The sequence below is a fragment of the Pinus tabuliformis genome, chromosome 2_1 (assembly GCF_031772625.1).
Source record: "Pinus tabuliformis cultivar Carrire ecotype Pingquan chromosome 2_1, CPIR1, whole genome shotgun sequence".
Taxonomy (NCBI): Eukaryota; Viridiplantae; Streptophyta; class Pinopsida; order Pinales; family Pinaceae; genus Pinus; species Pinus tabuliformis.
In genome coordinates this window covers 167,170,103-167,242,191 of record NC_142299.1, presented here as the reverse complement: position 1 = coordinate 167,242,191, position 72,089 = coordinate 167,170,103, and the positions used below count along the sequence as shown (strand labels likewise).

The following is a 72,089-nucleotide window of genomic DNA, read 5'->3' as shown; positions in this document are numbered from 1 at the left end:
CTTATTTCCATTGTACATATTACATAATTTGTTCATCTGTGTATATTTCATAAGATAATTAGGATGTTAACATTACAGTCCTGTACATGATTTTTCAAGCATTATATATTGTTGTTAACACTGATCAGTGTGTGTTTTAGGATAGGCTAGGCCCAGGCATTTTCATACAATTTTTACGATAACTAGTGACATGAGATTAGCCTCTCTGCTGACTTTTCTTTTCTTAGCTTTTCAATTTCAGTTATGCTTTGATTTCAGTTTTATTCATTTGCTTTGTCAGTTAGTTTAGATATCAAATTCCTCATATCATTGACGTTATCTCCAGAGCCATAGCTTAGACTACTTGGCGAGCTATCGGACTATGAATGATGTGATTTGATTTTAGCTTTATTTTTCTGCAATTAGATATCAAATTCCTCATATCATTGACGTTATCTCCAGAGCCATAGCTTAGACTACTTGGCGAGCTATCGAACTATGAATGATGTGATTTGATTTTAGCTTTATTTTTCTGCAATTAGATATCAATTCCTCAAATTATTGACGTTATCTCTAGAGCCATAGCTTAGACTACTTGGCAAGCTATCGGACTATAAATGAAGTGAATTGATTTTACTTTTATTAGTTTGCATTTTTTGATTTGTTTGAGTGCAGTAGCTTAACTCATTTTTCTTTCTATATTTAGATAAGCAGCAGAGACAATGATTTCATGATCAGTAGTTCATTATTTGTTTGATTTGAATAGTAGCACATTTCGTTCTTGTTCAAGTATTAATTTCATCACTAGTATGTTTTAAGACCTTCTGAAGTGTTAAGTTCTGGAAATCATTATAGAGGACATAATTGCCTTAAAATCTATACCCAAACTTGCCTTCTAAAAGTATTCTTAAAACTTAGGAATAGGATTATCATTTGCATTAGGAGACAAACCAAGATAAAACCCCCAAAAACAAGATAAAATTGATAAAAAGTAAGAAAGAGGCTGTCTTGCACATATAGTGCGCCACACTTCATCAGTTTATGACTCCCGGATTGATAATTAATGTGGCAATTTAGGACATACTAAATTGACTAAACACTCCCCAATATGAAGCCACAACTACACCTAACACCATTTGGAGTACGAGTCCCAGCATTTGGTGGTAATGTTATGCCTTGACTACAAAAATGCGCAAAGTGAAGTATGGTAATTTTGGGTGAGAGAAAGTGTCTGACCTTGCAGAGAATCAAGTGTGATGAATGAGGGTTCCAACACACTAAGGGAAAAGGAAGTGTGCCCTTGGAAGCCTGTAATAGTACACAGCTTGAAAGAAATGTATGAGTGTAATGACATCACAAACTAAGGTGTCAAATAGTCCACAAGTTAAAGTGATTAATTAATACAACAACATGCATTCAACAAGATTCATGCAAATGAAAACGAAATAGTTCATAAGCATAAGCATAAGTTAAATAACATACACTTAAAATACAATAAGAATAGTCCTACTATATTCATAACATATGAATGAAAGTGTATCACCTCTGATTTTATTATTATAAGTGAAAGTTCCATTCATACATACACCATTGATAGACCACTAACCCCAATAGTGGAACATTAAAGTCAAGAACACATTATCCTCCAAAGAAGTATACTCGCTCTATGCTACGGAGAATCCAAGGCTGTTCATCCTCCCAAGCTCCTTCTAAGCCTAAGATTAGCCAAAATCTTGGCTCCCAAAATCCTATTACATGAGTTATGAGGTTATATTTATAAAAAAGGGGAGTGACTCTTCACACTCCCCTTTATGACTCTTGGACTCCCCTCATGACTCTTCAAATTATTTACAAGATGACTCATTACATTACAATATGACTCTTCACATTCCAACATGGACACTTGGAATTTCACTTTTACAAATAATTACAATAGTATTACATTTTCCACTCGTATCCATATGAGACAAAATAGGGTAGAGGCAACTTGACATCCAAAAAGACAAAACACTATGATGTTCGAATTTGGATGAACTCTAGCTCGGCAACATCTACTTGATGCTTCTCGGCCACATATTGATACCATGCTTGGTACTTTGCGATGACATCCCTAAACTGTGTGATGGTGTTAGGCTGGAAGTGGACTCTAGCCTCCATAGCATCCGGGTACAATGACTTGGGGCGAGTCTTAATATCTTTCTCAACCAGTAGCAACATTGTTATGATCTAAACAGATCCATCATTGTACTTTTACATGTTTCATCTGTTCAGCTCCAAATCCTCCTTGGTGGAAATCTGTTTCATCTTCTCCAAATACTCCTCAACCTTCTTCCAAACCTGATGCATGTGCTTAGCTTAGGTGATTGAGCTGAATGATTAGATCTTGTGGGTTCTCACAATGAAATCCAAAATGTTGTAAAACCGTACATATGAGGCTTGAATGTTTCTAATGAATGAGGCGAGTTTCTTGCTATTCTAAATCAACATCAAAAAAAAATTTCTTTGTCCATATCGACTTGCAACATCATTTTATTTACCAAATTAATTGGTGCCCCCTTGTATCACATTGCCCACTCTTGCATGACGGTGATGGAATTTTGCACATTATTGAGAATCTTGATTAATTTCTTTGCTCTGTCGTTGTAAGTTATACAAGTAGACAACTACCTTATTCATAGTCATGAGCTCCTCATAGAGGTCCCGCATGGTATCTCCAAGTGTTGACACATCAGAAAGTATCACTTCTCTCATTTCCCCCAAGTAGACCTATGCAGAAGCTGCATTCTATACTGCTACATGGAGTTGTTCTATCTCTTTCAGGGAAGCCAATATATTTTGTACCAGCTATTCATTCTCGACCATTAAATATTGAGTGTTTGAACTTACTACACTATGAAGGCTAAGTTGCCTTCAACAATAGAATTTGGATTTTTGTTGGTGTCCGCCACTATCACCCTTTCTCTCATGAATGCAAGTGGTGCATGATCATCTGGAAAATTCATTCTTCATGCTTTTATAATCCTCTTCCAAAGTTTTTCATATGATAGATTGTACACATCCATTACCAAATCATCATCAAGAGGGACTATGTCCCCTTCCTCGCTCAGGGTTGGTTTTGTGGTTGGAGGTGGTGGAGACTGAACGGTGACCTGTGGTAAACTAGGCATTAGGTCCACATCTTCATCCTTTGGCTCTAGTTCCAACTCCATGTCTACAACTTCAATCAAGCCTTCAATTTGCTAAGCAAGCTCCTGATCTTGCATTTATTCACTCTTCCTCTCTGCTGCTGATTAGTTCTGCTCCTCAACTTGAACTGACATTATTTCTCCTGCCATTGTGCCTTTCCTTTCTTCTTCTTTCTGCTTCTACTTATCCTCTTTTTCTCTGCTAATTTGTTTCTATTCTTACCTTAGTCCATGTTCTTCTTTCTATGCCCTCAATTTTTCTTCCTGCAAGCTCTACTTTTCTCTCTTCTTCTGCTCTACTCTTTGTATCCTATGATTCCTTTTGCTTCTGCTGCCAAAGCCACTTGCATGAAGATCGAATCAACTTTGATCTTGCAACTTTTCTCCCCATATGTAATATCATCAACCATTCTCTTTCCCTTATCTTGTACAAGATTTCTACTTCCTGCTGGTGTTGCACCTAGATTTTTCCTCTAGATCTACCTCAAGGCTTTTTGTTGAAATAACTTCATTTACTAGTTGCCATGTTAGTGTTGACTCCTTTTCTATAAACAATTGAGTGTTATCATATACTGGGAAGTCTACTGGTGTTTTCTCAACTACCTCCCTATTACATCTTTCTGTGGTCTCTTTTGAAGAGGCTCTCTTTAGTTCCATGGTAACAATGACTGCTGAAGAGAAGTGCTTCACAAGTGTGGTACATGTGGGACAAAAGGACACTCATGGAAAGCAAACATTAGCTTCAGTAAATCTACCTTCAAATCATGATCAAGCAGCAATTCAGGCATATGATGATATTTATTACATAATTTTCAATAGCAGGAGGGACTGGCTACCTATGGGAACTACGCAATGCCTAGTCCCAGTAGCTAGGGATGAAGATTGTGGCTTGAGACTGTGCAATACACATTTTAGCCTGGGCAGTGGTCTAGGAGAGATTGTGCATTGGGTAGTCTTAGTGGCCAGGGAAGTAGGTTGAGCCCTCGAAATGTAATGTGCATTTGGGCAGCCTGTATTGTGCACTGCGGAATTCCAGATGCAATCTCTTGACTTGAGCCTTATGATTACGCAGTGACCAACTAGTCAAAGTGAAAACTGGCCAAGGAAAGTGCAGATCTACCCAAGGGAAGTGTAAAAAATGAGCATATCTAAGAGATGGTGTGATCTTGAGTGCAGATCTGACTAAGTGTCAACGAATAATGATATATCATGTGCAGAGACTAGATAAATGGGAAGAAAATCAAATTGGTCAACAGAGTCACCACAACAATGACCATCAGTGCAAAAACAAAGAAACTGATGCGACACTTGTGAAATGAAAAGGATAACTTGAAATAACACTTCTACAAGTTAAAATATTTTGAAGTGCCATCAATGATGAAACAACACCCACACGATCAGAATGTCAAAAACAACAGAAAAAGTTGCAAAAGACGACAAAAGTGAAACTCGCCCGGAAAAGCGACGATGATCACACTGAAGGTTCCTTGATCTCCTCGGAAATGCTAGAGCTCCAATATCAAATGTGAAAATGATCTCTAGAGGTGTCGACTAAATATATTTGAGTGAATTTGGGTTTATGCCTCACATACCTAAAATCAAAGAAAATGTGACACTTAGTGGAAGTTTCTAAAAATAGTGAAAGTGCCTCCTTTGGGATACTAAAAATAGATCTCTGTCTTTTAGGGATGATTTTTACTTTTTTTTTCTCTTTTTCTATGCAAAATTTCCATGCACATTGTTAGGAAAGATGGCACAGTTCCAGGGCACTGGGAAACTTTCTGTCTTAGTGCACTGCATAGTTTATGAGCCCAATGATGGATTGTGTAGTTTCTGGGCTCAGTGTTGGGCTTCCTTCCATGATTTTTGAGCTCAAGGTTGACTTCCAATTGGGACTACACAATTTCCATCATCAAGGATGATTGTCTTTAAGGATTACGTAGTTTCTGGAGGCAATCCCAAAAATGTTGTGTGGCAAAGTCAGGAGGTTAGCTTGTGACTTAGAAAGATTAGGTAAGTGTAAAAATAAGAAAACACAAGAAAAAATGAAAGAGACAAGTCTCAATAAAATCATGATTACCCGACAACAATACAAGATAAGAAACTATGGATAGGAAGGAAGGCTCCAAAATCGAAGCATAGGCAAAATTTAGGAGGGTGATTGTAGTCACTACAACATTGGTGACACACTGGTGGAACTCCAGCTCTTTGTATAGATCTTGTCCCATTCAAAATAGGTCTAACTCTTCCATATGTATTTTTCATTTCATTGATTGTCACTACTTCCTCACTGAGCTTGAATTTAAGATATAGTCCCTACCATTATCTTCATCAGAAACACACATACCAAGCCAAGTCAAACTGAGTTGTTTCGATTGGGGATGAGGAGTATATAAATGCACAAGTAAAATAGATTGTCAGAGTCTTAGTTTTCATATTTGGTGTTGATCCGTTTCCAACAGACCTGGACAGAACCCCGACGGAGTCACTTTAGGAACACAAGCATTGTTCCATTGCCAACGAGCCTACACAATACCGTGACAGAGTTTCTTTCTTTACTTCTCTATCCAAGAAGCCTTTCTCTTCTTTTGACCTTTGTTTCAATTTTCATTTTTTTCATTTTTATGTGTTTAAAGAACTGTGCATAGGCACTTATTTATTTCATGGGGACAGAAGAGGGATACCTACTTATTGAGAGAAGAAGAAGTTGTCCCTTCAGAGAAGGATATTTATATACACCTCTGACATACTTTTTAAGGTTTTCCTCCCCTACTTACTTTACTTGACTTAGTGGAAAAGGATTAACCAAAAATATAAGACCGATTAGAGTAGGCAGTACTAGTTAATAGTGCAAGCATCATGGCTTCTCTATGACTCTCGCCAAAAGGAACGTATTTTCCATCAGAGTATCATCAACTAAAAAAATTACAATATTCACATAAAGAGAGGGAATAATGATGCGGGAGCATCAAGACCATGAAAAGGGGGGTGTGATAATTTTAGTATTTTGTTATTTTAATAAAGCAGATTATGTAAATATTCTTTTTCTAAATAAAAGGATATGGGGGGAAATAGTTTAGGAGAAAAAACTTGGGATAGAATTTCTATGTTTTTCAGTTAAAATTAGGATAAGAGGGAGAATAAAGCTTCATGCTTTAAATCATTATGGGAAAAGGGAAAAGCTGGCTTTTGTAAAAGATAAGGATAAAATGCCTACTTTGATCATAAAACAAAAGGCAGAAAATCTCTCACCGGGAGAGGAAAGAGCGCCTTGAGCATATTTTTAAAGAACAAACTTATGCGCTCAGATTCATTCAATTCAGTTCTCTGTAATGTATATACTGATAACACTGTGGAATAAAATTATGTGTGTGTTGAAATGATTTGTTTTGTCCCTCATGCGCCTTCATGGTGCATTGATAATTGAATTCGTTCTCTTCATAATGATTTACAGCTTAAATGATAGTTGCGCATGCCTCTGGTTCTCCAAGGTTATTACCTCTGTTTTGTAATTGAATGATTTACCTGCGGATTATCATCATTGTTTAGATACCGGCGCCGAGACTGTGGAACTGTCGGTAGTTATGTTCTGCGTTCAATTTGATGGTTGAAGCACATGCAAAGCATTATGGAACCTACGTATACATAGCTGTCTATTAATCCTTGGGGTCATGCGTTCCCATTCTGTTACAATTGGAGCTGGTTCATATGCGGTCCCTTATCTAATTAACGGTATATGTTATTGTGAATGATATTGCTGGCCGTTATACGCATGTAATGCTAGTCACTGTTAACAATAACAATGTAATGTTATAATGAAGGCGCAGTTCTAATCGTTAATGGTATTGAAGGCCTGTGGTTATGTGTTGATCTAATGCCAGTTTGTTGTTAGTATTAACAGCGCAACATTATAATGAAATCGCAGTTGTGGTAGTCGAATTATAAAGCTTGCCGGCGACATCTGTTGTGTGCTCGAATTATAAAGATTGTCGGCGACATCTAAACTTCCAGGTGCGTAAGTGGGCTAGAAGCGTGGTGTTTGAACAATCCAATCGAAGGTTCGTTCTTTGCATGTCTGTTGTGTGTTCAATTACCGAAGAAAAGCCATGCCATATAACTGTCATGCGGAGTTTAACTACAAAAGAGACTGTGGAATCGTTATATCTATCCTCAGTTGCTGAGGAGGAGGCGTGGAAGCGCTATAAGCGTTAAACATAAGGAGTATATATGTGGCGGATATAACATAGCACTTTATATATATATTGCTGCGTAAGAGCTCTGGTTGTTAAATAAGCATCGTAGTATGAATTGGAAAGGAAATGACTTACGAATTTAATGATTGATGTAATCGACCCGGAAGGAAGGGCCGAAGATCAAGATATTGAAGAACTTACTGGCAGATTAGAGAGACTGTCATTAAATCCTGCTTCCCCACCATCCTTAGTGGTATCAGAGCCATCAACTGGCGTTGAACTGAATCTCAGGAGAAGAAGAAGGATGGCCTTCATAGTTGGAAGAGGACGAGGATGAGGACGTGGTGGAAGAGGACGACCTGCTACAAATGCTGAGCTAATGGCAACCGTAGAAGAGCTGCGAGCTAAAGTGGAGGCATTAACTGCAGATAGAAATTTAGATGATGGAGATGTGAGTGAGCCCGAAATTGAAGCTGCTGAAGAAGAGGAAACTGTAGAGGTTACTCCTGAGATGAAGTTCTTTCAGTCAGTGTTAAAGTCCACAGCTAGGCCATGGAACCCGTTAGTACCGATATACCAAGGAGGATTGAATCCTGAAGAATTGATCGACTGGATCAACAACATGGAGAAATTCTTTGATTACAAAGAAACAGAGGATGAGAAGAAAGTCAAGTTTGCCGTTACCAAGTTAAAAGGCCATGCAGCACTCTGGGGGGATGGCGTGCAGGTGGAAAGGAAGAGACTTGGTAAGCAGCCAATCAAGAACTGGAGCCGAATGGTATCAAAGTTAAGAGGTAAGTTCTTGCCCAGTAATTATCAGCAAACATTGTTTAGGCAAATTAAAAATCTTAGACAGAGAGCTTTAATAGTGAAAGAGTATACAGAAGAGTTTTACAAAATAAGCATAAGAGTTGGTGAAGCCCAAGACACAGATGAGAAGGTGGCTAGATACGTGAATGGCCTTAGAATGGACATTCAGGATGAGATCAGTTTGTTGTCTCCTAAAACAGTAGAGGAAGCTTATCAGCTGGCGCTGAAAGCTGAGGAAAAACTCATAAGGAAGCAGTCTGCCAGAGGGAAAGAGACTTTCAGAGGGAAAGGAAGTCAAGGTGGTAGAGGAGGATCTACAGCAACTAAAGAAGGAGCTAGCAGTAGCTCAACCCCGCATGCACCCAGAGAAGGTGATGCAAGAGGCAGAGGAAGTTTTTCCAGAGGAAGAGGAGGCAGAGGAGCAGGCAGAGAGATAAGATGTTACAGATGTAACAAGCCGGGACACAAAGCTTTTGAGTGCCCAGAGAATGCAGACATAAAGTAGAGGAATGCAATTGTTGCTCCAGCTGAAGAAGAAGCACCAGCGGCAGTGGTAACAGAGGAAGAAGATGCACCAGAAATAGGAGTATCTCTGGTGGTTAATAAAGTTTTATTTAAGCCAATGAAGGAGGTGGCTGCTGAACCGCCACAAAGGAAAGCTTTATTCAGGACAGTGTGCAAAGTCCAAGGGAAATGTTGCCAGATGGTTATTGATAGTGGCAGCACTGATAATTTGGTTTCTACAGATGTAGTGGAGAAATTGAAGCTGAAAACAACAAAGCATCCAACACCGTATAAGGTGTCATGGTTACAAAAGGGACATCAGCTGTTGGTAAGTGAATAGTGTGAGGTGGAATTTCAAGTGGGCAAGTACAAAGACAAAATTGTTTGTGATGTGATGCCTATGGACGTGTGTCACATATTGCTTGGAAGGCCTTGGCAATATGACAGAGGAGCCATACATGATGGAAAGAGAAACACCTACAAATTTGGGAAGGATGGCATCAATCATACATTGTTGCCTCTGCAAGAAGAAGATGAGCCGGGACAGAAGACTAATTCAAGAACTCTGTTGCTTGGAAAAAAGGAATACCTGGAGCAAACAATAAGTACACCGTTGAGTCATGAAGAGGAGATCATTGATGAGTTTTTGTGTTATTGGGTAGAGCCAGATCAGCTGGATATAGCTGATACTTTTGATGTGGTTACAGGGGCTGAGGAAGACATGCAATCTCGTGAAGCTGCTACAGCACAAGAAGAAGTCCTTATGGATGCAGAAGAGGTGGACCAGTATGTAGCATGGATAAGTGAACCAACAGTTGAGACTGTTGAACTCAGTGATTTTCAAACTGACAGTGTGTGTGTGAATGCAGGGACTATAAATGATGATGAAATGCTGCAACAATGCTATAGAGAAATTGCATTGATAGAGCACTGGTTGGAAAATCCAAGATATGACAGAGAGATTGCAAGTGAAAAAGTTCAGTACAAGGGACAAGAGCAAGAAGGCATCATGGATAGTGTCATGAATTTTGCTAAGAGTTCGGATCAGCATGCTGATATGCTGGCAGAAGAGAAGGACCAAACAGAACAACCACTTGAATCAGTGCCAAAAGGAGATAAGGCCCAGGAGCCTTATGTTTTTAATTTAAACATGTGTTTTGTGAATGCAGGTATTGGCACCGGTACTGAGAAACAATTGAACCAGTTGAACAGTCAAATAAAAAGAAAAGAAGTTCTCTGTTCCAGAAGACAAGAGGGCGTGGATGATCGGGTGGCAGTCAGAACAGAGACCAGCATAGGAGTAAGAAATCAACAACTGGGAGATTTATTGGACCAAGAGATTGAAAGCATCAGAAAGCTGATGATGACAGTATCCTGGAAGAGGCCAACACCAGCAAAACAAAGGAGAAGCAGCAAGAACAAGACAGAAGAAGATTGCGAGAGTGCAGCTAGCGGAACAAGGTAGCATAAAATATGGAAACTTGGAGAAAGACAGCAAGCAATAGCACATGATGACTTGCAGCACAAGATATGGGATCCAGGCATCCACAGGTTCAACCACATGATCAGGAGATCATGAAATTTTTCTACCTTGGGAGTCTGATGCGGGAGCATCAAGACCATGAAAAGGGGGGTGTGATAATTTTAGTATTTTGTTATTTTAATAAAGCAGATTATGTAAATATTCTTTTTCTAAATAAAAGGATATGGGGGGAAATAGTTTAGGAGAAAAAACTTGGGATAGAATTTCTATGTTTTTCAGTTAAAATTAGGATAAGAGGGAGAATAAAGCTTCATGCTTTAAATCATTATGGGAAAAGGGAAAAGCTGGCTTTTGTAAAAGATAAGGATAAAATGCCTACTTTGATCATAAAACAAAAGGCAGAAAATCTCTCAGCGGGAGAGGAAAGAGCGCCTTGAGCATATTTTTAAAGAACAAACTTATGCGCTCGGATTCATTCAATTCAGTTCTCTGTAATGTATATACTGATAACACTGTGGAATAAAATTATGTGTGCGTTGAAATGATTTGTTTTGTCCCTCATGCGCCTTCATGGTGCATTGATAATTGAATTAGTTCTCTTCATAATGATTTACAGCTTAAATTATAGTTGTGCATGCCTCTGGTTCTCCAAGGTTATTACCTCTGTTTTGTAATTGAATGATTTACCTGCGGATTATCATCATTGTTTAGATACCGGCACCGATACTGTGGAACTGTCGGTAGTTATGTTCTGTGTTCAATTTGATGGTTGAAGCACATGCAAAGCATTATGGAACCGGCGTATACATAGCTGTCTATTAATCCTTGGGGTCGTGTGTTCCCATTCTGTTACAATTGGAGCTGGTTCATATGCGGTCCCTTATCTAATTAACGGTATATGTTATTGTGAATGATATTGCTGGCCGTTATACGCATGTAATGCTGGTCGCTGTTAACAATAACAGTGTAATGTTATAATGAAGGCGCAGTTCTAATCGTTAATGGTATTGAAGGCCTGTGGTTATGTGTTGATCTAATGCCAGTTTGTTGTTAGTATTAACAGCGCAACATTATAATGAAATTGCAGTTGTGGTAGTCGAATTATAAATCTTGTCGGCGACATCTGTTGTGTGCTCGAATTATAAAGATTGTCGGCGACATCTAAACTTCCAGGTGCGTAAGTGGGTTAGAAGCGTGGTGTTTGAACAATCCAATCGAAGGTTCGTTCTTTGCATGTCTATTGTGTGTTCAATTACCGAAGAAAAGCCAAGCCATATAACTGTCATGCGGAGTTTAACTACAAAAGAGACTGTGGAATCGTTATATCTAGCCTCAGTTGCTGAGGAGGAGGCGTGGAAGCGCTAGAAGCGTTAAACATAAGGAGTATATATGTGGCGGATATAACATAGCACTTTATATATATATATATATATATATATATTGCTGCGTAAGAGCTCTGGCTGTTAAATAAGCATCGTAGTATGAATTGGAAAGGAAATGACTTACGAATTTAATGATTGATGTAATCGACCCGGAAGGAAGGGCCGAAGATCAAGATATTGAAGAACTTACTGGCATATTAGAGAGACTGTCATTAAAGCCTGCTTCCCCACCATCAAATAAACAGATAACCAAGCATCGATAGTAGTACAACTTCCTCTTGGATTTCACCCCGCTTGTCTAAGAAGCCAAACATGGTCACATGTGGAAGCTATCCAATGACTAAAAGAAAAAAAAACAGAAGAAAAGTGTGGAGCGAAAAGTAAAAGAAAGCAAATAAAAGAAACAAACAAGAAAAGAAAACAACTGCTCCTACTCCTAACTTAATAGTGAATAGGCCAAACTCACGTGAAATGACACTTCCGATGTAGCCACTAGCGCATTGGCTGACCTATGTGGGTGAAGGAATACATGTCAAGAAAGATATGCAATCAAAATAGTAAAAAAGAAAGATAAGACAATACAATCCAAAATGTTTGAAGTTTACATATACACGCAAAAAAGTAAAAGTGAAAAGCATATGAAAGACATTATGTGATTATATCATGGTGTCTTGACACACTAAGGGTTAAATACATACAAACATGAACGTTCGAACTGCGAAGATGAGCGAATGTAAAGAAAGAAGATAATTTTCATTTTGCGATAGTGCTCGCTACGTACGACTCCTCCATTGACTGAGCGATTGGATCATGTAATACAGATGGATAATGCGAAAATTGTAATACAAACTGATTTTCAATAGGTGTGATAGAGTGATGAGGATCCTCAAAAGGTTCAATATTATTCTGATCAGAAAAGAAACTAACCTCAAGACTAAAATAACCTGACATAACCATCAACTTAGGCTGAAGTGCCTCAACACCTTGGGGAAGTTCCAACTAATCAGAAGGTATATCACCATAAATCAGTGGGTAGGAAAGATTAGCAGCAGCAAAATAAGAATTGTGACCAAATGAATCAATGAAGAGGTCGCAACAACCATGATCAGAATGTTCAAGATCACAAATGGGGGCATCCTCATCATCTGATGAATCTCAAAGAGGGAAAGATTGAGAACAAGAACTTAACCCTCTAAGTTTTCAAAATTATGAGATGAGAGATTAGGAAGATCTAGAATAGAAGATTTGTCCTCTCCATATGTGGATGAAAAATTGACATCCCACATGTTATGGGAATGATCAGAAGTAGTAACAACATTAGAAACTAAAATTTCTCAAGATTCAACAGAAATCACATGATCATGGGAAATGTCAGGATCATGAATGAGAGGTGTAGAAGGAAGAGAATCATCCTCCATTGTATATTCTTATTCATCTATGGGCTCCCCCACATAATCATCATGAATGATATCGCAAGTTGGCTACTCAACACCAACTCCATCCAACAATTAATCCAAATGAACATCACAAGAGATATTTGAAACAAGTGAACATGAAAACTCAGAATCCAGAAGATCAGAGGGACCAAATGGTGGAGGATGAGGAGATAACACTTCATCATAATAATCAAACTCACAGTCCAAACCTGCGCTGAAATTCTGAGTATGTGAGGTGGTAGAATATGGTGATAGTTCAATGGATGAAATTTGAATCTCTCCCACCTCAACCTGTGGAAGTAGAATTATTTGATGAGAAGAAGATAGAGGGCCACATGGAACAACAACCTTGTCCATCACATATTTAGAAGCTCTAACACCTAGTTATGTTGGGAGCAGTTCAAAAGATTCTAACTCCTGCAGATTTTGTAAAATGTGAACAAGATATTGATATCTTCCTAGCAAGAAATTCCAATCAACTTCATCTTTCGTAAATTCAAAGCAAAGGTGCATGAAACGATTGTGAAAATTATATAGTGCTTCATCAGGTGATTTTCACAATTCTAAAATTCTTTCACACAGGTGTCTACGATCATGCATATCAAAAGCAAGAAACAATTATATGACAAGATGTTTGAAAGAGTGTATGGAAGCATTGTCAATGTGTGACACCATTATCTTACACACTCTTTGAACATGAGGATAAGAAACCTACAACCAACATCCTCACATTGGATGTTTTAATCTACGCAAAATTCAAGAAAATGAGAAGTATGATCAAATAAGGTTCTCATCCTTGCCATCGAATTTGAGATTTGAAAAGTCATCTATGAAAATATGTCGGGGGTATGATTATCGAAGTAGTAATTAAATGTGTGCAGAAATTCAAAACAAACTTCAAGGGCTTAGCTTGTCATCTAGCCCTCTTTCGAGCACCAAAAATGTTGACGATACTGGACTCCCCAACATTCATGGGATCTCCTCGATATGAAGCCACAACTAGGCCTCATGACTTTTAGAGTAGGAGTCCCAACAATGCGTGGTAATGTTACGTCTTGACTACGAAAAAGTGTAAAGTGAAGTATGGTAACTTTGGTTGAAAGCAAGTGTGTGACCTTGCGAAGAGTCAAGTATGATGCATGAAGGTTCCAACACATGAAGAGAAAAGGAATTGTGCCCCTTGGAAGCCTGTAATAGTACGCAACTTGAAAGGAACACATGAGCATCATGAAATCGCAAGCTAAGATGTAGAATACTCCACAAGTTAAAGTGATGAGTTAATAAAACAACACACATTCAACGAGATTCATACAAATTAAAATGAAATAGTCCATAAGTGTAAGCGTAAGTTAAATAACATACATTGCAAATATAGCAGGAATAGTCCTACTATATTCACAACATATGCATGAAAGTGTGTCAGCTTTGACTTTATTATTATAAGTGAAAGTTCCATTCATACATACATCATTAATGGAGCACTAGCCCCAATAGTGTAACATTAAAGTCAAGAACATTGGTTCCTCCAAAGAGGTAAACTCACTCTACACTACGGAGAAGCCAAGGCTCTTCAATATACTCCAAAGCTCTTTCTAAGTCTAATACTAGCTAAGATCTTGGCTCCCAAAATATTGTTACATGAGTTATGAGGTTATATTTATAACAAAGGGGGATGATCCTTCACATGCCCATTTAGGACTCTTAGAGTTCCCTCATCACTCTTTAACTTCTTTACAAGATGACTCATTACATTATAATATGACTCTTCACATTCCAACATGGATACTTGGAATTTCACTTTAACAAATAATTACAATAATATTACATTTTCCACACGTACCCATATGAGACAAAATAGGGTAGAGACAACTTGGACAGCCTAACAAGATAAAACACTATGATCCTAGAGTTTGGGTGAACTCTAGATCGAAAAAATCTACTTGATTCTTCTCGGTCACGTATTGATGCCAAGCTCGATACTGTGGGATGACATCTATAAACTGCATGATGGTGTCAGGTTGGAAGCAGACTCTAGCCTCCATAAAATCTGGGTACAATGACATGGAGCTAGTCTTAAACTCTTTCTCAACTAGGAGCAACATTGTTTTGATCTGAACAAGACCACCAATGTAGTTTTTCATGTTTTGTTTGTTCATATCCAAATCCTCCTTGGTGGAAATATGTTTCAGTTGCTCCAAATACTCCTCAACATCCTGTTGAACCTAATGCTTGCACTTAGCTTTGGTGAGTGAGATGACTGATCAGATATTTTGGTTCTCACCATGAAATCCAAAATATTTTACAACCATACATATGAGACCTGAATGTTTTCAATGAACAAGGCGAGCTGCTTGTTGTTCTGTATCAACATGTGAACCTTTTCTTTCTCCAGCTTTACCTTTGGCTTGATTTTCTCTACTAAACTAAGTGGTGCCCCCTTGTATCACATTGTCCACTCTTGCACAGCGGTGATGGAAGTTTGCACATTCTTGATAATCTTGATAAACCCTTTTCTCTACTACTGCAAGCTATCAGCAAGGGGACAATTGTCTTATGCATGGTCATGAGCTCCTCATAGACGTCTCGCATGGTCTCTACAAGTGTTGACACTTCAACAAGTATCGCTACTATGATTTCCCCAAAGTAGACATGTGTGGAATATTCATTCTACGCTACTTCGTGGAGATGTTATATCTCTTGTTGGGCATCCTATAGATTTCTTACCAACTGTTCATTCAAGGTCATCAAATATTGAGTGTTTGCTATTGTTGCACTGCAAAGGCTAAGTTGGCTTCTGCAATAGCATTTGGATTTTTGTTGGTATACGCCACTATCATCCTTTCTCTCATGAATGCAGGTGATGCATGATCATCTAGAAAGTTCTTTCTCCACGCTTGTGCAGTCCTCATATGTAGTTATTCATATGACATATTGTACACATCCATTATCGGATCATCATCAAGAGGAACTATGTCCCATTCCTCACTCGAGGATGGCTTTATGACTAGAGGTGGTGGAGACTGAACGGTGACCTATGGTGCACTGGGAATCAGGTCAACATCTTCATTCTGCAGTTTCATTTCCAACTCCATGTCCGCAACTTCTATCTATTCTTTAATTTTCTCAGAAGGCTCTTGATCCTGCATCTATTAACTCTCCCCCTCTGTTGTTGGTTGGCTCTACTTTTCAACTTGAACTGACGTTGTTTCTCCTGCCATTTTGCCTTGCATTTCTTATTCTTCCTGCTTCTACTTCTCCTCATGTTCTATACTCCTTTGTTTCTATTCTTACCTTAGTTCTTGTTCTGCTTTAGGCACCCATTGTTCTTCTTCCTGCAAGCTCTTCTTTTCTCTCTTCCACCGCTTTGCTTTTGGTATCCTCTACTTTATTTTTCTTTTATCGCCAAAGCTTCTTGCATGAATATTAGATCCTGTTATGAAACCAGCTCACAAAAAGATAGAAAAGATAAATGAACAGCTTAGAATTCAGCCTCTTCGAGGGGGAAACCTCCTTTACATTACATAAATGAACAATTCATTGATGATATAAATGAAAAAACCTCCTTTCTATATATAGGATTCTAATGGGTCACAATATAACCAAGCCGACCTAACAATAATAATATAAAGGCACAAAAATAACAATAGAGGGATTCTATGGGGCACAATAATAACAATATGGGGACAATAGGGGCACAACAATATTAATAAGGGATACAACTACAATAGTAATGGGGTAATCACTAGTATTATAGGGACCTAACATGCCCCTCTCCTTCAAAAAAAGTGTTGTCCTCAATGCTTGAGTAGTTCAGGATGCTTCTGTATAAAATTCTCATCCTCCCATGTGGAATCTTCAGCGGATAAGTTCTTCTACTTGATGAGATACTCTGAAATTGATCGATTTCGTAGCTGTCGAGTTCTTGTTTCTGTGACTGCTTCCCGTTCCAATATAATTTTTCCTTCCTCGTTAAGTTTTGGTAATATTGTTTGAACTGGGAGCTTGTCGCCTATAACCTTCTTTAAACATGAAACATGGAAAACTAGGTGCACTTGAGAAGCTACAGGAAGCTCCAATTTGTATGCCATAGTACCAATCTTTTGCAACACCTTGTACGGACCATAATACTTTGGTGATAATTTATTATCCTTCTTAGCTTGCTTGAGGAACATTTGTTTATATGGTTGTAGCCGTAGGAATTGTTGGGCTGTGTTATATTCTTTCTATGACTAGCCCACGTAGTTAACCGGGGGGTTAGAGGGGGGGGGGGGGGCGTGGAGCCCCCCTTCGTTGCGCCAATTGTGTAGAGGGGGCGGGGCAGGGGGGGTGGGTCACAGGGGGTTTGAGTCATACCCATAACCCTACTTTATGGGGTCTGGGGCAACGCCCCGAAAAATTTTGGTTTTGGACCCTGTGTCAGGGTGGGCAGACCCACCTATGGTTTTATGCATGATTTTCACACATGTTTTTGGATGCGATGGTTTTCGGTCCATGTTATTGGATGCTTCGGCATGTGTAAATATGTATTATAACATTGAAAGAAGCATAATGAAAAATCAAGTTGGTAGTCTCGGTTTTGGGATCCAGTGGGAAAATCTTTGTGTATATGTGTTTTATGTGTTATGTTCTCGCATTGTTTATTTTTTGTGTTTTAGAATTCGTATGTAGGTAATTTATGTACGGGGTTAAAACCTACATTTGGTATCAGAGTTGTTTTGGCTTCAAGGGGACGCCTTTGTTGCTAATGGGTTTCGCTCGGGCCTGTGGTAGACCTTGTTCAGTGGGAGATTTGCAAGATCGATTCTGGTGGTGAAAGAAGATGGCGAGCAATGGAAAGATAGAGATCAAGAAATTTAATGGTCAGAGTTTTGAGTTGTGGAAACTCAAGATGGAGGATCTGTTGGTGGATAAAGATCAGTGGATCGTGGTAGATCCAGGTACTAAACCAATGGGAGTGTCCGATGAAGAATGGAATAAGTTGGATTGGAAGGCAATAAGCACAATACGATTGTGTGTCTCAGATTCAGTATTACTGAATGTATCAGGGGAAGCTACAGCGAAGGCTTTGTGGGACAAGTTATGGACTTTGTACCAATCTAAGTCTCTGGTGAATAAACTATTCCTGCGGAAAAAGCTGTATAACCTGAGGATGAAAGATGGAGACTCGGTGATAGAACATATGAACGCATTTAATACTATGGTAATTTAATTAGCATCTGTTGATATTAAAATTTCAGATGAAGATAAGTGCATCAGATTGTTGTGTTCTCTACCAAATTCATGGAATAGTCTGGTTATTGCAATAGGTAGCAATGCAACTGCCTTGCAATTTGATGAAATAGTCTCATCCTTGCTGACAAAGGAGATGAGATGGAAAAATATGGAGAGCTAGAATGGTGATGCCTTGTTTGTATGAGGACGGTCCCAGAACAGAAACAAAAATAATTCATCGGGTGGGAGATCTAAATCTAGAGGGAGATGTAAATCTCCAAGAAACCTATAAAGGTGGTGTGTTGGAAATGCAGAAAGGAAGGGCACTACAAAAGGGACTGTAAATCTAAAGCTTCTAATAAAGGAAAGGAATTCTGATGATGCTCCTTCTGTAGAGGCGAAAACCACCTCAGATGAAGGTGGGGATGTGTACTTGGCTTCTTCAAGTACACATGTAGATCATGAGGCATGGTTGATTGACTCATGTGCATCCTTTCACTTCACTCCCCATAGAGAGTGGTTCTATGAGTATGAGAAATACGATGGTGGTGATGTCTTCTTATGGGATGATAGGAAGGCTAGAATCATTGGTCGTTGAAAAGTAAAGTTGAAGTTGCAAGGTGGAAGGGTTAGAACACTTCCGGGTGTTTTGCATATTCCTACATCGGCCAGAAATCTGATTTCTGTAAGAAAGCTGGATGATGTAGGTGTAAAAACAGTGTTCGAGAAGGATACCTGCAAAATGGTTCGAGGAGAACTGGTATTGATGTGGGGAGTTCGAATTGGAACTCTGTACAAGCTGCAAGGTAGCACTGTTATTGATGGGTGCAATAATTCTGTGGTTCCTAAAAGTGGAGTAGAAAATATAGTGGTCTCTGGAGAGAAGACCATGCTGTGGCATCAAAGGCTTGGACATATTAGATAGAAGGGCCTTCAAATACTTCATGGTAAAGGTATGGTAGAAGGTATGAGTAATAGCTCTCTAGATTTTGATTTCTATGAAAATTGTGTATATGGGAAGTAGAATCGAGTGAGTTTCCCCTTTGGTAGTAAGAGGGCGAAACAGATATTAGAACTTGTGCCCAGTGATGTGTTTGGACCTGTGAAGGTTCCATCACTAGGTAAGCCTGTGTACTATGTATCATTTATAGATGAATTCTCAAGGAATACATGGATATATTTCCTTACGAAGAAATCTGAAGCCTTTGACAGGTTTAAAGAATTTAAGGCTCTCGTGGAAAATCAGACAGAGAAGAAGATAAAGGTGCTGAGGACAGATAATGGTGGAGAGTTTTGCAACAAGGAATTTGAAGAATTCTGTAAGAAGTGTGGTATAGCATGATGGAAGACTACTCCATATACACCTCAGCAAAATGGAGTTGCAGAAAGAATGAATAAGATGTTGATGGAGAGGGCAAGAAGCATGCTCAGTGGTGTCGGGTTAGGACAAGAATTCTGGGCAGAGGCAGTGGATACTGCATGTTACCTGGTTAACAGGTCACCTTCATCAACGTTGGAGGATAAGACTCCACAAGAAGTATGGACTGGTAAGAAACCCTCTCTTTCACTTCTGAGGGTATTTTGATGTTTATGCATATGTACATGTTCCAAAGGAGAAACGAACCAAATTGGATAGTAAATCTGAAAAGTGCATCTTTATTGGGTATAAGGATGTTTAAAGGGTTATAAGCTTTGGAACCCAGTCACACAGAAGGTTGTGTACAGCCGAGATGTGGTGTTCAGAGAGGTAAAATATGTTATTAATCATGAAGTCCAACAAAAGGAACCTGAGAAGATAGAGTTTGAGCTTAAAGAGGAAGAATCAGACTCTACAGTAGAGGAGGAATCAGAAGATGAAGAGCCACAAATTCTGGGTGTGAGAAGATCAGTTCGAGAAAGAAGGTAGCCAAAAAGGTATAGTCCATCTGCTTTCTGTTCAAATTTTGCTTTATCTATTACTGAAGATGATCCTAAAACTGTGAAGGAAGCAGTAGATTCAGAGGATGGCAAATTCTGGAAAGAGGCCATGGTTGATGAAATGGCATCTTTGCACAAAAATTAGGCTTGGGATCTAGTGGAGTTGCCGGCTAGAAGGAAACCCATTGGCAGCAAATTGGTGTTCAAGAAGAAGACAAATGCAGAAGGAAAGGTGGAGAAAAACAAAGCTCAGTTGGTAGAAAAAGGTTATTCCCAGGTGCCGAGAATTGATTTTGGTGATATTTTTTCTCTTGTTGCCAAGGTAACTTCTATTAGATTACTTTTATCTGTTGCTGCTGCTTTTGATTTTGAGGTAGAACAGATGGATGTGAAGGCAGCATTTCTTCACAGGGATTTGGAAGAGGAAATATACATGAAGCAACCTGAAGGTTTTGCGGTGAAGGGTAAGAAAGAACTATTATGCAAGTTAAAGAAGTCTCTGTATGGGTTAAAATAGTCACCAAGGATGTGGTATCATAAATTTGATACATTTATACGGGGACTTGGCTTCACCAGAAGCAAAGCAGATCACTGTGTGTATTTTAAATCAATTGGTGACCGTGTTATTTATCTGGTATTGTAGGTGGATGATATGTTGCTGGTTGGAAATGACAAAGCAATTATCCAAGATTTGAAGACCCAATTGTCCTCCAAATTCGACATGAAAGATCTTGGTGCTGCAAACTATATTTTGGGCATGGAAATTAAAAGAGATTGGTTAAACCAGAGGAAGTATGTCGAGACAATACTGCAGAGGTTTAACATGCAGGATAGTAAACTGGTGAAGTTTCCTATTCCTGTAGGTGTGAGGTTATCTGTTGAACATTGTCCCAAGACACAAGAAGAGGAAGAGGACATGTCCCATGTTCCATATGCAAGTGCAGTCGGTAGCCTGATGTATGCAATGGTCTGTACTAGACCAGACACTGCACATGCAGTGGGAGTATTGAGCAGGTTTATGTCAAAACCAGGGAAGGAGCACTGGAGAGCAGTGAAGCGGGTTTTCAGGTATTTGTGTGGCACTAGTGATTATGGTTTGTGCTACCAAGGAAGATCAGGATTAGACAAAATGTTGGATATTAGTGGCTTTGTTGATGCAGACTGGGCTGGAGATCTGGATTAGACAAGATCTGCAAGTGGGTATGTGTTTAACCTATTTGGAGGTGGAGTCAATTGGATGAGTAAGAAACAATCTGTAGTGGCATTAACAACTACAGAGGCAGAATAAATGGCAGCCACTCATGCAAGCAAGGAAGCAATTTGGTTGCAGAGATTGTGTTCAAGCATGGGGTTATTACAGGAGCTATAAGGATAGACTGTGACAACCAAAGTGCAATTTTATTAGCAAAGAACCCTGCATATCATTCAAAGACAAATCACATTGATGTTCAGTATCACTTTATGAGGGATATGATAGAAGACAAAAAGGTGTTTCTGGTAAAGGTGGACACTTTGATGAATACTGTAGATGCATTAACAAAATCTGTGAGCTCTGAGAAGTTCTCTTGGTGTAGAGAGACAATGGGCATTTCAGGGCTAGAAAAATGACTAATCTCTCTTGTGGCCCCCTATGGAAAGAAAACAACAAGTGGGAGAATGTTGGGTTGTGTTATATTCTTTCCACGACTAGGCCACGTAGTTAACTGGGGGGTTGGGGGGGGTGGCGGTGGGTGGGGATGGGGGGGGGAGGTGCGGAGCCCCCCCTTCGTTGCGCCAATTGTGTAGCGGGGGGGTCACAGGGGGTTTGAGGCATAGCCATAACCCCACTTTATGGGGTCCGAGGCAACGCCCCAGAAAATTTGGGTTTTGGACCCTATGTTAGGTTGGGTGGACCCACCTATGGTTTTGTGCATGATTTTCGCACATGTTTTTAGACACGATGGTTTTCGGTAAATGGTGTTGGACATGATGGTTTTCAATCCATGGTATTGGATGCTTCAGCATGTATAAATATGTATTATAACATTGAAAGGAACATAATCAAAAATCAAGCTAGTAGTCCACGTTTTGGGATCCAGTGGGAAAATATCTGTGTATATGTGTTTTATGTGTTATGCTCTCGCATTGTTTATTTTCTGTGTTTTAGAATTCATATGTAGATAATTTCTGTACGGGGTTAAAACCTACAGGAACACCCTATCACCTACATCAAAGCTTCTTTCGCTGCGATGTTGATCTGCTTGTTGTTTCATTCTATTTTGTGCCAACACGAGGTTATCCTTTAAGAGTTGGAGAACTTGTTGTTGATGCTCGATGTGATGTTCCACTACTTGAACCTTAGAATTTTCCCTTAAATATGATGTGATGGATGGTGGCTGATATCCATAAAGTGCCATAAATGGGGTCATTTTTGTTGTAGTATGTTAGGAAGTGTTATACCACCATTTAGCCAGAGGCAATCATTTGACCCATTGTGTTTGTTTATTAGATACAAAGCAACGAAGATATCCTTTCAAACATTTGTTTACTATCTCAGTTTTCCCATCAGATTGAGGATGATAAGCTGAACTATGAGCTAACTGAGTACCAAGACAAGAAAATAATTCTATCCAAAAATTTCCAGTGAAAATGGGATCTCTGTCACTTACAATAATCTTTGGGTTTCCATGTAGATTTTGAATTGTTTCGATAAATGCAATAGAAACTTTATTGGCTTTAAATGGATGTGATAATGCACAAAAATGTGCATACTTGGTAATTCTATCAACTACCACCATGATGACACTCTTTCCCTCAGACTTGGGTAAACCTGTGATAAAATCCATTGAAACCTTCTCCCAACATTGGCTTGGAATGGATAAAGATTGTAATAGACCTGGGATCTTAATTGTTTCAACTTTATTTTGTTGGAAATCCAAACATTCCGCCACAAAATTTTGAATATCCGATTTAAGGCCATCCCAATAAAATTCCTTCTTAACCCTGTGATAAGTTTTTAAAAATCCTGAGTGCCCTCCTAAGGGAGAAGTGTGCAATTCCATAAGAATATTTTGTTTGAGCTGGTAATTCTTACAGAGGTATAAGCGATATTTGTACCATAATGAATCACTTTTCTAGCTAAATGTATCAGAAGTACTGGAATCTTCTTGTGACTTTCGAATAAGTGCCCACACTTCTTCATCATTCTTCCATTCCTCCCTTGCTTCGTTTATCCAATCTGGTTGGATAATAGAAATGGCGCACAACAACGCTTCCACATCCTCATCCTTTCTTGAGAGTGCATCTGCCACAACATTTTGCTTTCCTTTTTTGTAGATGATTTCAAAGTCATAACCCAACATCTTTGTGACCCATTTTTGTTGTTATTCAGAGGATAATCTTTGTTCTAAAAAGTATTTAAGGCTATCATGATCCGTTTTTACCTTGAAATGTCTTCCCATTAGGTAGGGTCACCATTTCTTAAGTGCATGTAGTATTGCCAACATTTCCTTCTTATAAATAGCTTTGTGTAAAAACTTTCCCTTGATTGGACGACTTTCGAAAGCAATGGGACTTTCATATTGCATTAAAACAACACCAATTCCATTTCCTGAAGCATCACATTCCACAATAAATGTTTTTGTGAATTTCAATGTAGCTAAGACCGGTGCTTGGCACATTGCCTCTTTAAGATGTTCAAAGGCCTTTGTTGCTTCTGGAGTCCATGAAAGTGCATATTTCTTCAATAATATTGTTAGAGGTGCTGCTATTCTCCCATAATTCTTAACAAACTTGCAATAATACCCTGTCAACCCGAGAAATCCTCGCAGATGCTTTATGGATGTGGGGATTTACCATTCCTTAATGGCTTTAATTTTGCTAGGGTCTACCTTAACTCTTTCATGAGATACAATATGACCTAGATATTCCACCTCTTGTACTCCAAAGAAACATTTGGATCTTTTTGCATATAATTGTTTCTCCTCCAATAGTTGTAGCACCCTGTCAACATGTTCAACATGATCCTTCGAAGACTTGTTGTAGATTAGTATATCATCAAAAACTACTAACACAAATTTTCTAAGGAAGGGTTTGAAAATGGAATTCATCAAACCTTGAAATGTAGAAGGTGTAATTGTAAGGCCAAAAGGCATGACCAAAAATTCATAATGACCCTCATGAGTTCTAAATGCTGTTTTCGGAATGTCTTTAGTCTTCATTCTTATTTGATGATATTCTAAACGAACATCCAACTTGGTGAAGTAAATTGATACATGAAATTCATCCAATAATTTATCAATGATAGGAATGGGAAACTTATCTTTAATAGTGAGCTTGTTGAGCTCCCTATAATCCAGACACATGCGCCATGATCCATCCTTCTTGTGCACCAATACTACTGGATCAAAGAAAGAACTTTGACTAGTTTGAATTATACCAGCCTCTAGCATTTCTGCAACCATACATTCAATTTCACTCTTTTCAGCATAGGGATATCTGTACGGCCTGATGTTTGGAGGAACACTTCCTGGAATCAAATGAATAGCATGATCATGATCACGAATAGGTGGGAGACCTTTGGGAGTCTCAAATACCTTGGAATGATTGTCCAAGACTTTTTTGATATTTGGAGAAACAGATGATTTCGATGTGGAAACATCTAGCGAACATAATTGTGCAATTACACCTCATTGTTCCTTTTTTAGAAGCTTTGTCATACTGTTAGAGCTGATTATCTTTCCTGGTTTCCCTGCGATACCCCTTAACTCAACTTCCTTTCATTCTGCAAAAAATTTCATGAAACGTTCTTGAAAATTAAAAGCTATTGTACCCAAGGATTGTAGCCATTGGACTCCTAGTACAACATCAGCACCTCCCATTGGAATGGAAAGCATTGGGCTATACATATTCTCCCATGGATAGCTTGATATTATGGCACTTTCCATAGAAATTTATGGTTCCTCCACTTGCAACCATCACTTGACACTCTGGTGCTAGATATAGGAAGCAATTCAATTCTTTTGCTATCTTACAATGAATAAAATTGTGGGTACTTCCTGAATCAATCAACATTATTACCCTTTTCTTCTTGATATGTCCTTCTGTCTTGATAGTTTGAGGAGTGGTAATTCTAGCCAATGCATTACAAGATATGGTAAGATTCATTACATCTTTATCTAGGGTTTGTTCCTGGAGTATATCCTCTTCTTTTGACATTTCTTGTTCCTTTTCTTCCTCCTCTTCACAATCTATGTAGAATAATGTCTTCTTAGCACACTTATGACCTTTAGTGTATTTTCTATAACTGTAACAAAGCCCTTTTTCTCTTTTTCCTTCCAATTGTTGTGGTGTCAACCTTATAGGTTGTGGAAGGCTAGGGGCAACAACACTTCTATCTTTATAGTTGTGAGTGGTAGGCTTCCTCATTGCCATAATTTTGCTTTTCATTTTTCTTGCTAACCTGAATGTCTTCTCCAATGAATCAGGTTCCCAAAGGTGAACCTCATGTTGGATATTATCCTTTAAAGTCCCTATGAACACATCAATCTTGTGCTCCTCTGGAATATCTTTTACCCTTATGTTCAATTTTTGGAAGTCCTCAATGTGATCCATCACTGAACCCTTTTGTTTGAGACTTATCAATTGGCTAAAAAAAGTGTTGCTTTTTATATCCTCATAATGTGCTGTCATTTCTTCTGTAAAAATTTCCCAAGTGACAATTTGTTTATGAGAGAAAAGCCATCAATACCATACAAACTAATTGGGTTCCAAATATAAAGTTGCAATACGTACCTTTTGTGTGTTCTGCAGATTATGGAGATCGAAAAATTGCTCCATCTGTAGTATCCATGTTGCGGGATCCTTGCCATCAAACTTCCTCATATCAATTTTTGTAATATTGTGGTTCTTCGATCCAACGTTAGAGTCTATGAAATCATGATTGACATTTTTTTTGTTCTCATCATAAGCTTCCTTTACTACCCTTTCACCATTAGTAAGCATTTCTTGTAAAAACTTTGTCAAATCTATCTTCAAATCTTTCATGCCTGTCTTCCAATTTCTCTTCAAATCTATCTTCAAATCATCCATCTTAGCTTCCACGTCATTCATCTTAGCTTCCATGCCATACATCTTAGATTCTGTTACTTTTTGTGTGAGTGACATTTGTTGCACTTGGTCTCGTAATTTTGATATATCATGTTTCATTTCTTCCTCTTCTTCATGAGTCATGCTAGAGCTTTCAGGTTGCTTACTAGTTGTTGGCATTTTCTTTCCTTAGGGCATCAGTTACTGATAATAATGCTTCACTATGCCCTTTTAATTTTTTCAAACTAATTTTTCAAACCAAGCTTATGCAAAAAGTTAAAAAATCTACACACCTTTTTTCACTTTGTAGGAGCTCGATATTACATCTAATGTATCTCTGTAATTTCGGATCTTTCAGTTGAAATTGCGGCGTGCGGTAGCCCTCTGAGTCCTCTTTCCAATGCCACCAGTCTGATCAAATTTAAATTCTCCAAGAAAGAGTTATGCACAATCTCCCAAGATGTTCTGATTATATACCTTTTCAGAAGAGCGAATTTGTATGAAGTGTCACATGTCATTGTTTTGACCTTAGGATCTGAAAAATATACATAGGAAACTACAGTCCATCCTGTTTCTATAACTTCTTACGCAATTTCAATCTGATGCTCAAAACAAAAGTTATGACTATTTTCCCCAGGTTACCTGTTTGGAATGTAATTCGAGAGTCTACAAAAAGGCCAACTTCCTCAGATCATATCTCCACAAATATAGCGCGAAAAGCTCTGAATTTCAAACCCGAGGTTCAGAACGATTTCAGCCCAAATCAATTTTTGTTTTAGCATCTAAAACATCGCAGAAAAAAAAAATTATAGCGCAAATGCCACTATGACCTGTTTGGAGCAGCAAAACCCTAGAACCCAAAGCTCCGATACCAAATGTTATGAAACCAGCTCACAAAAAGATAGAAAAGATAGATGAACGCCTTAGAATTCAGCCTCTTCGAGGGGGAAAACTCCTTTACATTACATAAACGAAAAGTTCTTTGATGATACAAATGACAAAACCTCCTTTCTATATATAGGAGTCTAAGGGGTCACAATATAACCAAGCCGACCTAACAATAATAATATAAAGGCACAAAAATAACAATAGAGGGATTCCATGGGGAACAGTAATAACAATATGGGGACAATAGGGGCACAACAATATTAATAAGGGATACAACTACAATAGTAATGGGGTAATCACCAGTATTATAGGGACCTAACAGATCCGCTTTCATCTTGCAGCTTTGTTCCCCCTCTATACTATCAACAACCATTCTCTTTCCCTTATCCTGTATGGAATTACTACTCCATGGAAAATTTTAGGGGCTAATAGTCGCAGGTGGGCTAATTTTCCATGATTTTTCCAAAAAAAATATTCACCAATTACCATTTTTTCTAAAACTGATTCACCCAAACTTACAATATAAAATTATTTTACCTTAAAAATCACCAACATTATATAGAGACTATATACAAAATCATTATAAATTTGAATACTTTTACAAATATATCAATACACATTTTATAGTTTGCATATTAAGGACTACTGATATTCGCCAATGTTTTTAAACTTAAAGATAATTTTCCATCCTTAAAATTTTCCCTACTGCTTCTTGTTGGTGTTGCTACCATAATTGTCCTCTATATCTGCCTCAAGGCTCTTTGATGAAAGAGATTCATTAACTTGCTTCAATTTTAGTCTTAACTTATTTTCTATAAACAGTTGGTTGTCTTCAATACTAGAAATTCTATTCATGTTTTCTCAACTGCCTCCCTATTACTGCTTTCAATGGTCTCTTTTGAAGTAGCTATCTTTTGTGCTATGGTAAAATTGACTATTGAAGAGAAGTGTTTCACAAGTGTGTTACTTGTGGGACAAAAGGACACTCATGGCAAGAAAACATTAGCTTCAGCAAATCTACCTTCAAAGCATGATCAAGAAACAAGTTGGGCATCTGATGAGAGGGATTGCAATCTTTTCAATAACAGGAGGGACTGGATGCCTGTGGGAACTACACATTATGCAGTCCCATCAACCAGAGATTAAACATGTGGCTTGATATTGTTCAATGCACAGTTTAGCTTCGGTAGTGGTATGGAAGAGACTTCACATTATGCAGTCTCAATGGCCGGGGAAGTACGATGAGCCATGGAACTACACAATACACAATTAGGCCAGCCTATATTGCCCACTGTGCAGTTCCAGATGCAAAGCTCTCAGCTTGAGCCTTATTATTTCTTAGTGCCCATCTAGGAAAAGTAAAAAACAGCCAAGGAAAGTGTAGATTTCCCCAAGGGAAGTGTGAAAAATGAGCAGATCTGAGTGATGGTGTGAGCTTGAGTGCATATTTAACTAAGTTTGAATTGAGTAGATCTAAGAGATGGTGTGAGATTTACTGCATATATAACTAAGTTTGAATGAATCATGAAAAATCAAGTGCAGAAACTCAATAAATAGGAACAAAATCAAATTGGTAAAGAGAGTCGCCGCAACAATGACCATCGATGCAAAAACAAAGTTATCGATGCGACACTTGTGAAAGGAAAACAATCAATTGAAACAACAATTTTACAAGCTAAAAATATGTTGAAACACCATTAAATATGAAGACAAATAAGTAAGACAACACTCACATAAGAGAAATGACAAAAAGCAATAGAGAATGTGACAAAAGATGACAAAAGCAAAACTCACTCATAAAAGCAACGATGATCGCACCAAAGGTTCCTTTATCTCCTCGAGAATGCTAGATCTCTAAGATCGAATGTATAAATGAGCTCTCAAGGCATCGATTAAATATATTTGAGTGAATTAGGGTTTGTGACGCTCATGCCTAAAATAAAGGAAAAAGTGACACTTGGAGGAAGTTTCTAAAAATAGCAAAAGTGCCTCCTTCGAGATACTAAAAATAGATCCCTATTTTTTAGGGATGCTTTTTGGTTTTTAGCTTTCTTGTTTTTTATAGGTTTTTCCTGGGGAAACTTCCCATGCACACTGCCAAGAAAGACTGCACAGTTCTAGGGAACTGGGAAACTTTCCATATCAGTGCACTGCGCAGTTTTTGAGCTCAGTGATGGATTACACAGTTTCTAGGCTCAGTTTTGGGCTGACTTCCATGACTGTGCAGTTTCTAAGCTCAAGGATAACTTCCAGTTAATATTGCACAATTCCAATCATCAAGGCTGATTGTCTTTAAGAATTGCACAGTTTCTGGAGGCAAGGCCGGAGTAGTTGTGTGACCAAGTCAGGAGGTTAGCTTGTGACTTAGAAAGATCAGATAAGTGTGAAAACAAGCAAATAAAATCACGTGTGAAAGAGATAAGTCTTAGAAAAATAATGAATACTTGACAACAGTATAGGATAATCTCCTGTGGATAGGAAGGAAGGCTCCAAAATCGAAGCGTAGGTGAAATTTTGGAGGGTGGTTGTAGCCACTACAACACCTAATCAACGAGATTTTTCCAGATACTAAACTAGATTCTTGACTACTACATAGGTCCACCATTATGAAGTTGTGATATTTTCCAGTGTTTTGGACCACTAGTGACATTGCGATATGCACTAAGTTCCTCTTAGAAGAATTCATAATGGCTCTCTATAGTTGGACAATGAGTACCCAATACATTTCCATGATATTCATCAGCGTACAAGGTTATCGATGGAGAGAAAACACATATAAATCACCTTCAAACAGAATTCTAAGCATGATAAGAAGACAGGGACTACAAATCTATATGATAAGTATGGTACCAAGCATCGTGGTCGTGGAGTTGTCATCGAGCTTATTCAAAATAAGTATATAAAACTTTCTTATTATCTTATCATAGGAAAAGTAACTTGGCACTACACTAAGGGTAAATTCACCCTTAATGCCATCTCCATAGTTGAATTTTGTGCACATGGTGAATCCTTAAATTAGTGCAATTTTTTACTAGGTGAGCTCTTATTTGCATGAAAAGAGGTTTATAAGCATGGGGTATATTTCATTTATGGATATTTGGTTGTAGTTATCACCATGATAAAGTGGTGCGCCCTTGAAGATCGTGTTTTGGCCAACATACTAAATGGTGAGGCTATAATCCTTTCTTTTGATTCATGGAAATCTCGGTCCATCTTTGCATATGTTTCCTTCAGTGAAATAACATTTGGAGCCTAGTATAGTAAAATGATTGAGGCTACTCAGACCATAAGAATTCCCCATCCATCCTAGAAAATCATGCTTACCAAATGTGATTCGACATTGACCATAATCATTATTATGTCCACCTGAAGGTCATCAACAAGCACACATTTCAGATGCAAACACTACCATCTTATATGATAGAAGAGGCCTTGCACAGAGAAGTTCAATATTTACCTGATATTTAGTGCATGGAAACTCCTACAAGTATTGCATATTCACTCAAGGGCTTCATGCCATGAGATTTGTCTTATGCTACTGCATCACCATCTTAGAAAAGTTTAGCTACAATTGGTTCTAGCCTACAACATTTAGTCAAGAGACTACATATTTTTTTGTCTTCTGTCAGCGCCACCATTTCTAGCTTTGAGTCTTTGATAAGTACACTTTCCACAACCCTATTTGTTCTCGATACTATTCTTTTTCAGGGGAAAACATTTAAGCCTAGGGCTCTCCCTTTAGCTTTCATGGCTCCTTTATCTCAATCACCCACTATTTCCATAGTCACTCCTCTTTTCTCTTCACCTTTTGATGTTTCAAGTTCCATTCTTTCCTTGTCTCTAGCTTTAGAGTCATTAACAGTAATAATGTCAAAGCACCCTCACCAAATTCCATATCCCTCCACTATAATGCACATTCCTAATGATGAACTTGTAGAGCCTTCTTAGCCTACTCCTACTTTTGAGGATCATAATGTCACTTATATTTTTGGATCCCATCCAGATAGCCCCACATCTTCACCATAGTCCCCTATCCCCAATGATATTATTTCCAATGTCTTGACTCACCATTCGAATCCAGAGCAGATTATATCAACTCCGCAGGATATCGAAATTAGTGCAGCTAGAGGATCAATTGGTTCTCATATATTCAAGGTATAATTACCTCACTCTCACACATGAGAAATAACAATAGTAACTTTTTCGAGTCATAGAGGAATGATATCAATTCCACACACAGAAAGATAATTTTTAACAACAAATAAGAGATATCAATGCTAAATTGAAAAAGATGTGGCCAATAGTTGTAGACCATGCTTCTAATGCACTAGAATATATTCCTCTTATGAGCCAATGCAATGCATCAACTTCCTTGAAATTTCCTAGATGAAATTGGTTGTTGTGAATAAATATCCGCACCATACTATTTCTGAGTTGCACAAAAAGAATCTTGATGCTACAAAACAATTTAATCAACAACTAGATAAGATTGTAGAGCATGGGTTTACACTTTGATCTTTAATAGAAAACTAAGGATTCTCACAATATCTTGCACCAAGTACAAGATTGGCCAAGGATGTTATCTAGGCACAATCAACCATTATGCAACCTTCATGAGTGGAGTAAAACATTAATGGCAGAAGATCTTTCTACTCTAGACCTTGCAAAACAACAACTCCTTGATTAGGCTAAACAGACATACAATTAGATAGTTTCTTTAAAATAAGAGTTCCAAAAGGCCAAATCTACTATACAGGATGTCAAGCCCTTGGTCCAAGAAAAGCACTTGCAGTTATGTAAGCTTAGTCTCACTGTAGATACCCAATGGAATTCCTTGATTCTGACACATCTCGAGAAACCATATTTGGAGAAAACTAAGCAATTCATTAACTCCACCATGACTGGGACATGGAAAGATAAATTGTATATGTAAAAGTATTTATGCCATAAGGTTTTAGATATTGTCCCAAGTTAGCTCCTTCATTCGAAAGAGAAATGTCTATGCAGGTAAAACAAGGATCAACATTAGTTGAGTGACCATAGGAAGAACCGATTGAAAAAAGAAAAGGATTCAATCAAGGGAATGTCAATAGACTATGGTTGGGGCCTATTGCATCCTTCATTTTTGTGAACAATTTGGAAGGATATAGTTGCGAGAAATAGAAAGTGAAAGCCGAGGAAAACGAATTGTTAATATGGCCAGAAAGAGATAGCATAAAGAAAGAAATGGCAAGCAGAGGACCAAGTATTTACGTTGGAATTTTCCAAATCTACAAAAGTAGGACTGAGTTGCTAAATTTGAAGAGATCAAGCGAATTTGGAGCAAGAAAGTACAGATCTTGTCTAGATGGTTAGAGTTGACTAACTCAAGTGAGCGCAAATGAATCTAGATAAGTTCAAAGGGCCAAAAAATATATATACACATGCAAAGTGAGTTGCAAAGGAGAGAGATTATAGAAGGCCAACATGTTGTTGCAATTAAGATCTGTATTTTACAGATGTATTTCATTGTAATATTTTTTATAATCCTGAGTCTGTAATGAGAATTCCTAGAAGTAGTTTTGAATAAATCTCTCTAAGATTATATGGATTTGTATATGTAATGTTGAGCCAACTTATAAGAAGATATTTTTCTATAGAATTACACGTGTGTGAAATATTTTTTATAATCCTGAGTCTGTAATGAGAATTCCTAGAAGTAGTTTTGAATAAATCTCTCTAAGATTATATGGATTTGTATATGTAATGTTGAGCCAACTTATAAGAAGATATTTTTCTATAGAATTACACGTGTGTTTTATGTATGAATGTGATTGTAACTGTGTGCCCACTTTAAAAAATTAAGATCTCATGTTAAATTATATGTGATGTATTTATTTACTTTTTGCGTAAGTGTTATTCATTAAAATTGTGAATGCTAATGATCTCAATGTATATTTAAATTGAGGAAATTAAGTTTGTCACCTTCTAAACCCTAAATATCACATACAAGTCTTGGCACACCTCAGGAAAGACCTTCCTTTGTAAACGATTGAAAATATTGATTTCATGCTAGACTACAACATTCCCTTTTCTAGCACCATGTTGTTGAACCCTAGCTCTCTACAATAAAAAAATCGCCAATAGAAATGAGGCTCTAGATTTGGATCAGAGATTTGTCAAAAACAATAAATACATTAATAGTTTCTTTGACTAGCAATTCAGGATTTGAGAGACATTCTTTTGGAGTATTTGATGGAGGTGTTGTCAAATTTTTCTTGACAGTATTTTTGCTAGGCATCTTGGTTTCCTTTGGTGCTTTGCCTATTTGTCAAGGAGGTTATGAGGTTATCTCTTGAAACACTTACCAATATTTAGTCATTTCACTGCCTAGTATTTTTTCTAAAATCATTTCCCTAGGAGAATTAGTATAAGGTACTTTCCTTTCTGGTGTAGTTGGCTTCTTTTACACAGGAGCTATCTATTTTGTAGATGAAGTTCCCTATGTTGAAGTCTTCTGTGTAAAATATTTTTGAGATGAAAAACTAGGAGCTTTGGCCATTAGAGCTTATTCTTTTTCTTGTTGTAAGTTTTGTGGAAGTGTAGCTCTCATAGTGTCTTTGTATATTATAAAATATTTATAATGTTTACGAGATAATTATTCAACTCACCTACATACTTATTTATATGAAATAGATTCTTTGAATGTATCGTCATATGCAGAAGTTTCATGAATATACTTTCTGATACCAACATTGGAGGTTATATTCTCAATGATCTTAAAGGGATCATACAATTTCAGGGGAATAGTCGCCAACTTCAAAGCATAAAAGGAATCAACTCCTTTTTTTCATGTCTAAAATTTTGAAGGGAATAAATACCAATCGGAAATAGAAACTTGGGTCACAACTTCTTAGATGAAATTTTTGACTCTAGAGTAATTCTTATACCCATTGTCTAATATGCCACTTCTTTGCAAAGAAGCCCATCTGGTATATAGAGAGGCAGAACTTGAGGAGATTAGTAGCAACCAGTTACTCTAATATATGTGAAATTATCCTCAGTATACCAATCTCCAATTCTTTCTAAACAATCCATAGTAGGTTGGGACATCCTTGGGTGTTTTGTATTAAATAAGGCCTAATGAAATGGGATAATAAAATAATGAAATATTTGGTAAAAATGGTCATAGTTGTTTTCTTCCCACTTTTTATTGTGGTAAAAATTGATGGGCATGGATTCAATAGGTGTCCAACACAAGCCCAAATTTTCTAGAAAGGAGACTGGAAGACAAATGACATCGATAATATATGCAAACATATAAAAAGTAGGATTGTGATTTTGGGTAAGATTCATTTCTTTTAGAAAGTTGATAGCATTCTAGGTAATGCCACTGGATAGGATATCGATGCAATTGAAAGTATAACCCTTTGTGGCTCTCTAAATAAGAGGGACCTAGTCTAAGGGAAAGTGTGAAACACCTCTCATACCATGAATTCTACAGAACATGGAGGCACCATAATTAAAAGGGGGATTTAAAGAAGCTATATCATGTTTGAGAGAGGTTTCCTCTTTGTGTTTGTTCAAATCTCTCCACTAGTCTTTTATTAAACTAGGCATAGCTCTATTAAGTAATCTGTATTCCTCATAACTAAACTTTTATAGAAAATTGGGGTCATAATAGATGTCGGCTTCAAGTAGTTTATACATACCCTAAATATCCTGATCTAGAATGAGCCAACCACTATGTCACGAGAGGCGATAATTTGCCACGTGGTAGTATTGATAATGATTTAATTCCCATTGGATCATTTTTGTGTATGGCAAGATTCTCGGTCTTGCACCTGCTTTGTATAACTTTGACCTTATGATTGTTGCTAATGTGAGTTAGATTTTTAAACCTAATTGGTCCTTTGTCACCACTATAGCATTTGTTTCTTCTTCACTGGTATCTCCTAACTCATCTTCAATGGTCCTATACATACTTTCCTAAGTAGATATGTCTGCGTTTTCTAGAGTTATCATTGTGTCAGAATACATGAAGGAATTTGAATTTTTATCATCAATTTCCTCTAAAACTGGTCTATAAGGTTTCTGTATAGACTTATTTTTCGTGGCTCTACCCATGTCTACAAATTTCAAATAACTTACAGGGTTTTCTCACTATAAATAGAAATGCAACTATGAGAATTCACAGCACAAGAATAGAGATTAAAGCATTCAATTTGAAATAACAATGAATAATTGTCAATAGAACCATTATCATATGCAAAGTCCATTTTGAATTAAAACAAAATGATGTAAAATTAAATTTACATTGCACTAATTGAGTTTCCAAGTGGAATAGACCACGTGAGATAGATAGGTTCCATGCAAATATTGGAGTATGAGGTGACATGTGTGTTGGAAGTATGGCTAATGTGTTGTCCTTGATGGAAACCTACTTGATAAAGGTGTCAACATTATGGTAGTAGGATGATTTTACAGGCAGGTATAGATGTGACAAAGAGAATGAACAGAGGAATATCAGTTCAGTGACAGAGGAATGATAAAGGTGAAGTTTGGGAAAGTATACACAGACCCTATGAAGAAAGGCCGCGTACATACGTAGGTATGGTGAAGCAATGTCGGTACATAATCTACACCATCGTAATTAAAATATCAAGGGTATTTACCATGGTATTGACCCATAGTATTGAGTGTGACAACGAACATTTGATCCCTTCAAAGAATACCATCGGAATTACTAAGGGATTGGCTAAGGCTCATACTATATAAGGAGATGGAGATCAAAGTGTTATGTGTACAAGGGATGTATTATTGATGAATGATTTGATATGAAACAAGTGTGCAACAAGGAGCATGGAGAAGGCTCATATCTAGTGGATCTGAAAGTATAGTAGAGACTAATCAATATGCTTGCTTGATATTTTATGATTATGACTAATAATGATAGATCTATGGTGGTAATGTTACTTTGACATAAATGTGTGATAGTAAGGTTTGCGGAGTGCGTTTTGTGATTGCAGTGAAGGAATGATTTAGTGATTACAAATCTATACACGGGTTTGTCTCTTAGAAGTTGGGTACATATGTGGATCTGCTTTTGGGTAGTCGGGTATACATTCTGTGAAAGTTATCAATCTATACGCAGGTTTTCTTCATGGGAAGCACATACATATGCAGATGTGTTTTGTAAAAGGCATGTATATCTGCTAGGCGTTTTGCAGTATGAGTTTTTTTATGATGTTTGATTTGTTTTGTTATGTTTGTTGTTGTATGTCGATGAAGTCTCTCTTATGATCATCTTTATTTGATAGTGCTGATTGGGTTGAATTGATTATGAAATAGAAGTTGACTAAGTGATGATGCTATTATGTGGTGATCTATATTTGGTTTAGTGATTTGTATTGGATTCAGTATCTGATTCAGTGGTGCAGTGATTCAGATTCAGTTATTAGTGTTTTGAGATTTGTACTCCATTAGTCTTCAAGGGAATCACATAAATAAGTGGGTATGATTCAGAATATTACCATATACATTTTGACATGTGATTGATCATAGTTTGTAGTGATAGGATCTGATTTCTGTGATGAACAGTATGTGGTCTGGAATTTTGATGAATGGGTGTACAATGATCTAATTTCTTTGGTTGATTGAGATTCAGTGCTTCATTTATGAATATTTATTGAATGATTTGATTCATTTGGTTCAGTGATTTAGTGATATGATACAATGATTGATTTCAGAGTTATTACTTGATATTGGGCATAAATGATGGAAGTGGGTCCAGTCTGAAAATATGATGAAAAATGGCCTATAGGTTTGATGTTATGAGTCAGGTGGATCCTATATGAAAGTTTATGAAATGTGGTCCACAGAGGTGTTGAGGGTTGCATCCTTTAGTGAGGGAGTCAAATCTTCCTTCTGGTGGTAGCTGGTAAATCTATTCATGAGGTAAGAACTCCCTTTTGGTAGGAGATGGTAAATGAGATCACGGGGTTGGAGCTCCCTTCCAGTGGTCGCTGGAGAATGAGAGAAGGTTGTCTCCTTCTATAGGTGGGTGCATGCGTACTGGTATGAGTCTATGCTAGTACAATATTGTAAGATGTTTTCCTTTTATAATAAATGATGAAGACAGATACGATGAAAGAGGTGGTTTTCTCCCACATTGGGTTTCCACCTAAAAATCCGGGTGTCCTAATGTGTTGTTGTATTGCTTAGGTATGATGGTTTATTCTGTTCTTACTTCTCATGATTAATTTTTAATTAAAGGCTAATGAAGTAATGATACATTGGTTAAATTAGAACATATGATGAAATATATTAAAATTTAGTTAACTGGATATACCTTGTTTTCCTTCACTAAAGTCACTTACATACGTTAGTTTACTGAATGAAAGTAGCATGTAAAAATATGAATAAGAACTAAAAATTTGAAGTGAGTTTTAAAACACTGATTCACCCCACCCCCCGCCCCCCGCTTAGTATTTTTACCAACAATTGGTATTAGAGAAGGTCCCTCAGTAGAAGCTTGAACACTTAAGGAATATCCGTCAACATGAGTATTCAAAGAGTATTTTCTATCGGTCCACGTTTATTTAATGGAATTAACTTTGTCTTTTGGAAAGTTAGAATGAGGGAATACTTGCAAGAAGTTGGAATGGGTGTATGGGAAATTGTTGAAGGTGGATATCAATATCCAACCTTTATTCCCATAGATACTGTAGGGAAGAAACAATATGAAACCAATAAAAAAGTTGTAATTACCATCTTAGGAAGTCTGGTCGAGTCGAAATTTGTGAAATTCATGTAGCTGAACACCACAAAGGCAATGTGGTATAAGCTTATCCAAAGTTATGAAGGTGATACCAAGGTAACAAGTGTTAAACTTCAAACATTTATAATTCAATATGAGACACTTAAAATGCATAATGATTAAAGCATTGCAGCATTTTTCCTTAGAGTAGACAAGATTTTTAACTCAATGAGAAATCTCGGTGATGAAATAAAGGATGCTACTATTGTTGAAAGTATTTTTAGATCACTAACTATGTGGTTCGATTCCAAATTCTCTACTATTGACGAAATGCAGGATTTCAAAAATCTCAATGTTGAGAAGCTCCATGGGATCCTAAGAGCCTTTGAGATGTGAAAAGGAGGTCCATCATATATGTGAGAAGAAGATTTCAAAGCCACACATAAATTAAAAGAGAAGGAATCTCCTAAATATATAAGCTACATATCAAATGAGGAAGAAGAAAATTTGTGAGGAAATTGCAAGTGGGAAATGGAAAATTCAGAGGTAAGCTTCCTTTTAAATGTTTTTCTTATGGAAGAGTAGGCCATTATGCATCCAATTGTCCATATAAATACATCCATAAATAGAATGGAAAGAATGTTGCTAAAAATAAGTTCTCTGACAAGAAAATCTTTTACTCTAATGAAGATAGTCATAGCACATTCAATGACAAGGAAATTTCAGATTCAAATTCTAACAATCACTATCAAGTACTTATGGCTCTTGAAGATTATTCAATTAATGAATCAGATAGTTTTGAGGTATATGATTTAATGAAAGCACTAAAAGAGAATGATAAGCTCAAGAATTTTAACAAATAATTGGAAACAAAATGAAACGGTATGATTGAGGAATCAAACATGTTAAAGATGGAATTAGAATCAACCAATAGAAGAATAGAAAACATAAGAAAACAACTTCAAGAAAATGAAAAACATTGTGAAACATTAGAATCTGAAGTTATGACCCTAAAGGAAGATTATGAGAATATCAACAAATGGAAAAAGGCATATGAGTCTCTAGTGAATATTATTAATGAACAACGCTCTCCTCTAATCAAAATTGGAATTGGGTACAACCATATGGCTTCACATACACAATGTGATTAAAAAATAAGTATAGTGATGATCAAAGGAAAATTGAATCAAGCCACACATCTGAAAGAAAATCTCCTAGATCAAGGTCAAGATCAGTCCCTAGGCACAAAGGATGGTTTTATGGATATCATTTCTCTTGTAACTCAATTGGGCATAAGGCCACTAATTTCACGTCAAGTATGTAGAATAGAACCAGGAGATGGGATAAGTTTTAGCACATAATTAGAAATTGCAAGAAGATCTGGAGGAGGAAGGAACATGAGTTAGAAACGTAGAGAATATTGACCCTATTGCAGTCCATTTTTTTTAAAGCTTACTTCTCGCAGTGACTACAGAAGTAATGTGAGGTACATGACCTCATAAAAAACTGATGATGACTATCATGTCCTTGGAATAATTGGTGTATAATCTAAGGGGGAGCTATAATTTCATGACGATTCCCATTCATGTTTCTTATATTACTGACAGTGCATTTGATGTAGTGACAATGAATAGGAACATACAATACAAGCTCGAGGGAGTTGTGGCTATGAAAATTCAGCATTTTACTTTCTGTACGCAGATCTTATTAAGGATAGTTGCGTATGTTTCTTTGAGATGAAGAAACATTGGGATAGACTCAAGGAGAGGTTCTAATATGCTTCAGTCAGTTATTATTTGAGTTTTTGGTTTTGACATTGGTTGGTTACCGTTTGTTGATGCTGAGATACTAATTAGAAGTGGTATTGGCTTATCATAGTTTATGAGTTGTTGCAATATGACATTTTTGATGTGCTTCTTTTGATGGCTTTACTGATTGATGAAGATGGATATGATCATACTAGATAGTGAATAGCTGGAACAAGTTTAGGGGGAGCATTTTCTATGCTTCTAATAATGCATTTTTGGCATTATAATTTCTTGATCATTTCATGTTGCATGATGATGTTCATGATAAGTATATATATCATTTATCATGTTTAGTAATTGTTGTTGAAGACACATACACTATTGTTATTTTTTCATTAGTGATGATGAAGTCATGGATAAAGTTGCACTTAGTGAAGTTAATTCTACATGAAGAGGTTGTGCATGCTATAGTCCTTAATGACATTGTTTGATGATGTTGATTTTATGATTCACTCACTACTTATATGCTATTGTCATTATGTCTTCTTGTTGGTGAAGTTATGGGTGATTCCTATATATATTGCTTGAAATTTATGTGAAAAGTTGTTATGATGTTGTTTCATGTGATATGGTGTTGATGCATGAAAATATATGTTGTTGCAAAAGATTTATATTCCTTTGATGTACATGGATTGTGGTTCTTCCTACAAATGGAAAGGGCATGTTGACCTTGATGATATGAGGTCAATGGGATGAGTGGCTGACATAACTTTATTGCACTTCTACTCTAGTGCTTGGTGATGGTTGGAGACATTGATGCTGAAGAAGATTGATGCTACATTGTCCTATCTTGCTTCATGATAATGATATTCATTTTGTAGGATCTTATATGGTGTATGATTATTGTTGATGACTATCATGGTCATACTATCTCACTATTGAGGTCTTTGGTTTTGGTTATAAATTTTATATCTATCTCTTGATGCAAAGGTCATGTAAAGACCCATGATGTAATAATTGTAATATTCAATCATGTTTGGACTATTGGGTACAAGTTAATTATATATGTAATCCCATTATTTTAGGTATTTGATGTAATATTGAGTCAAATATGTATCCCCATTATGTTGGGTGATTGATGTAAGTGTTATCACAAAATCAGGTACTGAAGGCTGCCAATCAGCAAGATTCTGTGTAACTATTTCAAACCAGGCTTTAGACTAAGGCTTAGCCTCCTTAGTCAGAGAGGGCTCTCTCACAGACTATGAATATTGACTAACGACAAGGAAAGATGGCTAACTCTTAAAAACACATGAAAAATAAGCTGGTTGGACAAATATCAAAGTGATTCCCATTGGGCTTATGGAGTCTCACACATCTCAGCAAACAAAAAACACTATCCTTTCATAGAAATCAGGGCACTTTACATCTAATGTTCAAATATAACTTACATAAAACACAGTTTGCCAAGGCATACAGGAAGTCAGAGCATGACACATGAGTTCTGAGTGATTATGCAGTAACAAAACTGTAAAAGAACACTAAAGAGAATAAACCGTCATACATTTGAACCATTAGATCTATTGTGAATCCTGAGAAGAAACAACAGTCATTTGTATTACTGGAATTTGCTATACATAAACCAAAATAGTCTTGTCTTTTCTCAAAAAACATCCAACCCTTATTACATCCAAGTCTGATCTATATATAGGGATACATTCTTAACCACCTTGAGCTTCCTCCTCCAGCATGAGGCGAGCTCGAAGGTTGCTATTAACTACTCCTATCTTCTGTTTAACTAACTCATTAAATACATAAGTACTGAACTGTAATTACAAAGAGTCCTAATTTAATCAAAACTCAAAATCTGTCCTCCTCGTAGCATGATTCCTTCTTGATTCTTGACATCAGTCTTCTTTCTATTTTGGCCGAGATATCTTGGAGGAGAATGCAATGAACAAGCTGGCTTTGGATACTGGCTGCGTAGATGGTTCATTAATCCTCAAGATAAGTCCCCTGTTTTCCCGGTCCTTGTTTCCCACCATCCTTCGAAAGTTAAGCAACATGTTCCCAGCTCTTTAATACCCCAAAATTGATGAGCATCACCATATTTCAGATGTGTTGGAGGCCTTGTTGACTGAACAGGTGTATAAACCAAAATCTCCTTATGCATTTCCTATCAGAACCCTAATAACCGGTAATAAAGTACCTTTATCAAGGTTTAACTAAAGACAAAAATATTTCACCTTTTCCAAAGGCACACTTGTCATTCTCTGAATAGCTAGGATAGTCTTATGTGGTCTCTCTTATGTTCCTTAGGCATTTTCTTAAAAAATTTGCTGATTTGTCAATCATAATTGATTGGCTCAACTGAAACATGCAGCTACAGCAGTTTCGTAGCGCGCTACGAAACTGCTGTGTAATTTAAAAAACACAGCTTCAACCTAAAATTTGACTGTCTTCAAGTAACAAGGAAGAAGAGATGTATGCCAATCATTGACAATGAAAATAAAACCCTTCCCATGAGGTCCACTAAAGTGTTCACTGCTTGAGAGCTTAATAATCTTTGGAGCTTCAATAGCTGCCTGACATAAGAGGCTAAAACGAAGTTCATTGTCTTGAGTTTTTATCCCTGAACAAAAGATAACTGCCTCAGAAGGTTTATGATCTTCTGCTTCAACACCATCATCTGTTAAAATGCCACATTCCGCTGCAATTGCTTTAGCTGTGTTAATATTGTCACCAGTGACTATCCTCACTGTAATACCTGCCATATCATGCTGTGGAGATGCTTTCTCAGATATGACTTCCATTAATTCACTCAGTTCCATGCCAAAGTCAATCAAAGAAACAACAGTACATCTGTTGCAGAAGAAATCAAGCTTTGTCATGCGAATGTTCATCTGAGTGTCTGTTCCATCATAGTGAGGAGAGTTGGGCTACCTTGTAACAAATGTGACATTCACAAAATCAGATACATCTTCCTCTTTGGTTTTTTCCCCTCCTACGGGTAAATTCCAATCAAAAGTTCATATTTGGAACTTGTAAGAGGGGTTCCAAAGTCATGTGATGAATTTTGTTTTGGTGTCGAGGGGAAAGAACTTAAGATGCTTTACTGTCCATATATTCAATCAGCAAATCCTGCACCATCCCTCTGTCTGGCATCTTTCCAGCAGCTCCATATATTGGAGCCATGCCATCTTCAAATGCACTTGGATTTTCTTGCACAGTTGTAACTGCTTCTTTCAGATCTTTCAAGCAATCTTCTGCTATAAGGGTATGCTGAAGAGTCAGACATATGTGTATGTTGTTAGGTCTTTGTAAAGCATTTAGATGCCATCCTCGTGTTGACAGAACATCATTCACTTTAAAAATATCGAGCTTATCTGATCCAAATGCAATGACTGTCATGTCTGGTCTTCCCACAACGAATAGTTCTGGAATTAGCTTTATTCCTTCCTGAAAAGTTTTTGATACTTCCATTACTTTTCTCACTGCCTCCAGATATCCTTCCTCCCTAACACTCATCATAGCTGCCCAGGCACCAGCAATAAGACCACCAGGTCTGCTTCCAGCAATAGTTGGTGAAACATAAAGACCTCCTTACCACTCCGTTACAGCCACAAATTGTTGCTTTCTGATTTCATGATTGCGATACAGCACAACACTTGTGCCCTTTGGCCCTAGGCCATACTTGTGAGTATCCACTGATATTGAAGTTACTCCTTGAACAGTGAAATCAAAAGGTGAAATTGGATACCCTAATTTGCGAGTAAAAGGAAGCACAAAACCTCCAAGGCAGAGATCAACGTGAAAACAAATACCCTAGCGCAAGACCAAGTCTCCAAGTTCTTCGATGGGATCAATGATACCATGAGGAAAACCCGGTGCTGAGCCAACAATCATAACCGTATTCTTGTTCAAATAACGCTGGATTGCTTTTACATCTTCTTGGAAATCTTCATTTACCGGTACACGCCATAGCTTGATTTTAAGGTATTGGGCCGCTTTATCATATGCAGAATGGGCAGATTCTGGAATTATCATTTCTGGTTTCATAATTCCCTTCTTGACTTTCATATAATCCCATGAAGACTTTACTGCAAGTATAATACTTTCTGTGCCTCCCGAAGACATATTACCACAAACTTGTCCTCCAGATGCTTTTTCTCTACTACCAAACATGCTTGCTGTCATTGCTACCACCTCACTCTCAAATCGTGCTATACTTGGGAAAACGCTCAAATGCAGCGGGTTGGTGTGAGAAAACATGGAATATGCTTCATTTATCAGTGAAAAATGTCCTTCGGATTCACTCCCACCAATATACACTGTACCAGAGCATCTTCCTTGCCATCGCACATCTTTTGACTTCTCAAATTTCAACCTTTCTATGACTCCTATACCAAGACCAGCCCTTGGCAGCTCAGTTTGCCAATTTTCTCGTCCAGATTTAACACTAGACTGCATCTTGTCAACAACCTTTCCCTTCTTCCATTCGATGTGGGTCGGAGAGCATGGCCTCCATTAATTTCCCGAGGAAGCCTGTAACGAAGTAGTTGTTCCTCAGAGGTTATCGTTGCAGTGATTTTCATCCTTATTGCATTTGCACCTTCTGTAGTTTTCGACAGGAGATCAAGAACTCCAATTATACCTTTGCCAACACCTTGAACAAAACCCTCCACACCAGATGATCTGGCACCTACAAGTGGCTTTGTTACAATACCTGTAACTCCGCGAAATAGTCCTTTGCAAAAGCCCCTTTGATGCCAACAGAGCCTGCACGTGTCAAGACTGACATGTAAGACCTTACACATGCTATTCCCGTAAAATTCTTGCAGAAAATATGACAGCTGGTGTGAGATGTGCTATGGATCAGCATGAATTCCCCATTTCGTAGCGCAGCCAGTGCAAAGTCGGTGTTTTTCGCTACGAAATCACTAAAACAGGTAGCGCTGCGAAACTGCTAAAGGATTGTTGCGCTGCGAAAACACTTTGTCCTTAAGCTAGTCTGAGCAATTTTGGCAACAAAATTTTCAGTGATAACAGTGGCTCCACTTGGGATAGTGCGCCCTTGTGGTACACTAAGAACTCGCAGGTCCAGTGCCTTATCTATTTATGACAAACAGAAATTTGCTTGACAAGCATCCCTTTCAAGCTTCTGGGGCATTCACCTTGGGCTTAAGCTTGCTGATCACTGTTAGGAAAAAGAAATCTACATCTATTAAAAAAAATGCTCAGTCAACCTTGAGCTTATTTGCATTTACCTACCTACCTACCCTAACAATTTCAACTTCTTTCTGCTCAATCTATGTGAAATTTCCAATGTAGCCAATCTTCTGTTTTATCTGATATTTGATTTCTTTGACTGCATCGGAGTTCAGAGCCAATATGATAGTGTGATGACCGCTGCCACTGAAATTGTCTCTGATCTTTATAGGAAAACTGAAACACTGGAGAGTAAAACTCTTCCATGTAATCAGCTATAGGATCCCAGAATACATGATCAGCTTGATTTTTCTTGTAACTTTCCGGCTGTGCAAACTGATCTTCAACAACAGTGTACAGTTCCTCAATCGTGAAAGAGAAAGGAACCAGCATTCTCTCCTTGCGTTCTGCCATAGAAAACTTCTGAAAATAATGATCATGATTATGAAAACTATATGCCTGAATTTGACCTTCTAAACCTTCAATTTCTTTCTCAATGTCCTCAGCAACTTCATCCAAAAATCTCATCTTATCCTCTGCCTTGCAGTCAAAGGATTTTAGATATGAGGACAAGGACAAAGGAAAATTTTCATTTGTTTCTCCATTACTATGATCATTATTCCATTGTTTGAAACCTTGAACTGAAGGAGAGTTTGCCACCACCTCTGACCTATCTATCCATTCCTCCAAAAACATAAGCCAAAAGTCTTGAAATGACTTAATGGATTTGATAGGAAAGCTTTCAATCCACTGTTTGCATTTCCCTTGAAGTGAATCATAGAACAACATAATGCAAACATCCTCATGTTTTACTCTAAGAAGCTCAGCAAAATGACAGAAATCTGTTATATGCTTCAGAGTTAAACTCAAATCTTCTCCATTGAATTTTGGACCATTCCTTAGAAAATATGCATCCTTGGGAAAATGATTTGGGAAACCATGAATTCCTGAAAAATCTATGCATGCATACCTTGAAATAAGAATGGTAGCATCTGGGTCCTTCATAACTCCAGTGGAATCACCATGAACCTATGAATTTCGAATTCTTCAACAATGGAGTCGCCAAGGTAGTTTTGCAGCCTCGAAAACCTTCTGAGCTCCTGCTACCTTCAGAAGTTCAGCTTCATGATTTCGGGAAAGAATAATCTTCAGGCTCCCGGCAGACGCACCAAAATGTTATCACAAAATCAGGTACTGAAGGCTGCCAATCAGCAAGATTCTGTGTAACTATTTCAAACCAGGCTTTAGACTAAGGCTTAGCCTCCTTAGTCAGAGAGGGCTCTCTCACAGACTATGAATATTGACTAATGACAAGGAAAGATGGCTAACTCTTAAAAACACATGAAAAATAAGCTGGCTGGACAAATATCAAAGTGATTCCCATTGGGCTTATGGAGTCTCACACATCTCAGCAAACAAAAAACACTATCCTTTCATAGAAATCAGGGCACTTTACATCTAATGTTCAAATATAACTTACATAAAACACAGTTTGCCAAGGCATACAGGAAGTCAGAGCATGACACATGAGTTCTGAGTGATTATGCAGTAACAAAACTGTAAAAGAACACTAAAGAGAATAAACAGTCATACATTTGAACCATTAGATCTATTGTGAATCCTGAGAAGAAACAACAGTCATTTGTATTACTGGAATTTGCTATACATAAACCAAAATAGTCTTGTCTTTTCTCAAAAAACATCCAACCCTTATTACATCCAAGTCTGATCTATATATAGGGATACATTCTTAACCACCTTGAGCTTCCTCCTCCAGCATGAGGGGAGCTCGAAGGTTGCTATTAACTACTCCTATCTTTTGTTTAACTAACTCATTAAATACATAAGTACTGAACTGTAATTACAAAGAGTCCTAATTTAATCAAAACTCAAAATCTGTCCTCCTCGTAGCATGATTCCTTCTTGATTCTTGACATCTGTCTTCTTTCTGTTTTGGCCGAGATATCTTGAAGGAGAATGCAATGAACAAGCTGGCTTTGGATACTGGCTGCGTAGATGGTTCATTAATCCTCAAGATAAGTCCCCTGTTTTCTCGGTCCTTGTTTCCCACCATCCTTCGAAAGTTAAGCAACATGTTCCCAGCTCTTTAATACCCCAAAATTGATGAGCATCACCATATTTCAGATGTGTTGGAGGCCTTGTTGACTGAACAGGTGTATAAACCAAAATCTCCGTATGCATTTCCTATCAGAACCCTAATAACCGGTAATAAAGTACCTTTATCAAGGTTTAACTAAAGACAAAAATATTTCACCTTTTCCAAAGGCACACTTGTCATTCTCTGAATAGCTAGGATAGTCTTATGTGGTCTCTCTTATGTTCCTTAGGCATTTTCTTAAAAAAATTGCTGATTTGTCAATCATAATTGATTGGCTCAACTGAAACATGCAGCTACAGCAGTTTCGTAGCGCGCTACGAAACTGCTGTGTAATTTAAAAAACACAGCTTCAACCTAAAATTTGACTGTCTTCAAGTAACAAGGAAGAAGAGATGTATGCCAATCATTGACAATGAAAATAAAACCCTTCCCATGAGGTCCACTAAAGTGTTCACTGCTTGAGAGCTTAATAATCTTTGGAGCTTCAATAGCTGCCTGACATAAGAGGCTAAAACGAAGTTCATTGTCTTGAGTTTTTATCCCTGAACAAAAGATAACTGCCTCAGAAGGTTTATGATCTTCTGCTTCAACACCATCATCTGTTAAAATGCCACATTCCGCTGCAATTGCTTTAGCTGTGTTAATATTGTCACCAGTGACTATCCTCACTGTAATACTTGCCATATCATGCTGTGGAGATGCTTTCTCAGATATGACTTCCATTAATTCACTCAGTTCCATGCCAAAGTCAATCAAAGAAACAACAGTACATTTGTTGCAGAAGAAATCAAGCTTTGTCATGCGAATGTTCATCTGAGTGTCTGTTCCATCATAGTGAGGAGATTTGGGCTACCTTGTAACAAATGTGACATTCACAAAATCAGATACATCTTCCTCTTTGGTTTTTTCCCCTCCTACGGGTAAATTCCAATCAAAAGTTCATATTTGGAACTTGTAAGAGGGGTTCCAAAGTCATGTGATGAATTTTGTTTTGGTGTCGAGGGGAAAGAACTTAAGATGCTTTACTGTCCATATATTCAATCAGCAAATCCTGCACCATCCCTCTGTCTGGCATCTTTCCAGCAGCTCCATATATTGGAGCCATGCCATCTTCAAATGCACTTCGATTTTCTTGCACAGTTGTAACTGCTTCTTTCAGATCTTTCAAGCAATCTTCTGCTATAAGGGTATGCTGAAGAGTCAGACATATGTGTATGCTGTTAGGTCTTTGTAAAGAATTTAGATGCCATCCTCGTGTTGACAGAACATCATTCACTTTAAAAATATCGAGCTTATCTGATCCAAATGCAATGACTGTCATGTCTGGTCTTCCCACAACGAATAGTTCTGGAATTAGCTTTATTCCTTCCTGAAAAGTTTTTGATACTTCCATTACTTTTCTCACTGCCTCCAGATATCCTTCCTCCCTAACACTCATCATAGCTGCCCAGGCACCAGCAATAAGACCACCAGGTCTGCTTCCAGCAATAGTTGGTGAAACATAAAGACCTCCTGACCACTCCGTTACAACCACAAATTGTTGCTTTCTGATTTCATGATTGCGATACAGCACAACACTTGTGCCCTTTGGCCCTAGGCCATACTTGTGAGTATCCACTGATATTGAAGTTACTCCTTGAACAGTGAAATCAAAAGGTGAAATTGGATACCCTAATTTCCGAGTAAAAGGAAGCACAAAACCTCCAAGGCAGAGATCAACGTGAAAACAAATACCCCAGCGCAAGACCAAGTCTCCAAGTTCTTCGATGGGATCAATGATACCATGAGGAAAACCCGGTGCTGAGCCAACAATCATAACCGTATTCTTGTTCAAATAACGCTGGATTGCTTTTACATCTGCTTGGAAATCTTCATTTACCGGTACACGCCATAGCTTGATTTTAAGGTATTGGGCCGCTTTATCATATGCAGAATGGGCAGATTCTGGAATTATCATTTCTGGTTTCATAATTCCCTTCTTGACTTTCATATAATCCCGTGAAGACTTTACTGCAAGTATAATACTTTATGTGCCTCCCGAAGACATATTACCACAAAATTGTCCTCCAGATGCTTTTTCTCTACTACCAAACATGCTTGCTGTCATTGCTACCACCTCACTCTCAAATCGTGCTATACTTGGGAAAACGCTCAAATGCAGCGGGTTGGTGTGAGAAAACATGGAATATGCTTCATTTATCAGTGAAAAATGTCCTTCGGATTCACTCCCACCAATATACACTGTACCAGAGCATCTTCCTTGCCATCGCACATCTTTTGACTTCTCAAATTTCAACCTTTCTATGACTCCTATACCAAGACCAGCCCTTGGCAGCTCAGTTTGCCAATTTTCTCATCCAGATTTAACACTAGACTGCATCTTGTCAACAACCTTTCCCTTCTTCCGTTCGATGTGGGTCGGAGAGCATGGCCTCCATTAATTTCCCGAGGAAGCCTGTAACGAAGTAGTTGTTCCTCAGAGGTTATCGTTGCAGTGATTTTCATCCTTATTGCATTGCACCTTCTGTAGTTTTCGACAGGAGATCAAGAACTCCAATTATACCTTTGCCAACACCTTGAACAAAACCCTCCACACCAGATGATCTGGCACCTACAAGTGGCTTTGTTACAATACCTGTAACTCCGCAAAATAGTCCTTTGCAAAAGCCCCTTTGATGCCAACAGAGCCTGCACGTGTCAACACTGACATGTAAGACCTTACACATGCTATTCCCATAAAATTCTTGCAGAAAATATGACAGCTGGTGTGAGATGTGCTATGGATCAGCATGAATTCCCCATTTCGTAGCGCAGCCAGTGCAAAGTCGGTGTTTTTCGCTACGAAATCACTAAAACAGGTAGCGCTGCGAAACTGCTAAAGGATTGTTGCGCTGCGAAAACACTTTGTCCTTAAGCTAGTCTGAGCAATTTTGGCAACAGAATTTTTAGTGATAACAGTAAGCATGAGTCCTTGGTGATATGAAAGGCCATATTTGGTTGATTCATAGATTCATGTACTTCTTTATATATCTTCCAGATGATTCAACTTATGCTCAGGGGTAGCATGGTCAGTATACAATGTTCATATTCATCAAATTATATCTACAATGCCCATCTATATAAAGGGAGAGAGAAGTCTTCATTCAGCATTGGTCAACCATTTTCCCTTAATGTCAAAAGGGGGAGAGTAGCTTCGTGTTTTGAGAAGAATGGTTGGTGAAAAGATTGGTGTGCTTACAAATGTATTTGTAGGTATTTACAGGCGATGGTGACCAAACACCAAAGTGGTTTCCATCAAGTCCAAAGGGGGAGATTATTGGAATTATGGCAAATGTGTTGTCCTTGATGGAAACCTACCTGATAAAGATGTCAACATTATGGTAGCAGGATGATTATACAAGCAGGTATAGATGTGATAGAGAGAATGAGAGGAATATCAATTCAGAGATAGAGGAATGATAAAGGTGAAGTTTGGGATAGTATATGTGGGTCCTGCGAAGAAAGGTCACGTACATACCCAGGTTTAGTGAAGCAAAGTTGTGTGAATATTCCGCACCATGGTAATTGGAGTTTCTGGGGTATTTACCATGGTATTGGCCCATAGTATTGAGCACCACAATGTATATTTGATCTCATCAAAGAATACCATAGACATTACTAAGGGATTGGCATAACGTATTGGCTAAGGCTCATACTATATAAGGAGATGGAGATCAAAGTGTTATGTGTGCAAGTGATGGATTATTGATGACTGATTTGATCTAAAATAGGTGTGCACCAAGGAGCATGGAGAAGGTTCAAATTTGATGGATCTAAAAGTATGGTAGAGACTAATGAATATGCTTGTTTGATCTTTTATGATTATGACTAACAATGATAAATCTGTGGTGGTAATGATACTCTAACATGAATGTGTGATAGTAAGATTTCTGAAGTGTATGTTATGATTGCAGTGATGGAATGATTTAATGATTACAGATCTACACACAGTTTTGTCTCTGAGAAGTTGGGTACATATGTGGATCTGCATCTGGGTAGTCACATATACATTCTATGAATGTTTAGAATTTGTACGCAATGTTTCTTCATGGGAAGTGCATACATACGCAGATGTGTTTCATATATCTATTCGGGTTTTGCAGTATGATTTGTTGATGATGTTTGATATGTTTTGTTATGTTTTTTCCCCTATCGATGAAGTCTCTCTTATGATAATTTGTGTTTGATAGTATTGATTGGGTTGGATTGATTATGAAATAGAATTTGACTAAGTGATAATGCTGCTATGTGGTGATCTGTATTTGGTTTAGTTATTTGTGTTGGATATAGTATCTGATTGAGCGATTGATTTAGTGGTACAGTGATTCATATTCAATTATTATTGTTTTGAGATCTATACGTAGATAATATTTAATGGAAATTCATGCATACATGAGTATGATTCTAAAAAGTAGTGTATACATTTTGACATATGATTGATCAAGGTTTGAAGTGGCAGGATTTGATTTATGCGATGAACAATATGTGGTCTGCTATTTTAATAAATGGGTGTACATTGATCTAATTTCTTTTGTTGATTGATATTTAGTGATTAGTTTATGAATATTGATTGAATGATTTTATTTAGTTGGTTAAGTGATTGTGTGATTTGATATAGTGATTTTTTTTAGAATTGTTATTTGATATTGGGCTTAAATGATGGAAGTGGGTCTAGTTTGAAAATATGATGAAAAGTGGCCTACGGGTTTGATGTTATGAGTCATGTGGATCCAGTATGAAACATGCTCCATAGAGGTGCTGAGGGTTGGATCCTTCAATGAGGGAGTCTAAGCTTCCTTCCAGTGGTAGCTGGTAAATCTGTTCAGGGGGTAGGAGATCCCTTCCTATAGGAGCTGATAAATGAGATCAGGGGGATAGAGTGCCCTTCCAGTCGGTGCTGGAGAATGAGGGAAGGTTGTGGCCTTCTGCAGGTGGGTGCATGAATGCTGGTGTGAGTCTGTTCTAGTACAATATTGTAATATGTTTTCCTTTTATAATAAAATATGAAGACAAAGATGACGACGACGGTGGTTTTCTCCCACATTGGGTTTCCTCATGTGTTCTTGTGTTTCTTATGTGTGATGGCTTATTATATTCTTACTGCTCATGGTTATTATTTAATTAAAGGCTAATGAAGTAATGATACATTGGTTAAAGTAGAACAGATGATGAAATATATGAAAAGTTAGTTAACTAGATATATGATGTTTTCATTTACTAAAGTCACATACATATGTTGGTTTATTGAATGACAATAGCATACAAAAATTTGAAAAAAGTTGAACTGAGTTTAAAATACTGATTCACCCTCCCCCGAAGTATTTTTCCCAACAATGTAGACTAATGTGCCTTTCGATGCCATCCCAAGAATAAAATCCTATGAGAAATGAATGGAGCACTTTGGGAAAAATGTTGGGGATGTTCTTCCAAGATGATGTGGAGGTCACTAATAGATAGGCATGATGTGGATGAATTGGAGAGGTTGTTTATCATAAGAATTGTTGCATTAATAGAATAATTCTCCCTAGCATTACAATCTCGGGGAAAAGCAAAGGTAAACTCACTTAATATTCCAAGATTAAAACTCTGGGAGGATGTGTTTGGTGTGAATTAACTGAGTGCAACATGGATTAATAGGTGAAGATAAGGTGTCCCAGAAATTTGATCTCAAAATAAACCAAAAGAGGAACCTCACCAAAACCTCCAAGGAGAAAACTTTAAGATGACGTGTAAGTGAAGGGAACATGGACCAATGTGATATTTCTGGGACCTACATGACACATGGAATGTAGTGTTTTCTTGGTAATATTTTCTGGAACCTACATGATACAAAGGGTTTAGGTTTTAGAATTGAAAACCCTAGAAAACCATGGTTTTATTTAGCATGCATGCATCTTAGAACTTGAAAAATGACCAAGAAATAACCAAGTAATGCAAGGAAAATACAAAGGGTTTCTCCATTTGAAAGTAATAACAAAATATTTATCTTTTGAAAGAAAACTCTTATTGAGAGAAGGCCAAGAATGACTCTACATTTCCACATTAAATTTCCATACAAAAAGAGAGAGGGTTATTTTAAAACCCTGGACTATATACTAGACCAGAATATGTTGTATACAAAAAAATGAAGAAATAAAAACAAAATACTTGTAGTAAAAAGGAGAAATGAATATAACCCCCCTGTAAAAAGGTTAATTTAAACTTCAAGCTATCTAAGGAGGCTTCTTACCTACAATAGAGACTGAGCAGAGTCCTGACATACTTAGGAAATACTCCCTACCAATTTTCCAAACTCCAAACAGAACAAATAATGGGTTAAATTAATGATACTAGTAAATATCAGAAGAAAAATAGAAAACCCATAAAATTGACCTCATACTTTGCCATTTACCAAATAGATATGGATTATTAATGTATCTCTGCTGCAAGTGAAAGAACTAAACCTAGAAAATGGAAAAGTTATAGATATTTGTAAGTTAACAATGAATGGAAAAATGAGAAACCCAGACGTATTGCAGAGTGGTATTTTATCAGAAAGCCAAAAAATAAATGACCAAGTGAATTGGTGAAGGGAAGGTTTTTATGACCAAAACTGAAGCCCTAACATTTTACGTCGTGTTAACGATGTTGGAAGTTCACCAACGAAGGAGGTCTCCCTGATATGGAGTTCCAACTAGACCTCATACCATTTGGAGTAGGAGCCCCATCCGGATAATATGCTCGACCTCCATTATTCTGAGGGATCTTCTATGGCTTCAATTATCAACATAACAAATTATGCAAAAAAACTTTGAAAGAAGAAAGTAAGTTGACATTGTGAATAATATTGTTACAATTTATATAAGATAATTTCATGGACGAGAAAGAAAGAGTGAGAATCTAGAAGAAAAGTAATAGTACTATCCTAAAAGAGACACACAAGATCATATAAAGAACCGTTGATTAACTTGCAAAGTAGTTCACAAGATAACAATGTTCATAAAAGAAAGTAATAACGGAGAGAGAAAGACATCCAAACAAGTTCCAAAAAAACATCACACACATGCATACCATCAAATACAAGGTAAAATAATGTACAGTAGCCAACACCAACATGTATACCTTGAAATGATAGAAAAGAAAGTTTGTTTGTTAGTCCAACAGTTAAAACATAATATTGTTACACTTGAAATACAAGTGACGACACAAGTGTCAATTGCAACCAAAATGTGCAGTATTCCATAGGAAAGTGTCCATCACATATTATAATGATGAATACCATCAACTAGTTCCAGAGAATGCGCTAGAGATATCTTTAGAAGGAACGATAATGTGCTCTTAAGATGTGTGAAAAAAAGTGAAGGTAACACATGGAAGATTCAAAAAAACATGTGTAAACAAAAATAAAACACACGCGACACATGAAATAATGAAAGTAGGAAAAAGAAACAATTGTAAAAGATAGAGCAAGAAAAAAATACACATGTAAGGGTAGGAGAAATAAAAAGCGACACTTGCGAAAGTAAAAGTGATAGTTGAGTAGATTACCCAAATGATGGGGCATTTTCAACCATGGGTGAGAGAATACTCCTTATACTCCAGTAGTACATAGATCTCAAAAGAGAAAGATGAGCATCAAGATGAATTCTAGATTGGACTCTTTATATAGGGAGAGCACACATGCAATTAGTGTTAAGATTTGTGAGCGCATTTAGTGCATGTAGGGAAAGTAGGAGCCAAAATTGAATTTGCTGATTTGAAGAAGTACACTCTCACTATTGACAAAGAGTATACAATCATTGTTTGCAAAGGATTACCTCAAATGGTCCCTATCCATAAGGATTGCAAAGTCTATGTCGATATGGACTACGCAAGCACTATCATGAATAACTACACACGCATTGTCCACAAAGATTGTGCAACCTTTGTTAATAGGGACAACACAGTCACTTTCATCAGGCATTGTGGAATCACTATGATTAAGCATTGGACAATGCTTGACTTGCAAGGATACACATTGACTATCAGTATTTCTCAGAAAAGGCTTGCTATGCGGGCATCATAAAATAAGAAAGTCGCTTTGACATAGAATTCTTGAAGGAAGACTTGAACACTTGAGCAACATGACTAAGAATGATATTAATGGCTTGAAACAATGGATGGCATGATCATAATGAGGCTCCAAAATTTGAATGTAGGAAAAATTTGTAGGGTGTTGTAGGAGCAACAAAACTTGGCAACACACTAGAATAACGTTATCTTCTCTGTTTAGGTCTAATGTTAAGTAGGAGGTCTAGCCTTCTGGAAGTATTTTCCCATCTTATTGATCACCCTAGCTTCCCTACTTAGCCCAGTTACAGATGTAGTACATTCTATTCCTCTTGTCAGCTTAACACATTTCATAAGACTATTCAAACTTTAGTGGTTTTATGTAAATTCCACAAATTTATGATGTTCATAGCTTTATCATAGTGTTTGGTGTTTCTCTACTACTAGAAGGCTTGTTCAGTACCCTAATGAAGTCACTTCAAGGAATCACAAGCATTGCTTCTCTACTAGCGAGCCTATTCGACACCCCGACAAAGTTGCTTGCTTCACCTCTCTGCACAAGAAGCTTTTATCTTCTTTCACCCTTTATTTATTTTATTACTTTATGCTTATTGGAAACTTATTGGCACTCATTTATCCAAGGGTGGAAGATGGATCCAAACTTATTTTATGGGCAGGAGAGGTTTTTCCTTGTTTTTCAGAGACTCTTATATATACACTTCTAAAATGTGCATTCTTGCTTAATTTTTTCCTCCTTTCCCTTCTCTACTCAATTGAGATGACATGTTGAAACCAATCAATATAAATGGTCGATTCAAGAAATTAAGATCCTATCATGAAATAGGAGCATCATAGATATGCTAAGGCCTTTATTTGAGATGAAATGTATTCGTTGTACATGCATCATTAACCTGAAAAGATGTTTAGGCCTGAACAAAGAAGTAGACCATAGATAAGACAAGCATTGTATATTGTCATGGTTACCCTTTCAACCTTTTGTCACATTAGCATAGAGCTAAGCAGGATGACTTTCATAGATGGTCTTATTAAAACAAAATGGGAGCAAACACATGGCACAAAAGAAAGCATGACAAGATATAAAAGACAGAACATAATAAAGAAAAAAACATGTAAAACTAGTAAAGAAAATGCAGAGAAAAAAACTCAAATAAAAGAAAAAGGAATGCAGGAAGAGTGTTGTAATCATTGCAAAAGTAACTAAAATGGAACTTTACCTAAATCATAATTTATCTAAACTAGAGGGTCAGGATCATGTCAAATAAAATTTCTGATGTAACCACAAGAGTTGCTCTTGAGCTTCAAGTAGAAATATATGAGCAATTAGCACCATGATGAAACAATGTGAAAAACTAAAAATATTTACTTAAATAGCCTGCACATAAATTTGGAGGTCTTGCCTACTAGTAGAAAAGTGTGCCATACATGCTCCTTTTAACCAATCTGCAATTGTACATTCATTAGTGTTTTCATTCTTAGAAAACATCAAGAAAGATCAAAACTTATTATCAACGACAAAGATTGATAAGTAAGATTTCTCTAGCCAATCTGTGATTTGATCGTGGAATACAAAATAACCCATTTGAAAACCCTCAAATTATTAAAAATGTGAACTTTCAATGAGCACACTTGAATTACAAAGAGAATCTTGCAAGGTATATTTAATATGATATTTGTTAAGAAAATTTATTGATATCATGAGGACCTAACATAATCATCAGAAAAAGTTCAAGTCCCTCAACTATCCGACAGGTATCTAAATAGTGAAATGATAGATCATAAAGGTCTACTGATGTAAAGCAACTATCATTATATGGACTAGTGTGAAAATGATTAATTAAGCGAAAATGGTTAAAAGCATTGTTATGATTAGATTGGAGGATCAACATATAAAATTCTTGATTCTCTATTGGTTCGCTTTATATTCAATTACAAACTAGATCAGCAATGTGAGAGCTTTGGGAATTAAAAGCAATTATTGGCATTGTAAATTTGGGGCACCAATTAGGATATCAGGCTAACAATAGATTAAAAACATATGTTAAACCAAATATAGTATCCATATCAGCATGAGGATTTTGATTTGTCAAATGATTCAAGCATTAAAAGATACTTGAAAGGATTGATTGTGCCAAAAAAAAAAATTAGCCTCATAGAATACACTAGAGAGATAAGTAGTCAATTATTCAAGGAAGAATTTGACAAGAAGGAATCTTTCAAATGGTGATGACCTTTGTCTCGATAATAATAATGATAGGATTCACATATCTACACATCTAAGAAATATATGCCTTCCAAACATGATTTTAATACAAGGTATTTATAGGAATCATTAACTCTATATGAGGATTAAGAAGATTAACTTGAAAATGCTAAAAATCCTTCAAGAATGAAAATCCTTCAAGAATGAGCTTAGGTCCAATGAAACAATGTTGAAAAAATAATTATGCTAGAAAATTCTAATCTCGCCTAGTTCGGGGACCTCATCGTGATCGTGAGAACCTAACATAACCATCAGTGGGAGCTAAAGTGCTCTGACTTTCTGACGAGTCCCTGAACTTTCAAATGTTGAATGATTTAATTTTGAGGGCTTAGTCAAATCATCATTTTTGTGAAAACATTTGTCACCAATTATTTCAATAACATCATTATGAATCATTTGGCAGTTGTTGGAATCAACAGTTTCATCGAATGTCTCAACATCACCTAATAGATTACCCAAATAATAAGAAAGATGTTCAATGATTACAGCATCATCTTCTTCATCATGGGAAGCCTTACCACCTTATGTGGACTTAAGATCTAATTCATTTGGATATAAATTGGAAGAACATGATATATCAATTGATTTATTACACACATCTCGACACAAGGGCTGGTAATATGAGGAATAAATTCCTATAATAATATATTCTATGATCAGATCATATTCTAGAACAAAACCCTACAAATCCAAATATTCTTATGGAAACAAGAGATCATCCAATGTTCTTGGGAATTTATCATCATATATAGTGATGGAGTCGTCATCATCAGGGTGATAGTTTATTAAGCCTTCATCTTGGTCAAGAGCATTGGTTTGATTTGAATGGTTACCAGAATTACAAGATTATTGATCAACTAAGAATGAAGGAGAAACATCTTGATATAGAGGATGCTAAAAAAGGGAAGAAAGATTAAAATCATATTCACCCTTCCTCTCCCATACGTGTGGAATGTTACCACCTTGTAACTTATCACCATTTGGACCAGCAAATTGAGAATCAATAATATCTGAAGAACTTGTTGGTGGAGTGGATTGGTTTAGTGAATCAAGGTACAAATAGCCATGAGATGTAGATGATAGAGAATGACAGGTATACCTTGAAGAAACAATACTTTCAATGATATTAGATTCAAGATTTAAATTGTGTACATTGATGTGATCTCGAGGAAGCAAGGGATCAACCTTCACCTCAGGATCCATGGATTTATTAGAAGATTTAAATTTTTCTTGGATGGGATCCTGTCCATGGGGAGGAAAAGAGAGTGGAATAATTGGATCAACCATTTGACATTGAAATTTCCTAACTTCGAAATCAGAACATGATTTTACTTTGTTTGGTATGTTAGAAAATTATATATTACAGAGCAATGGAATACATAAGATATATTGTAGAGATATATACAAAGAAAACAAACAAAACAAGAGAGACACAGATATACGTGGTTCACCAAATTTGGGTTATGTCCACAGAGAAACAACCAGTACTTCCTTTTATATTATCCAGCAAACTGAAGAGATACAACCTACAGCAAATTCGTTGTAATTCCCTCTTCTCTCTCACACAATCTCCTCTCTCTTTCTCACTCAGAATATAGATCTACATAGACGCAATACAATTCCATCATATATAGCAAGGGGTTGTCTTCTAGGGGAAAAAACCCTAAATTAAACATAACTTCTACCGTCAAATCTCTACCTAATGAATGGCCCATATTGACTATGAAATTACAACATTTTACAAGGCAATTTTACATCTATTTTTAGCTTCAAGGGCGCTACCCTGATCCCTCGCTAGGGGAGGCTCTCAAAGATCACAGCTTCCCCCCCTAGACCCCCCTTGCAGCACAAATATTACGGGTGACGTTGCTGCCACATCTCAAACTGGGGTCCAATGCGGTGATACCTCTGAATAAAGAAGATAATCAGGCTCCACACCCAACATGGTAATGAAAAAGGAGGAGGAGAAGGAACAAAAGGAGTAGCATAATCCTCCTTTGGGATTTGAGATGTCTCGTGAGTGAGAAAAGTTGAAAAGTAAAAATTGGGATCATACTTACTTTATTTATGTCTTGAATATATTATCATTATAAGATTATCTACCATCAACTGGGAATTCAGATTCAAATTTATTCAAAGATATTTGAACCAAATCTAGAAACGTTTCACCCATGAAATTCCAATCCACATCCTTTTCAGGAAATTCATAATAAAAGATGAAGGAATCTATCATAAAAATCCCCTAATGACTCATCGGATTTCATTCTAATCCAATTGATCCTCTTACATGTATCTTGATAATCATACCTATCAAAAGCTTCATGAAGCTCCTTAACAAGTTGTTCGAATGAAAGAATAGAAGTAGTTGCTAATGTATGACATCATAGTTTGACATGACCCTCAAGGGTAAGGGTGAACAACTTCGCCAAGACATTATTACAATGTGTTCCATTAGAAAGACAAAAATGAAGAATTTGAATCATATGTCCAAGGACAGTTAATTCACCCTTGCCATCAAACTTAAATTGAGACAAGTTATAAATTAGTTTCATGTGGATTGTAAGATTTTCTCTATGAGAAAAGCATCCCGGGATTATTATTTTGGAATTATCCATTACAAAATAAAGATTCAAAATAGACTCAATGTGATCATCTTGTCATTTGGCCCTCCTTCTAGCGCCACTTGCTGAAAGTTCTGGAAATCCGTCAACAAAGGGGGTGTCCCCAGTATGAAGTCCCAACTAAACCTCACAACATTTGGAGTATGAGCCCCATATGGATAATTGGTCTGGCCACCATTATTATTAGGTATTTTCCTTGGCTTCAATTATCCACATAACAAATTATGAAAACAATCATTGAAACAAGCAAGTAAGTTGACAATGTGAAGCATACAGTTGCAATGTAAATAAGGTACTTTCATGAATGAGAGAGAAAGAGTGAGCTTCTAGAACAAAAGTAATAGTACTATCCTAAAAGAGGCACAAAAAAGCATAGAAATAATAATTGATTAACCTGTAAATTAGTTCACAAGATAACAATGATCATAAAATCAAGAGGCAATGCACATTCAACAAGATGCATACCAAATCCAACGAAATGGTTCATTTTCATTAGTATGTATAAATGCAAACATACACCACAAAAAATGGAAGAATAGTCTTACAATAACCCATGACATATGCATTAAAGTGCATCGACTCTAAGAGATTCATATATTAAGTGAAAGTCCTAATATACACAATTACAACAATGCAACACTAACCCCAATAGTGGAACATTAAGTCACCACTTTTTCCACCAAAGAATGATCTTCTCTCCCATGCCAAGCTAGATAAGCCAAGGTGAAAATTATTCTACTTGAGTTATGAGCATGTATATAGAACAAATGTAAACACAAACCAAACACAAGTGACACATGCAAGAATTAAAGAAGGCAAAAGAAAAAAATATTAAATATATATCAAACAAAAATGACACATGTAAGGGCAAGAGAAATCAAAAGTAACACTTGCAAAAGAAAAAACGACACTTGAGCAGCTTATCCAAATGATGGGGCATTTGCAACCATGGGTGAGAAAATACTCCTTACCCTCCAATAGGTCACAGAGCTCAAAAGTGAAAGATAAACATAAGGATGAAATTTGGTATAAACTCTTTATATAGGTACAATGAACATGTGATTAGATTTAATATTGGTGAGAATTCTTAGTGCATGTCGAGAAGCTAGGAATCAAAGATGAATTGACTGATTTGAAGAAGTGCACTCTCAGTGTTGACAAAGAGTATCGTTGGCTTAGTGGATCCTGATCCAGGTTCAAAGTTAAGTTTTCCAAACAAATCCCTACACTACTGGCCCTTTCAGCATCTACCCGTGAAGCGCAGACTGAAGTCTCACCCGAAGAAGTATGGAGGAATGTTGGAACCAAGTTGCCGTACCCAGAGATTATTGTAATGTCATTTTGTGCCCTAAACCTGCCTTCATGTAGATCGATAAGCCTCTAAGGCTTATCAATATAGCTTCCTTTAACCAACCTCTAGACCTTTGCAAAGTTCTATGACTATCTTTTGCGGACCCTAAACATGTGAATCAACCACTTACGTGCCTCTGTAATTACCCAGATTAGCTTAAGTGTTTGATAACATTAACATGCAACAATATATTCTTCGCATAAATAGTTATTATTACTTGCGTTCATATGAAAATGTAAATCATGTAAAATCGCGCATCAATACAGTATTATCTCACAAACCCATCATTCATCATAGCATAAAAGCACATTCATTCATAACAGAAATAGCTAGACAAAACATATCTATTTCCAGAATAATCTCTTTATTGATACTTCAGTTCTTCTTACAGACTAAAGACTTCCTTGCGCACTCAGCTGTAGGGGTCCACGCACTCAGTTGCAGACTCTACTCTAAGCCTCTACACACACAGTTGCAGAGCCTCTCTTCTACTCTAAGACTTCTTCCCTCTTTACTCTTAATAACCCGTTACGTTCATCTTCATCCTTAGTTATCCTTCCTTAGACTCTCTAAGACACTCCTTTTTATACAATCCCATGGTCCGCGGACCATGGGTAGATCTAATAAAGCGAACACAACTTACATAAAAGAAGGGTAAAACCCTTTATGAAACTTTATTGTCTACGTGCTCCACGACCACATTTTCCAGAGACTTTACATTCTTTACAACAAAAATTGGGATTTTTGCCCCAAAACTTGGGATTTTGCCGCAAAAATGACCCTAAGGGACCCTGTCCCAATAGGCCCCCAACATAAATATCATGACTCACTCCTGAGTCACTCTGTTGGTGTGGAGATCTTACTGCGGAGACCTCCCAGCTCTACTTGTGCCATTGCTACCTCAGTCGCACTCTCCATGGTTGCCTGTTTAATCTGCTCCACCAGCTTCTTTGTTGTTGGTCCTGCACTATCTTCCTTTATCTTCTGCTGTGTTCTTTGTAGGCTTTCCAGCTTCTCCTCAATGGTGGAAGAGATAACATAGGCCTCGTCCAGCCAAGGCCCCAATCTGGCCTTGAGGACCGCCTCTTTCCTTTGTGCTGCCTCCACCTATTCGAGCAACTGCTTTGCCTCATGCAGCTTGGCCAGTGGCTATGATATAGCAACGGTGCGCGACATCTCTCTTGCTTCATCATACTTCTGCTGCAATTCATGGGATTCCATATTCAACCTCTACAGGTTAGGATCTTCTTGGAGTGCCATGAGTACCTCCATGGACTACTCAAAGAGAGCGGTGCAATCCGCCACTTCAGCATCTACTGTTGTGACTCCATCCTTTATAGATGCTTCACGCTATTCTCTGACCTCTGGTGGAGTTGAAGGTTGTGACTTCAAATTGAGCTCTGTTATCTTCAGGTTCAATTCAAACTGAACCTTAGCCACTTTTGTTTTTGCTTCGTGCACACCTACAACCAACTTCTTGATCTTAGCGTCCACCAGCACTTCCTCTGGTATATGCAGTTCAGGGATTGTCCTACATGCCTCGGCCACCACAGCTGCAGTATTCTCATTTTGTACCTACACTTTCTTCCATGCTTCCAGCACTATTGTCTTCTCAATGAACATCTGTTCGTTGTTGACCTTGTACTCGTTGATCATGCTCAGCGTGCGCTGCTCCCGGGCCTTAAGCTTTGCAATCACACCTACTTGCAGTGTGTGAAGGAACTCACTGGGGAGCATGGACAAGTTGAGGCCCACATTCCTCAAAGTGCTAACCATAGCCTTGTCTGCGGCCGCCTCCATGTTCAAAGCTCCATTAGGTAGCGCAACTACCCGGAGATCCATTGACCAAACCAGCTCCGCTGCTTAAGTCATCCCTGGTGCCAAACTAGTTGATGCAACACTACTTTGTCCTGCAACCACCTGGAGTCTAGTCATTTGGATCTGCAGCTCACGTAGACCCGTCTGTATGGCACCTAGTTCCTGCTTCTACTGCTACTCAAACTGCTGTAGAAGTTCTATTGTTGTATCCTACACCTTATCGCCAATATCGTCCAAATCGCCCTCTGTCAAGGTAATTGGATCTAACGACGACTTGGAGGCCTTTGTCTTCTTGCACGGTCCTTCCTTTTCCTACTCCCTATAATGATTCACTCAGAAGGGAGTGCTTTCCTACTGGTCTCTGCTGCCCTGCTCTGACACTCTTCCTCCTTTATTTGGGGTGAAGGAGATTTCTGACTTCTATTTGAGCCGCGCTCTTCCTGCTCCCCATGTTCCTTCACACTGTGCTCTGCTTCTGCTCGGGCCTTACTATGGTCTCCTTCTTCCTCTTTTCAACCAACTATTGAACCTTCAGTTTGGCTACTTCCTTTTTATGCTTCTTCGCATACTTGTTATTCCTGATGGCCTCATCGGATGCAACATGCCAATATGTTGGCCAACGCTTGATGACTTCTACAATCGCGTCATCTGTGGCCAGGTAGGGTAAGTCAAACCATTTCTGGTCGGGGTCCTTACATGCTCGGATGTAAATATGGTGGAAATCCGCCTTGAACTCCGCATACCGCAACAACTGCTCGAACACGGTTGGCGAAAACCACGGCTTTCGATTGATGGCTGTGTGGATGCTTGCCTCCATTAGTACCCAAAAGGCTTTTATTTCTCTAACCTACGCAACATCCTTTGTGGCCCATAAAGATGCAAACATTGCTACTTCTAGTAAATCAATCTCGATCGGAGGAAACTGATTTTCCTCTGGCAACTCCCACGTGACTAGCACAATCGAGAGTAATAGCCATGAATAATGAAAGGTCTTAATATCATTCTACGCCTCTTTGCAGTTTGTGAGGTACTCGCTACACAGGTAGTGCGCCCAATTGAACTGTATGCCCTCCGCGCACTGAGTTGCCAAAGAGATCACTGGTGTCAGCACCTCGTTTGTGTGGAACTTCCTCATGACTTCACTAGCCAAAATTTGAGTGGCAACCTTCACCACGGGGTCAATAATGCTAGTAATGATATAACCACGCGGCCTCTTAACAAGTTTTAACTTGTCCTTCATCTTCTTCATGAGGTCGCACTCGCTCGTCTTTCCGCCGAATGCCTTAGCTGGACTTAGTCTTGAATGAGGTAGTAAAGTGATCCAATGGATCAACATATCGGTTATGGAGATTGGCTCACTCAACCACAGGCACCTGTCGTGCACCAGGCACAACAACTGCTTGATGACAATTAGGTTTATCGGAGCGCGGTAGTAGTGAGGCACCCATAGAAGGTTCAGTAACCCTGATTTGTTAACTCTATGAATCCACTCTAGTGTGGAGACACTATACTCCTTGTAGAAAACCCTCCTCATGAAGGTGTCTGTTGCCAGGTGGGGGAACCTCTTGAGGTCTGCCAAATCCCAATCTTCAAGCTTCAGATGTGGGATCCGCGCTAAGCATAGACCTTCAAAGGGTAGGTTCTCCGATAACAGGGGTGTGTTAAGGAGGAACTGTCCCTCATCTAGGTCCTTCGGTACTTTTACTTTGCCCTGGTGTGGAGGGATATACTCCAGCATCTTTGAAATAGGGTCTACCCCCTCAATATCTATGTCTTTCGCGACCTCTTCGGCCTCCAGATCGACCACCTTCCCTTTCTCTTTTGCACTCGGTTTTTCTTTCCGCTGAGCCTGTGTAGCTGCATGTTTACTTAGTGACTTGCGCACTGGCATCGACTTATTTTTCTTATCCTTTTTTGGCTTGGGGACCTCTTGTGTCAGCATAGGCTTCAACCTAGGTGACCTCGGCACCGTAGGCACTGTTACTAGAACCTCCATACTCACAACCTCAGGGGAAACTCCCTCAAAGGCAACAATCTCTCTAGTGCTTATAGTTTATGCAGGACCTGGTCCTAACATGATGTCGCAGATAAGCTTTCTGTCTAACTCGAAATACTGAGTGAACATGGGGCTTGCGAGAAAATCCTCAAAGAAGTCACACTTCATGCGCAACAAACAGCACAACTCAAAATTTCTTAGAATGCAAAGTGTTTCTCACTGGACGGCTACTTGTAATTTATAGGCGAATTCAAATTCAAATTCGACCGTTCCCCCCAAAATCCATTCATAAATAAGTAATGCAAGAAAAAATCAAATGGATTTTCCCTTTGAAAGAAATAGTAATAAATTTACCTTTCAAAAGAAAACTCTTATTGAGATAAGGTTGGGAATGACTCCACATTTCTGCATTAATCCAACATACAAAAAGACAGAGGGTTAGTTTAAAATATTGGACTAATAGCAGACCAAAATATGATTTATACAAAAAAAAGAAAAAAGAACAGGAGAATACTTGGAGTAAAAAGGAGAAATAGAGATAATCCCTTTCAAAAAATGTTTATTTAAACTTCAATCCAACTAGGGAGGCTTCTTGCCTACTACAGAGACCAACCAAAGTCTCAGAATACTTATGAAATACTCCCTACCATCCTATGTTGAAATTGTAATGAGTGTCGGTATTTGTAATGTAATGTAACTTCATCTTTAATATATTTATCATATTCATTATTATTATTGTTATTATTTAAATTTTGGTCAAAGCATGTTCTTCATGCTTATAGAGACAAAATGAGTCAAAATGAATTTATTATGAGTAAAAAATAAAAATGTATTTGAGTCAAGTCACATTTGGAATTTTGTAAGAAAACAATTTGCATTTTATTTTTCAATCAAAAGTCAACACGAACACCAAGTCGGCCCTCCTTGGACAAGTCAGCCTATGTGGCACCTATTTTACCCTCTTGGACATACATATATAAGAGTGGAGTCAACCTCTTTGAGAACCATTCATTCATCACACCATCATCTATCTATTTCTATGATTAGTCAAGAAGAGGAGTCAAAGCCAAAAGAGAGAAAAGCAAGTCAAAGGAGATAGTAAGGTTGAAGTTTTTCTTCCCTAGTTCATCTCACACATGCGAAGTTTTTGAGGTTATTATTGTAGGGCCAAAATTTGGCCTCTATTGCAAGGCTGGAACCTAAAATGTGACCAAATTTGGAGAAGATGACCAACATTGACCTTGACTATTGGAGGAGACTTGGAGGAGGGTTTGACTTGGAATATTTTTTGTTGTTTTGGTCTTGATCGTTGGTCTTTGATATATCATTTTGATCTAATTCTAAAGAGAAGGATTGTGGGATTTCCCCCTTGTTGGGTTTTGCTATGGCTTGGAGCCTAATTTTGGTGTTCTTTGTCTCTTTGTGATCTTTATGCTTTGAACATTTGTATAATTGCTTGATGAAGAGAACATAAAAGTAATAAGAATATAGCTAACATTCACAAGTAATTATCAAGAAAGAGGAATCAAACATTAAACTATCTAGCACTTGGTTTCTTAGCATGGTATTAGAGATAATGTGAAGGAACGAAGCTTGAAGATCATCGTTTGTTGGAACTATTGATTGAAGACATCTTTGCAGCAATTATATTTTCTCCTTCTTTCAATGGAAAGATACATGAAGGAAGGTATCAAGGCTCTAGGGAGTCTCTTTGAATCCATCAAAGGATACATCACGAACTTCATCTCTAAACTATCTAAAGAAATCAAGGATGAAGTCTCTATTATTCACTTATAGGTTCATTTAAAGTTGAAAACATGTGGGTAATCAAGAGTGCAGCTTTAAGGCATATGACAGGTGAACGTGGACATCTCAATACCCTATTTAAAGGAAGCGCTTCTCACAAAGTTGAACTTGGAGACAAAATAGGTATTTGGTCAAAGGTATTGGATTAACCTCCATTGAGTTGGAATTTAGTGGACACATTCATATTAACAACATCATGTATGTTCAAGGTTTGAAAAATAATTTTCTTTATATTTCTTGTTTAGAAGATAAAGGATACAAGGTAGCATTTATCGATGGAAAAGTAATTGTTTGGGCTAAGGGATCTAGGATAGAAAATGCAAGGACTATTCAGATTCATGAGGGGAGGTTGTATAGACTGCTAAATCCTCCTCCTCAAGCTTTAGTACATATAGATATCAACCCATGTGAATTATGGCATTGAAGGTATGCCCATCTTCATTACAAAATATTACCATCCTCGATTCAAATGGTTACACGTATGCCCAAATAGAAGGAAGAACATGAAGGAGTTTGTAAAGGGTGTGCCCTTAGCAAAAATGTGAAGAAGCCATTCCCTAGTAGTGACTCAATATCCAAAGAAATATTGGACCTAATCCACTCTTATGTTTGTGGGCCCATGTCAGAAAAATCACTTGGTGGTCATGAATACCATGTAACATTTGTTGATGGTCATTTTAAAAAGGCTTGGATATATTTCTTGAAGTCTAAATATGAAGTATTCGAAAAGTTCCAAGAGTTCAAAGCAGAAGTTAAGAATATGACAGAAAGAAGATAAAGACCTTGAGATTAGATAATGGAGGTGAATATACATCTAAATAACTTGTGGACTTTTGCAAAGAAGTTAGGATTAAGAGGGAGTTGATATTCCCTTATAATCCTCAACAAAATGGGGTAGTTGAAAGGAAGAATCAATATATTGAAGAATGTGTAAGAGCCATGCTACATGACTACTATCTTCCCAAATTCTTATGGGGAGAAGCCTCTATGACAACAATGTACATACAAAATAGAAGTCCCCACATAATTCTTTACAACATGACTCCGAAAGAATAATTTACTAGAAAGAAGCCTAATGTTGATCACCTCAAATTTTTGGATGTCTTATCTACATTCATATTCCCAAAGACAATAGGAAGAAATTGGACCCTGCAGGTAGAAAGGAATCTTCATTGGTTATAACACCTCATTGAAAGCATATAAAATCTACATCAGGGAACAACGTCTTATTGAAGTAAGAAAAGATGTCACATTTGATGAAATTTTTGCATACAAGAAGTCTAAGCATATCCCCATTGACTCCAATGAAGAAGAAAGACTTGTATTTACCAATGAAGAGAGTCCAAGACAAGTCAATCCTCTACAACCTACAATTGATCATCATGAAGAACAAGAAGGACCAAGTGAACATGTACAACATGTCATCATTCCATAAACTTGAAAAATACCAGTTTGGATAAGAACAACTCTACTAGAAGTAGAAATACATGCAGTAGAAAAATGAACATTCAGAGAAAGAAAGAGACCCAAAAGATAATTTGTTTATGCAGCATATACGACCAAACTCATTGAAGCAGAACCTACTACTTACGAAAAGACAATTGAACATCAAGTATGGAAGAATGCAATGTTAGAAGAATACCAATCGATAATGAAGAATTATGTTTGGGAAATTGTTCCTGGACCAATGGACAAATCAATTGTGAATTCTAAGTAGGTGTACAAAATCAAGCATGCATATGATGGGAGTATTGACAAATACAAAGAAAGTTTTTTGGCTATAGGATTCTCTCAACAAGAAGGAATTGATTATGATGAAACTTTTTCTCCTACAACCAAGTACACAACAATTAGATCTCTCATCTCTATTGTAGCTTCAATGGGATGGAATATACATCAAATGGATGTAAAGACAACTTTTCTAAATTGCACAATTAATGAAGAAGTTTACATTGAGCAACCTCAAGGATTTGAACTACATAGAAAATAAAATCATGTTTGCAGGTTAAAGAAGACTCTACATGACTTAAAACAAGCCCCTAGAGCATGGTATGCCCGAATTGATGCTTATCTAATAAGACTTTATTTTGTCAAGAGTACTGTAGATCCAAACCTCTACATCAAGGTAGTAAAGAATGAGCCCATAATCATGTTGCTATATGTGGATGACTTACTGATAACAGGAGTGGAACATCTTATTCGTCAATGCAAGAAGGACCTAGCAGCTAAATTTGACATGAAAGAGCTTCGATTAATGCACTATTACCTGGGGCCCGAAGTTTGGCAAAAACCTACCAAAATTTATCTTGGTCAAGGAAAATATGTGATCAAGATTCTACAAAAAATTTGGATGATGGATAGTAAGCCCATGACAACGCCATGATCACCAATTTGAAGAAGCTAAGGAGTTCAGGTTCAAGTTTTGTTTATCCATCATCTTACTGACAATTGATTGGTTATTTGATGTATCTCGTGAACACCTGGATAGATATATGTTTTGCAGTAAATAATCTTATCCAGTTTCAGATAGACCCTAGATATGATCATTGGATAGCAGAAAAACACATCTTAAGATATCTCCATGGGACCATACATCATTGTTTGAGATATGTTCTAGGAAATGAGATTCAATTATTGGGTTACATTGATTGAGATTGGGCAGGAAGTGTTGAATATGGGAAAAGTACTACTAGTGGTTTTTTTTGTTTGCAATCCACTACGGTTTCATGGATGAGTAGAAAATAAGACTCGATTGCATTAAGTATCACTGAAGCTGAATATATAGCAGCTAATGAAGTTATTCGTGAAGAAATCTGGCTCCGTAAATTGCTTGTTGATTTGTTTAAAGGACCTTTGGATTAAACCATAATATGTTGTGACAATCAAAGATGCATAAATTTATCAGAGACCCTAATTTTTCATGCAGGGACGAAGCACATTGACAATAAGTATCATAACATTCAAAGCATGGAGCAGGATGGAGCCGTGAAGCTACAATATATCTCCATTGATGAAAAGGTAATAAATGTATTGACGAAGTCCATTCCTAATAGGAAGCATGAGTATTTTCAAGACAAGCTTGGGTTTGTGGATATCTCCTCCCTATTTGAGAGGGAGCGAAGGTGGACATTGTGTTCTCCATATGTCACGTACTATGGAAAGAACTAACAACTGTAAGCCTAGTGCATGAACACTAGTAGGGAGAATGGTGGATTGGATAAGCATTAGGGATGTACATTCTTGAGTCATGTATTGTGGTTAACTAGGATTAACATCCTAAGTTGGATACATGGACTTGGTAAAGAATGGTATAGAGGACGTACTTTTCCTCAGATTAGGGAATGGTCCTATGAGGTGATACCTTGGGAACACCTGGGTGGGGTATGTGCCTTGAGAAGTAGTGATGTCCATATTTATGCTTCACAACATTGTGTTCTGATCTAGTGGATAGATAGTGCATACTTGTCAAGCCCTTTGTATTTTGATCATGCTAGTTATGATGATGTAAATCGTCATTGATTCTTATTAATATAAATCCTTTCTTATATGAATATTTCACCTTGAGAATATCTTATGAGTCATTATGAATACCTCCCTAGTTAAGAAGGAGTGTTAAAGTTGTAACTAGTGTCAATCTTCATAATGTAATGTAACTTCATCATTAATATACTTATCATATTCATTATTATTATTATTATTATTATTATTATTATTATTATTATTATAGAGTAAAAAAGAGTCAAAAAGAAAATTGTATTTAAGTCAAATTCCATTTGGACTTTTGTAAGAAAAGAATTTGAATTTTATTTTTGAGTCAAAAATCAACACAAATACCAAGTTGTCCCTCCATAGACAAGTTGGCCTATGTTGCATCTATTTGACCCTCCTAGGCAACTATATATAAGATTCAACTCGACCTCTTGGAGAACCATTGTTAGGTCCCTCTACTACTAGTGTAACTCCTTATTGTTATTAGTGCAACTCCCTTATTGTATTATTGTGCCCATATAGTCTCCATGTTTTTATTATTATGCCCCATAGAAGCCCACTATTGTTATTGTTGTTCCCCTACAATATTATTGTTATGTAGGGTCTAATTGTATCGAGACCCGTTAGACTCCTATATATAAAAAGGAGGTCTTGTCATTTGTATCATCCAAGAATTGTTCATTTGTGTAATGTAAAGGAGATTTCCCCCTCAAATAGGTTGATTTTGAAGTTGTTGATCTATCTTTTCTATCTTTTTGTGAGCTTGTTTCATAACATTTAGTATCAGAGCCTTGGATTCTAGGGTTTCGCTGCTCCAAACAGGTCATTGTGGAATTTTTGCTATAACGTTTTCTCTACGAAGTTTCAGAAGCTAAAACAAAAAACCCATTTGATTTCAAATCGTTTTGAACCTTGGGTCTGAATTTCAGATCTTGTCTCACTATATTTTCGGAGATATGATCTGAGTAAGTTAGGGTTTTTGCAAGCTCCATAATTCCATCTCAAACAGGTCATCGTCGAATTTTCACTATAATTTTGTTTCTATGAAGGTTCACACTTTGAAATTAAAATCCATTTGAGTAGACATCTTGATGAAACGCATGCCCAAATTTATGATCTTGTTTCACTATATTTTCAGAGATATGGTCCAAGACATTTAGGGTTTGTGCATGCTCCCGAATTACATCCCAAACAGGTGACCATGGGAAAATCGTCATAACTTTATCTCTGAGCATCAGATTAAAATTTCGTAAGAAGTTGCAAAAAGAGGACAGACATTATTTTTCTTTTTATCATTTTCAAGTTCGAAGGTCGAAACAGTGACACGTGGCACTTCGTACAAGTTCGCTATACTGAAAAAAAATATAATCAGGTCACCTTGGGCTATTGGGCATAACTCTTTCTTAGAGAATCCAAATTCGATCAGAATGGTGGCATTGGAAAGATGACGTAGAGGGCTACCTTAGGTCACAATGTCAAACCTTAGAGATCCAAAATTTCATAGTTACAATAGATTCAAGATCGGTCTCCTAAAAGAAAGAAAAATAATAACTCGAATCAAGAAAATAGAAACATCGAGTAAGCAAAATTGGAGGGATGATTTGAAGAATGTGATTGAAGATATGATCAATAAGATAAATGGTATAGAATAAAAATTGAATGGAAACATGGAAGATTTGAAGAAATACATGGAAGGTTTGAAGGAAGGGGGGACAAAGTCACTACAAGAAAGACTTCCTAATGCCGAAAAGGTAGTAGAGGAAACTCACAATGAGAACAAAAAAAATGTTAAT

General features: G+C 37.4%; 2 pseudogenes; both read right to left on the bottom strand.

The window, feature by feature from the left end:
* Positions 1-42,642: 42,642 nt before the first annotated feature.
* LOC149199248 (sphingosine-1-phosphate lyase pseudogene) lies at positions 42,643-47,668 on the bottom strand (annotated as a pseudogene).
* Positions 47,669-47,879: 211 nt separating this feature from the next.
* On the bottom strand, positions 47,880-63,029 carry LOC149199247 (sphingosine-1-phosphate lyase-like; annotated as a pseudogene).
* Between the last annotated feature and the right edge of the window lie 9,060 nt (positions 63,030-72,089).